The following is a 72,089-nucleotide window of genomic DNA, read 5'->3' as shown; positions in this document are numbered from 1 at the left end:
CACTAAACAACTGTTCAATTGAATATACATTATCTTCAAGATTGGAACCTACTGAAGAAGAAAGAATACGAAAAGATAGTAAACTGGTCAGTGGAAACAATGAGGGAGCTAATGAAGTCCCCCAAATCAAAGAGCTATACTATCAAGAGAAATTCCAACTACAAGGTAAATGAAATCTGGAAAAAGAAAGCAGAAGATTATGCATACAAAGGTCAAATCTACTTGGGTGAGTTTAAAACAAAAGTTGAGATTCTCAACTCTCATTTTGAATTTAAATTGCCCACTGAATGTTGAGTTATGGAGCCTACGCTTATAATAAATTCTACATTTTTAATTAGAGTTTATTGGGTTTTCTTTTTTTGGTTTTGGGCTTGGGCCTGACCAAAGTTATTTAGGTTTATTACCTGAATGTTTACCCTATAAATATGTGATTATTAAGGGTTTACATTAGAAAGACAGAATTCTAGAGAGATAAAGTGTGAGGCAAAAAACTCTGTATTCCTTCTTCTTCTTCATAGTGAAATCTGGTGGTGGCTGAAGTGGATGTAGCTCAATTTGAGTGAACCACTATAAATCTGAGTGTTCTTGTATTTTTCTTTCTTGTGTTTTTTACAGATTGTTTCAAGCTGGTCGGATTTGGGAGATACAAATCCTAACACTGAAGTGGAAGAGAAATACGTTAAAGAATGGGAAAATGTAGTTGTCGAGAACTACATAGGAAAGAACCGTGTTTCTTTTCCAAACACTAAGGAATCACTAATGACACAATGGGAGCAGAAAGGACTGGAGAAGGTTTCTGCAAACATCCATGATCTCTATTTTCTACAATTAAAAAAGGGAACGAACTTGGATAATATTCTGAAAATTGGGTATACTTATATTGGATCAAACTATATGAAATTTGAGAGATGGTCTAAAGAATTAAGTCTTCTAAACAAGCCAAAGGAAACAACCCAAATATGGTTCAAACTTAGGAACATCCCAACACACATGTATAATGCAGAAGCTCTAAGTCACTTTGCTAGTTTATTGGGGAAATCATTATATATGGACCCAATTATAGAGGGAGGAGAGCACCTTAATTTTTCAAGAATAAGCGTTGAAGTGCATCCTCAAAGTACACTGCCAAAAAACATGACAGTTATTGATAGGAAGGGAAAGCCCACGGTAATGGAAATCTCATATGAATGGAGGCCAAATAGGTGTGCTTTCTGCAATACTTTCCAAAATGTTAGTACTAAATGTACAAAAGCAATTGAGGAAGAACAGAAAATCATGAAAGCCTAGGAGGCAAAAAAATAGAAAAATAAAACGGAAGAATCAAGAATGGAAGAGCATATTGTGGAAGTCAAAGATAGTGATAAAAAAGATAATAATGAAGAAAATACAGAGGAGGAAAGTAAGAAAGATTCTGGGAAAAAGGAAAGCAGTGAAGGAAATAAAGTAAAGGGAATCAAGGTGAAGAGGAAAAGAAAATTTTCTATATTGCGAAGGATCAGAATAGAAATGGAAGATGAACCTTGAGTTGTTGTTGAGGAAACTCAAGAGGAAGATATCCAAAATTTCAAAGTTGAAACAGAGAATTCTAAATCCGATAAAGAAAATTCTAAAACCAATGTGGAGTCTGAAACTAAAGCCGAAGATAATGAAGACAAGAACACAAAAATTCAAGTTGAAGATAACAAAGATAAAAGCCCTGAAATTCTCAGAATTTTTTTTTCTATCAAATCAAAATGGGCTCGTACAAAGAGAGAATTCAAATTGAGAAACAACAATACTCATCATCATCTTCAATACAACCTCCTTTCATCATCCGAGGAACGGGAAAAGGAAGAGGAAGGGGAAGAAAGTCTCTCAATGAAAATAGATGGCATGAGAAAATTCTAGGATGAGATATTTTAGTTTGAATATAGTCTTTTCTGTTTGTAATCTCTATTTTTTTTTTAAGAATGTATGATTGTACCAATAAGTTTTTTTGGGTCTTTTGATTGTCATTTTTAATCATAACTAGGTTTGTCTAGCTTTGATTTCTAACCCTTCCACTTTTGAGATTTTAATGAAATGATTCTAACTGTTTTAAAAAAAAAAACAAAAAATAAATTAAACGAACTGAAAATGTTATATGTGTAACAAGTGTGTTAAACGGGCCAAAACGTGTTAAACATGTCAAAAATATGTTAAACGTTCCAAAATGTGTCAAACGTGTAAAACGTATTAAACGTAACAAAAATGTGTTAAACGTGCCAAAAACGTGTTAAATATGTTAAAAATGTATTAAACATGTCAAAACGTGTAAAACGTGTTAAACGTACTAAAAACATGTGAAATATATTAAAATGAGTTACATACTTGTTAAAACTAAAAACGTATTAAGCGAGTTAAAACAGGTTAAACGAATCAAACATTAGTTAAACAATTTAAAACGTGTTGAATAAGTCAAAAACGTATTAAATCAGGTAAGACAAATCAAATAATTATTAAACGGATCAAAATTTGTTAAGCAAGACAAAACATGTTAAATATTAAACTAGTAAAACACGTAATAAATTTGTTTGAAACTAAAATTTAGTTTAAATTAGATAATAGGTTAATCAAATTTAATTTGGGTTGAATATGAGTTAGACAAGGTGAGTTGGATTTAACCATTTTCTATCTCTTACCTTTGACCACAACCATCTCCATAGAAATGAGTTACCTCACCTATAATCTCTTTTATTGCCTTCATCAACTAGACCCATATATGCAGGCAAAGAATAAGTGACTTCTTTTTTATCTTTTAATTTCTTATTGCATTATTTTTAAATAAAGTTGAAGGTATATGATATTTTATTGCTAAAACTAAAATAAAATATTGGTAATATTTTTATGAAAAAAGTAGTTTCCCTTTGGAGTTACACGACCAACTATGGTTCAGAACATCAGCGTTAACAAAATTGACATCGACATAAACTAACAGTTTATCTTTCTGCAGAGTTAGCCCCGAGTTTTGGGATGCCCCAGCCCCGTTAGAAAAAAAACTCGATATTTTTTGTTACCCTAAGTCGAATTAAAAATTTTAATAAAAAAATGGTTTTTCGTGAGGATTGAACCCATAATCAAATAAGTTCTAAATTTTTATCTAAAACCACTAGAATACAATATCTTATGTTTAAACTTTACAATATATTTCATTAAAACCTTACTATTTTTAATAAATGGGCTGCCCTAGGGAGTGGGCTGCCCTAGCCCGAGGGCTTGTCGGGCTTACCCTAAGGTCGGCCCTGCCTTTCCGCATAGTAAAATCGAAACTAATTTTCAACCTATGTTCAATTAAGGAATGGATGTCCCAAACAAATTTACTAATATGCCACTGAAGTTAATTTTTTATTAACAAAAACTAATCATAAGACTTTAATTAGATTCAAAGACTACTTCATGTAAATCTAAATTTATAGTAAGAAAACATCAAATATTGTCATTACTTCACCCTTCTATATTCAAGCATTTATATATATATATATAGCATGACATCCCACCCGCCGTCATGACATCTACTTACACTCAAAACGCTTATAGATGAAATCGAACCCGTGACATTTTGATATATTAAGCCGACTCAAACATTCTTTTTATCTATTAGGAGGGATAGGTCGTCCTAAGAGCGGGTTGAGTCCCTCTTTACAATGGCCTCTTAATACTGAGATTTCTTTTTTTTTTAAAGAAAAAATTACCATTGAAAGCTTCCATGAAAGAAGCTTCCTTCATTTCCCATATAAGTTTGGAGATATTTTTTATATGATTTTATTTTTTAGGGTATATCTGTATATATCTCACAAATTTAAGAATAGATTTGACTTTAATACAAGTCATTGCATCCACAAAAGTTGACACCGGTTTTATCAATTAAATAAATATATATATATATATATATTTTTAAAAACGGACAAATTAAATATTAGTCTAAGGGTGGATATGTTGACATATTTAATGCCAATTTAGTGACCTCTTCTAGATGCTGACCCAACTTGTGACATTCTAACCGATTTTCAAAGCCAATTTCATAAGTGCATTTTAAGCTAAAAAATTAAAGTATCATCTTAGCCCAAAAAAGAAGTTAAAGTTCAATTGTATTTTTTATTTTATAAACAAATATTATTTTGCGATTTTAAAGACCTGGTCACGATGTAGAACCCTGAATATCGATACAAATTTAGTTTACAAGTAACTGTAAATTCTCAAAATGCAAAAAATGAAAGTGTTACCCAAAGAAGGGACATTAGATGTTTTACAAGGTCGATAACCAACCCACCCAATTCACTAGTTCAAAGTATATGTTTCACATTTCTATTGAGTTATCCAAACATTTTATTATGGTGAAAACATATTAACATCAATATTCTATAGACATCTATTTTAATGTGATTGTTCATCAGTAAAATTATAATTTTATTTGATAAGAAGAACACACTAAACTAGTAAAAATGTAAAAATTGTAGTAATATATATAATAAATAAATTTAAAAAAAATACTGATTTTAAAAGATAAAAAAAAACTCCATATATTCACATTAACACCTCTAAATTAAATTAAAAGTTATGATTAGAAGAAATGTTTTTAGAGAATAAATTAATATGATTTATAGAAAAATAATGAAACATTGAATAATAAAAAAATGTGTATATGCAATATGATACAATTTGTAAAATAAAACTAAAAATCAATAATAACAAAATTTACTAAAATCCACTAGAGTAGCTTAACTAATCAAAGTGATTTCAAAGTTCTCGATTAAATTAAGTGTGAGTTCTTAATAGGCCTGATTCGAGTTTGGGTTATTTAAATAATCAAAATAAAATAAATATTATTTCACTTTCAGTTTTATGTATCAAACATTCAATTTATTAAATAAAATATTAAAACATTATATATTTTAAATTATTAATTTTTTTATCATCATATATTAATAACTTTTAAATACTTGTACCAAAAATAAATCATATACTTAAAATTGTCACAAATTTTTCTTTTAAATAAATAAATAAATTTTTTCTTTAAAATCTCAATCCGAACCTGAACTAAAAGTTAACTTTGAAATACTACAAAAATAACGCATATTATATTTCATATATATTCTTTCATTATTTTGTATTAAGAATTATAATAAATATTTAATTTATTAAATCATTTTTGTTAATTTAGTTTAAATAGATTTTAGTGTATCTAATAATATTATTTGTAACAATTTAGTAATACAAATAATTGTGCAGCAAATGCATGCTTACAAAAATAATTTATGAAAATAAATTTTTCTAAGTAAAACATGATAAAATTAGTAAAATCACCTCCTTTCGATTAGCCGCCCATAATTATCCATTTTTATTTATTTTTTAATCTTAAGGCTGTTCACCATGCCATTTTTGGGTCTTAATATAATAAGATTAATATACTTCATTTTTGCGAATATTTATTTATGTCCGTTTTTTAGAGGATAATATTTTTAAAATCACGATGGTTAAATTTATTCCTAAATTGTGACACATGAATATTGTGCCTTTTCAGCAAGAGAATATATTCCTTCTTCACCAATGAATTATAAAATTGAATTAAAGAAAATTAATTATTTAAATAAAATAAACAAAATTTTAAATCATAATCAGGGTTAAAATTATTCTATTATCATTAGAGTCGGTCCAAAATTTTGGGCGTAATCAGAAAAAAAAAACTTTTTTTATTTTTTATTTAATTTGTATTTTATATTGAAATATATAATATTATTTAATAAATATGTATTTAGATTAATAAAATAATTTAGTCCAGTCAGTTCCTTAAATGGTAAAAAAAGGCACTATGGTTGTCTTATATGGCTGCCTAACTCGTCTCACCCTAAATCCTACATGATTGTCATGTTGGATTGAACGAATACAACGATATCGATGAGAGAAAATTAATGACGGTCAGAATTTTAATGAGATGTTTAAGGACACATTCAAATAAAATTCATTGAGACAAAAACATCGTTATCAATTATACCTTCAAATGTATTTAAATACTTTAAAATGTTTAAAAAAAAAAGTAAACATAAAATGTCATATGATGCAATATTGAATTTTAATTTTATAATTGTATATAATTTTATAGAAAAGTAAATAAATTTATATTTATAAATTTAAATATATTATTATTTATTTATTTAAATCAATATAATTAATTAATATTATAAATATAATATAGTATCAATTATTATTATTTAATTAATTTATATTTAATTATATATATTTTTTAAAATAATTAATATATAAAATACTCAATTATATATATATATATAATAATAATAATATATAATTAATATTTTTTAAGTAAATTCTGAATTTACTGCTATGTATTAGATCTGATTAGATACATAATAAAATAAGACTTACAAATGCTTATAATTGAAGACGGTACACTTGATGCAAATTTTACATATAAATTATATAAATGCTAGGTAAACATAAAACTGAAATTAGAATTAAGATCTTATTTCAATTATTAGATACATAGTATATTTAAGATTAAGAATTAAAATTAAAATTTTAATAAAATTTAAATTGATGTATTTTTTTCACTGTTTTATAATTTAATTATTTTTTTTTTATATTTTATAAATAAAAATATCTTATTATTTTATCATTAAAAATATGTGGGTTAAAGTTTTAAACTGATATTTTTTTTAGTTTAGAAAGTTAACTTTTTGAATTGATATATATTATTATTTTAAATTTATGAAGCTAATGTAAAATTAATATTTTATTATTTTAAATTTAAAAAGTTAACATAATATATTTTTATTTTTATTCTTTAGTAAGTTAATATTTTTAAATAAAAATTCATAAATGTTTAAACTTTCTTAATAGTTATATCAAACTAATATTTTTAATAATATAGATAATATATATTTAAATTATTTTTATTATATATATAATTTTTTTAACATCTAAATTAAAATTGAATCATAATCTCATACATTTTCTAAACATAAGAACACATATAATTGAATATTAATTACCAATTATCGTGGAATTTCCACTAGAATTTGAATTACACTTAGTACAAACACCTAACTCACAACTTCTTTATTAATTGATATGTTTTCTACATTAATTAGTACAACAAAGAAGATACTCTATCCGCATGCAGAACGAAGACGACCATCTCTACTCTGTCCAAGAACCAAAACATAAGTCGAGGCTTAAGTTGCGTAAATACAATCGGTTGATGGTACGATTTATTTTAAAGAAAATGACGCACCGAAAGAATTCGTTCAAACAATTTTATTTATAGGTTAATTGGTTATAATGTTATTAATATTGATTGGTCGTAAGTTCAATATTATATATATTATTTTTAAATTTAACCGTTTCAAGTAAACGAGTCAACCCGTAAATTAACGACCCGACTATTAACTCAATTATTTGTAGTTAAACATTTAGTTATTAATTTGTTAGATAAATATATTTTTTAAAAACTAGTTTTTTGGATTAAAATACCAAAATATTTTTATATTTTATTTTTTCTATTTTCTTTTTGGAGTTAATAAATGATGATTTTGGTATTTAATAGATAAAAAAAATGATTATATAGATGAAATGATGGTTAAGTTGTAAGTAAGAAACTAAAAAAAAAAGAAAAAAAAACATTTCTCAAACAAAGCCTTAGAGGTACACATTTGTTTTATGTATTTAATCATTCAAACCGAATAATTCATCAAACCGAAAATAGATCAAATTGAACCAATCTTTAACTGTAAAACTAATGTTGAAGGTTTTAGATGATCAATATTAACTTTAATTTTATAATGAAAAATTATTTATATTTTTTTTTTGTGCTTACTTATTCTTTAAACTAATTTGGTATTATTTTTATCTATTAAAATTTAAAACCCACAAAAAAAAATATGGTTGAACGCTTAAATATCAACTCACATTAAGAGATTTTCTGATAAACAATTGCAAGATTTGAGATATTATTTTTTTTTTTGTTAAAAGAAACATTTATTTAGCTTTCAAAAAACTCATTATAATAAATAATCAAATCATAACTTAAGTTTTCATGACTATTTTAAAAAATAATAATTTTTTATAAAACTAAAAAATGGCTCTAGCTAATCGAATAGCTTACACCAGATTGTGTTTAGATCCTAAATTTAATGTTTATATTACAAAGTCGAGATATACCACTTTTATACGCGTTAACAAATAATAAAATTCAAAAGGAAGTTATCTAAAAAAAATTCTAAAAGAAGTAATTTCAAAGTCACGTTTGGCTGTTTTGTTTCCTATTTTTTATTTGAATTTTATCTAAATAAAAATAGTTTTAACTCTAAAAAAATTATGATTTTAGTTAAAAACTAAACTCAACTAATATTTTTCTATACAAAATACATATTTTTTTTAAATAAAAAAGTTAACACGATTTCAAATTCATTTTAAAATAGTGTAAAACTTTGTTTCTTTATTCACAACTCTTAAGAAATCAACTAAAATTTCAAAATTGTTTTTGACTAATAGAGAACTTAATTTTTATTAGAAAAATTTACGCATACCGATAAAAATATATTGTTACAACGTCTCACGTTTATCAAATTTGATGTTGAATTTAAAATATAAAGTGTTATTAGCTTAGTTAGTTAAAGAGTTATACTTGTTTTTGTTAGGTTGCGAGTTCAAAAGATACTTATAAAATTTTTAATTTTATTTTTAATCGTTTTAAGTTTAAGGGTGGGTCAACCAGAATCCGACCCAAATATTCATTTACTCTTTTATATATATATATATATATATATATATATATATATATATATATATATATATATATCCAAATTAACCACAACTCTCGACCCCGCAATCCAGACACTTTCAAAATTAAGCATCATTAATTATATATATATATATATATATAACAAATTGATTCACCAATAACACTTTAAAATGAGTTTAACCTTCAATAAATTCAATAAATTGTTTTCCCTTACCATATAGTATTTTTTTTGGTTGAATTTGAGCGAGTTGGTGACAAATTTGAATTTTGACAATCAAACTGAAATAAGATAATTCGACAAATAGAATGGAAGAGAAATGAAATAATATGGAGATGACATTTATGGAAAAAAAAATATTTAAGAATAATTGAATTATTTTTTCTTAAGTTTTTCTTTTTAAGAATTTTGATACATTTAGTTGATATTTTTTACCAACAATAAACTACTATTGTTTTTTTTCACTCTTGAAAAAAAATATAAAAAAAATCACTCTTTTCACTCTATTTTTAATCTAATATAAATTTATTTGTCAAAACAAAAATTGAAATAATAATTTAGTCAAAATTGAAATTCTAAAACAAAAATTCAATCTCTCAACCACAATATATTACATCACAAAGTAAATTTATAAAATCTCAATGTAATCTATTACTTTTCTAAAACACAAATTAACAAAAATGCCATTTGTAAAAGATTAATATTATATTAAGAGCGTTACCTGCCTTTCTTGAATCGGTCTTTGGTCATTGTAATTAATTCCTATTCAGACATTTCCCACTTTCAATAAAATTAATTAAATAAAAGAGAAAGTGAAATAACTTTCTCTTTCAAATAAATAAGAACAAAATAAAATTAGTCTATTCTTCTCCAAATCCAATAGCAGAAAACTCAAGTTAAGTTCTAGAGAGAGAAAAACATGTTAGAAGATGAACAAATCGCGGCAGCGGCCGGCGTTTCCGCCTGTTTTCTTCTTCTAATAATTGTTTTTCTCCTACGTTGTTTTTGTCTACCAAGAGAGAGAATCTCATCATCGGAGATGAATCATAGGAAAACGGAAAGTCTTCAAACAGGAATCGAAGAACTTCATCGTCAAAGCATACACAATGAGAATTTCGAGTTTAATCGAAGCAGACATTCAAATTACAGTAACATATTCCACAAAGAACAATCATCAAATTCACTGTTTAATTGGAGCGATCATCCATCGCTTGTTTCAGACGCAGTCGAAAATGGGTGGTCACAATTTGCGTTTTTTGGGCAGAATTCATCATCTTTAACGTCAAATAGATCGACAAGAGCAGCAGCGATTCTGGGTTCATGTGCTGCAGTAGTTGGTGATCGAGGAAGAGTATTAGAAATGGAATCAACTTGGGAAATTAGCGATGGATCGACTGATTTTATGCAGAAAATTAGGTTAAATCCTGGATTGAAAAGGATAAATCCTAATAATCTATGTATATGTACTACTGGTTTACCATTACCAGGACCTTGTTTAGGAAACTCATCTGCTTTTCCTCAAGAAGCTTATTTTGAGATAACTGTATTGCCGTTTTCTGAAGAAGAAGAGATGGGTAAACGTGAATGTGAGAAGACGAAGCTGATGGATGAGAATTTTCATGGAAAGATGAATTCTGAATCGATTGTTCATGCGATGGCTGGTAGTGAAAACAAGAATTTGAGAGAATTGATGATGGGTGAAGGTTTTTTGTTGATTGGTCTTAGTAGAGGTGGTTTTCTTTCTTCGAAGAAGATGCCTGGAAGCTTCCCTGGTTCGGTTGGTTTCAATTCTAATGGCTCTGTTTATCTTGATGGTGAGTCATTCTTTATCTTCCTTCTTTATTGCATTTTGACTCAATTAATTCAACTTTTGCTTATACCCATTTTCAAATTAGGTTTCAATTTTGTTTTAGTATAGTTAATTTTTGTCATAATAGTTATAGACCAATCCTAAAAATATGGTTAAGTTGAAGTATGGTCATGAATTTATAAATGAAAAGAATTTTATAATAGGTCAATCTTAAGAATACCCTAAATGGAAATGGGGTCATGATTTTGCTAAAATGGAGTATTTTATAATAGACTAATCTTAAGAATACCCTAAATTGAAATGGGTATCATGATTTTACTAAAATCGAGTATTTTATAATAGACCAATCTCATTGGGTCATGATTTTGCTATAAACGAATTAAAATTAGTTTTTATGTTGAATAATATAGACCAAACTAAACAGAAAAATATTTGTTTTTATTTATAATGACAGAAAAAACTGAATTTGTCTCATGTTCTTATAAATTGTTGTCTCCAAATATTATAAAATTTGAATCCACACCCTCAACCTTAAGAAACCTATAAAATGAAGTGAGGATCTTATTGGACATTTTATTTTTCATGTGTAAATAATATGTTTTTATTGATCATAATTTATATTATTTTCTAAAATCTTTAATCTTTCAGCACCCACTCTATATGTGAATTTGGATATCCAATCACCATGATTGTCTTGTCAGCATTATGCTGAATAATGTAGACCCAACTAAAATAAAAATATTGTTTTTATTTATAATGACAAAAAAAATTGAATTTGTGTCATATTATAAAATTTGAATCCACCATCCCTCAACATTATGAAACCATACATAGATAAAATGAAGTGAGAATCTTATTGGGATTTTTTTTCATGAGTAAATAATATGTTTTTATTGATCATAATTCATATTATTTTCTAAAATCTTTCATCTTTTGTTATATTTGATATACATTATTGTCTAGATCATGATTTAATTTTTAATAATTCATTTTCTATTTTTGAATCATATGATTAAATCATCTTATGGATCATACTAGTGATTATTTTCTAAATAGGTAAATACATTTCCTTTCCTGCAATTTTTTCTAATCATAATCACATAAAATGGAAAATGTATATAACAAAATAGTTGGTTTAACTTATATTTTGTTTCAATCTCTAGCACAATGATAATCCTATTAGAAAGTTGTCAATTTTATTGATTGGACAAGATTGTTTGCATGAATTATCATACAGGAATCAAACATTCATCTGGTTCGAAAGACATAAAAAAGTTAGAAGAAGGTCGAGTGATAGGATGTGGTTACAATCCATCAGAGAAGGAAGTCATATTCACTATAGACTCAGAAGTGATCTACATCATCCAATGCAAGTCAGAAGAATATGGAACTCCACTTTATCCAATGCTGGCATCAGACATGGATTTGAGCCTTCATATAAACCTTGGCCAGAGCAGTTTCAGGTATGATCCGGCCAATGAACAAAGGAACCCTAATCCATGCTTTGTAGCTCCGTCTGCGAATAGAGGGTCGGGGTTTGATGAAGATAGTAAAGAGCTGTTCTCTATGGGAAGGATTGATTCACAATGGCTAAGGAGAGGTGCAAGTAGAGGAGGAGTAGATTATGATGTTGAATCTGAAGGTGATTTATTTGAAATTGTTATAGATAGTAGTAGTAGTAAGCATGGAAGATCTCCTAACTCAATCTTGTAGAAAGATTACATTTTTTTAATCTGTGAATAATAATACTAATAAACAAATTTAGATATCAGTTGTTCATTGAGAAATTATGTTCTTTTTAATAAAAAAAATCATTGTTTAATTGTTCTTTTCAGTTTCCTAAAATTTTGAGTATGTATTTGTAAAATTAGCTTACGGATTATCATTTCCAACATCAGTGTCAGTGTTAATGTGAAAAAGTATCGGACGAGATTATAATCGGGGCTTCTCCAATAAGTCCGCAATATTTGAATTGGCCCCAAGTTGTATGGGACTGTTGTGTCGAGAAGTAAAGGTCTTTGCCACCTTGGGAGGCACTTCCAGTTCTTTCACTACAACCTTGTAATTTCTCCTTATCATAGTTAAGGCCGACGAAATGTAGAACTCTGCTAGGTCAATCCTGAGTCAAACTTTTGTCGCGATAGATTCAAATGTGTAAAATTTCAATTTCTAAATGTAACATGTAAGCAAAGATTCAAATGTGTAAAATTCAAACTCCAATTTCTAAGATAAGATGTTAAAGGTAAATCTCCAATAATTCAAAATAATGTATTGTTTTCTAATGCATATTTTCATCTGAATATAAATACAAATATTTTTATTAATGAAAAAGTGTAGTTAAATTGGGATATAATTTCAATTTCTAAGTGTAATATGTAAGCAAAAATGAAAATGTGTAAGGTCCAAATTCCACTTTCTAAGATGAGATGTTAAAGCTAAATCTCTAATAATTCAAATCAAAACAATGGATTGTTTTCTAATGTATATTTCATCTGAATAATGATCCAAAAAAGATACAAAGTGTAAGCTCCAAACTCTATTTTCCAAGATTCCAATAAATCAAAATCAAAATCAAAATAATGAATTGTTTTCTAATGCACATTTTCATCTGAATAATGATACACAAAAATGATCAAAAATATCAATAATAGAATAAATTTAAATCACCGTGAAATAAAGCAAAAACAAAACACACAAAATTATATGAATCATGAGCAAAAACATAATCAAATACTAAAAATAAATAAAAATTACACTTATGTAAAAAACATATTCTAATGAGCAAAAAAATCTCCAAATTATTACCCAAAGGAATAATCAAATATTCACCACCCTATAATCTGAATTTAATCCAAAAATTGATCTTTAAACTAAATAAATTAAAATTTCCACCTCCCAAAAACATAATTTATATATTAAATAAAGCAAAAAATACAAAAAATACAAGATAATAGAAGAAAACAAAAAACACAATGACCCTAGTGATTGTGACAAAGGATACATTTCCAACTAAACTGAATTCAATGATCTGACTAACAAAATAGTATAAGAGAACAACATGTTTCAGAGAATCCATTGTAACTTGAAAGGTTCTCTCTAATACACAGTTTACAAAAGAACAAACCTATATAGAAAACCCTTCTAAAACGTGACTGACTCATCATCATGCAAAAATACAACTAAAGACGAAAATTCTTATTATTAAGAAAACAAACAGTTTTTCTTACACAGCTCTACAGCACCAGTATGCATCATGCTCATCTTTCCGAAGAATACTAACCAAACCGCCACATTTAAAGCAAACAAAGCTACTTCCATCCGCGAAAGCATCCATCACAATTTGTTTTTTTCCCATTTGGTCCAATATAGACGTTCCATGCTCATCTGGTTCTGTATAATGACCTACCACATTAGGAGACTCAATCATCGAAGGCATCATGTTTTCAGCAATCGCACATTCAGCAAATAACGAGGCCAATTCATCTGCAACAGCATTTGCCTGGATCTTGTCATGGTAAATTTCATGTGCACGTTTTAGCATTTGAGCAACAGCTCCTTCACCTCCGTGTTCTCTCATTGTCATCACCAACTGATCATCAATCACAAAAACACAAAACTATAGAAATGAAAGTAGGAATTCTTTTGAAGACAAATGCAATTTCTGTAAAAGTAATAAAGAATAAGAAATTTTTTCCAATAATCAGAATGTTGCTGGTTCGAACCTGAACATGAAATTAAGCAAGTATAGATTTTGCACCAGGAGTGCTTTGTCACTCTATTTGAATACACTGACCTCATTTGGCACTTAAAATCGATATTCAATAATTAGTTTGAATTTGTAAATTTAAAAGTATGCAGAAAGGGAGCTCTAGTGACAAGCATGAGTAGCATATTATCTAACCTATTAAATGAATGCTAGGAATAGAAGAGTTTAAAGCTCATTTAACAGGAAAACGGAGAATAAGAAATTCACATTTATGAGAGGGACTGAAAAGGGAATCGCTTCTCACCAATAATAAGTGTTCGAGTTGATTTTTCAGAAGAAGCAGCATTTATGGGAGCTTTTCTTTTTTCTCGGGTTATTTGAATAACCACCTGGATGTTTTCGATTAATACCAAAAATCATGTTATTTGGGTAAATTGTTAAGAACAATTTAAGTTTGGGCTCATATCTATTTAATGTTTGAGTAGGTTCCAATGAGCTTAGATTTAAAAATAGTTTAGTCATTACGACTTATGTACTCCTATAAAGAAAGACGTTGTAACTTAGGATTATTTAGACCATTATTTCATGAAATATCTATAGAATGGAGACTTCCCGAGATTAAAAGCATTGATGTCCAAACTACAAATTGTTCAACTTAAAATCCATTGGACTATGTTGAACCTTGCAATGAAGGTTTCTTGTTCAAAGTTATGGTTCACAATAGTGAGATCAGAAACGCTTTTGGGGTTGCAAACTTCCAATGAAGGTTTCTTTTAACCTAATGTTCTTAGTGATATTATAACCTCCATCCTTCAAGGTTATCTAGCCTGAGGGCTTCTCAATTTCCCCTATTTCTCCTTATCGACTTTTCAAAAGAAAACAATAAAACCCACCAAGAAAATGTTCTATTTCCAATGAAAAATAATCATTCTTGATGAGAATTCAAGGACACAGGAATCAGAAGATGAAACAAACATTGCTGTTGACACACAGGGCAATGAAGTCTGATAATGAGCATGTTTTTGACAAAATCAACAAAAAAAAGCTTGAGAGATCCTTTCTAATACTTTCTATCAACATATAAATAAAGTTTTCAACCAATTCAAATGGAATCATCTCAAACTGTCTAAACCCAACAGATGGAATTGAAAAAGTTACCCTGTTAATATTATTTTCAAAATCCATTTCTTGAACCATCACAAGAATCATGTAAAACTGTTTTGGGGTTAACCCTCAAACACTTGTTTTATCTTCTTCTTTCATTTTACCCATTAAATCGAGCAGTTCATATGCTTGTACCATGACAATTTCACAGAAAGTGTTAATCAATGCTGGTGATCATGTTCAAGATCGAAGAAATCACATCAAAGCCTCAAAGTAAATCCAGATTAACCCAGATGATTGGAAATTGAAACAAACAAGTAAAGTAAGATGAAATCGAAACATTTACCGCTTGGAGAGCATGCGAAGGCTTGCCCTGATCGATAAGTTTACGAACGCTGGTTAGCAAAGTTTTCCATTTATCGTTGGGTTGATTGGGAACAGGAACCAGCGCCTCAACTTGCGGCGGCGGCGGCGCCTGATCCGCCTCCATCATATCAGCAGTTTGGGTGCTGATATCCATGTCATCATCTGGCATTTCAGCAACTAGGTTTCCTCTTTCAGTTCCGTTTCACTACGCGTCCGTTAACGAGGATGGATAGTGGGAAAAGAAGGGTCTTGGCGAACGAAAGTATTATAGGAAAAGTGCTTTGTTTATTTTCAGAGTTCTTCTCTTTAACTGGATGGTTCTAGTAGTTGCTAGAGAAATATGTATCTTTCTGGAATAGCGAACTCAAGAAGGAAAGAATTATTAAAAACATATATTTTAGCCCCTTAACTTTTTTTTTTTTTTTTAGCATATCTTATCATTTGATGTCGTAAAAATCGCACAATGGAAATCATGGCATGATTTCTAATCGGGTTTGTAAAACCCGATTAGAATCCAATAGAAAAAAACTCAATCTCTTAAAGTAACTCGATCATTTGTGACTTTGTTTCTAAGTAGTTCGACACTAGTCTCGTATTGACATCACTTTCAAGTTTATCTATTTATTTTATTTTTCATTTTAATGCTTTTGATTTCGTCTTTACGGATCAGATGTTCAACATCTTCAACATCTGGAGATGTTCAACATCTTCAACATCTGGCCACAATAAAAAAAATTTCAATGTTTCCAAATTTATTCAAACAGACTCATCCTAGCATAGAAAATGAATGATTTTCTCTTTACTCGATATAACAACTATGGAATGCAAATCATATGAGTTATAGAATTCGCTCATCTAGTCCATATTAGGGTATCCAGAGCGGCTATTAGGGTGGGCCAGATGGGCTACCGTCTTTTTATGTAGTATTATAAAAAAAACAAATTAGGTTTTATGTTTCTTTCTACTCGGCCCTCTCTTTAAAATTCTTCTCTCAACAGTGACTCAAAAGTTTTTTGAATTCAAAATTTAGGCCACAAATCTTAGATCGCTCAGGGCCCCAAAAATGAACGAGACGGCCCTGAGGGTATCGACCATTGTCCCATAACATGTTCATTGGCGTAGGTCCAATAGGTGTTCATGTTGTTTCCCATTCCACATCATTTGGAGGTGGAATGTTGGTGCACACTTCTAGTAGATTATAGTGATTTTTTTGTTACAACCAACAAAAACAGTTGAGGGAATTTATCTTTATAGAATTGTAATTTTAATTCAATGATGGGTGATGGGCCTTTGAAAACTTTTCAATTCAAAGTTAAGTTTTGTTTGAATATGATATTGATATCTAAGAGATTATGTTATCTAACTTAACTTAATTATGTATATATTCATATATTTGTTAACCTTTTCTCACGTTGATTTTCAATTCAAACTTTATATGTTTTTTAAAAGGAACATTATATCTATCTTAAAAACATAGCTATAATTACTACTAGATTTATTGAATATTGCTTCCTTTCTTATATATATTTTTTTGAAATAACTTAACATGATTTATTAATAAAACAAAAAAAAGAAGAGTACAAGAGTTTTTGAATTACAACAAAAACAAACCTTCACCTTGACGGAATTGAAATATATATAAATGAAATTGTAAGAAGAAAAAAATAACAATCAAGCATAAATGAACTAACACGCCTTAAACTTCATGGTATTTACGACTTCTTCAAAGTAGATACTCTCATTATAAGGTCCAATTTTATTAGCAGGAATTCACATCCACGTGAATACGAGTGAGTTACATCAATTACCGAATCTTTCCAAACTTGGTCCGAAGTTCTTCGAGTTCTCGTTAAGACCCTCACATTTTGTTCCAACCAAATTTGATGTATGATTGTAGCAAAGAATCACTTAAAAACATTTGAATGGAATCTACCTCTAAAAAAATTGATGATCAATGAGCTCCTCTTTCTCCCCCCCACAAAAAAGGCGCTTCCTATCCGGAATATGTATATACATTCAAATACGGTCACGTGTTGTCAACCTTTTCCGAAAAGCCAATTAGATATCTTGAACAATTTTAAGGGACAACACTATTTTATGTCAGTCAACAAGTTGACCATAGTTCAAACCTATGACAAATCAATTCTGAAATCGTCTATAACGTACAACAGATTTACCAAAACTGAAATAGCACAAAGCAATAACAACGCAATATACGTGGTTCGGTCAAAATTGACCTATGTTCACAAAAGGGATAAGTTTCACTAAATCAAAGAAATGTCAATAGTAGAAAAACTTACATATCCTACTCTCAAATGAAAGAAGTGATTACACTAGAAATGATTAGAATACTCCACAATCAAAAACTCCTCCAACATCTCTCTTTGGATCAACCAAAGAACAAGAAGGAAGTAGAAAACCCCTAGATCTGTTCACTCTCTCTCAACCTTACTATGTTATGAGAAAAATACCCAAAAAAGTATTTATACTCTAACCCGTTTTTATAACAGAAAACCCTGACCCGTTTACCTAGATTTTAAAACTCGCCCGCAATGGCAAGGAACACCTCAACAATTCTCCCCCTTCCGAGCCATGGGAGAATGTTGCTATATACATTCATCATCGTGACGCTCCTGCCAGAACCATTCCAACTTTGACACAACATATCTCATGCTTGTCTCTGGGCAAGCCCTTTGTAATCATATTTAACCCGTTCTAATTTGTATGCACTTTCTCTAAGTATAACTCCTTTTTCTCAAGCACTTCACAGATCCAATGGTACCTTCTTTGGATGTGTTTTGAACATGAATGGAAACTTGTATTCTTGCTCACATGTATAGCACTTTGTGAGTCACTAAACACCACGAACCTGTCTTGTGTTATACCCGTTTCCTTCAATAATTCCTTCATCCATCTCATTTCCTTACAACATTCAGTAATGACAATATATTCAACTTCTGTAGTAGACAAAGCAACACATTTCTGTAGACGAGATTGCCATGATACAACTCCTCCCCCAAAAGTAAACAGATACCCTGAAGTTGATCTCATTGTGTCAATATCACCACTCATATCTGAGTTAGAAAACCATTCAACATGTGGTTTTCTAGTACATAACACAAATCGTATTTGGAGGTCCCTCGAAGATATCTCATTAGACACTTAACTGCTTCCCAATGTGTCTTACCGGGATTTGAAAGGAAACGACTAACTACTCCAACCGCATGAGCTATATCTGATATTGTACAGACCATTGCATACATCAGACTGCCTATTGCTAAAGCATATGGAACACTGCACATTTCTTATTTTTCCTCTTCATCCTTGGGAGACATTGTCTTATAGTCAAATGTGATTTTTCTCCATCCAAAATCATTATAGTGTCCACTAGTTTTAAAACCATGACTAGATAGATTTTCTCAATCATAAACTAAGTCAAGATTATTATATTGGTAAAAAATTATGTTACTCAAAAAAATGCCAAGGTGATTTTTCTTTGTAAAAAATATAGGCAAAATAATTTAATGCCAATGTGATTTTTTTCATTCTCTACTTAATTTTTCCATCAAAAATTTAGCCAAGTAGAATTTGCTATGATGGTTTTTTTTTCATGAAAATGTTCTTTTGTGAACTAGATAAGCTAAAATCCACGTGGAACATGCCATCTTAGTAAAAAAAAACATATTAAATTTTTGACTAAATTGGTTTGTTGGCAAGGAGGAAAGACACATGTAATTTTAGGTGTCAATGAGGTTGGTGAATGAAATCATATTAATTGTAATGAGATATTTCAACTTTATCAGAAGGCTTTCACACTACACCAAAAATAATGTTAGTATGCTTTGCCTTATTAGGGTCTTCATCACTAAAATATGTTGTCAAAACAAAACAAACACAATTTTTTTTAATCAAATATTATTTAGACTAATTTTAATTTATTTGAGATGGACTATAATATATTTTATAGTTAAAAAAATTTAACCAGCCTTCACAATGCCTTCTCCTTGCTCGTGTGGATGGTCGTCTATTAAAAAACACATTAGTGTCATTTAAATATACTAAGAAGATCCCCGTGCGATGGACACGGGTAAAAATATATTGTCATAACGTCCCGAGTTAATCAAATTTGGTGTTGAATTTAAAATATAAAGTGTTATTAGCCTAGTTGATCAAAGAGTTGTATTTGTTTTGTTAGGTTGCGAGTTCAAAACATACTTATAGCATTTTTAATTTTATTTTTAACCGTTTAAAATTTTTGGGCAGGTCAACCCAGAATCCGATCCAAATATTCATTTACTCTCACATATATCAAAATTAACTACAACTTTCGACCCAGCAATTCGGACGGTTTCAAAATTAAGAATCATTTATATATATATATATATAGATAACTGATATAGTAATTAATTATTATATTCATTATTTAGATATACCAAATCATAAGTAATAATTATAATTTGATATAATTACATAAAATTAATTATATTTTGATATAATGATAATAAATATATTATGATATAAATAAAAGAAACCTCAAAGAAAATATTAAAGTAATTAATTGTCTTCCGTTAATGTGGTGAGAATGGAGAGTTCTTCTTCATGTCTTAAGGTATTGTGACGCGAATCACGCCTGAGTTTAAAGAGAGAACATATTCGAATCATTAAAATATGATTTCAGAATTAATGGATAAACTTTAACCATTACTCTAGTATGTCAGTCCCGAGCAGCGACTATAATGAATGGAGACACGTTGGATATTTTTGAGATTGAGATCTCAATATGAATAAAGAAGTTGATGTCCAACAGAATGCATACATCAATAAGTTGATAGTACTAGTGATGTTTGCATTAAAGATGCAATTAGTATAGTGCGATACTTACCTTTTGAACTTATGATGATCATGTCAGCCTGAGTTGCGGGTCATTATAAATTTGAAAGGACATCATCTTACTAGAATAATATGTGAAATTGAATCCCGAGTTAAGATATTTTGAGGGCCTCGTAACTTGCAATAAAATAGTGGGAGCCATATGTAAAATGTTTAAGTCCTAATATCTACATTTTAATACTTTCTAACAATAAAAGAAAATTTTATGATTTTCAAATATGTCTACCGCCATTGAGATCCGTTCATTAATGAATGAACACAAGTTGGTTGGAACCAAATTTTTGGACTGGCTCATAAATATTAGGATTGTCCTAAAGACTGAGAAACTCGGGTATGTACAAGACATGCCATTGTCTGATGATCCTACTAATGATGCTACTCCTGAAGAATTGACTGAATTCAATAAGCATAAGGATGCTAATGAGGTAGTATGTGGATTGATGATTTTCTCGATGAATTCAGAGTTACAAAAACAACATGCATATGGATGCTTATAGTATGTTATACATCTTAATGAATTGTTTGATGAACAAGCGAGATGAAAGGTTCGAAGTCTCGCGGTTGTTATTCAATTCTAAACTGCAAGAGGGATCTTCTCCGGTCACTCATGTATTGAAGATGCTTGGATACATTGAGAGGCTGGAAACTCTTGGTTTGAATTACAAAAGAAATTATGTATTGACCTAATTCTGCATTCACTTCCAAGTAGTTATTCACAAGTTGTTTTTAACTACAAGCTGAACAAAATCGATAGCACAGTTCCAGAACTCATCAATTTTCTGTGACAAGTTGAACCTTCAACGAAGAAAAAGAAAGAAGTTCTTCTCATATCTTCCAACAAAGTTCGAAAAAAAGTTTTCAAAAGAGTTGAAAAATCAATGAATGCATCATCTTCTAGTAACAAGGGAAAGGATAAGATTTTTGAAAAGAAGAAAAATGACAAGGGGACTTGTTTTCATTATGGTAAAGATGGCTACTGGAAGAGAAACTGTAAGGTCTACTTGGTGTCACTAAAGAAGAACAAAGCATCAAATGCTGGTACTTTCTCAGGTATGTTTGTTATTGAACAAGTCTGATTTTAATAATGAATGGGTATTAGATACTAGATGTGACTCACATTTGTGTGTTAACATACATGGACTTAAAAACAGGAGGACAGTGAGGAAAGGAGAAATCGACCTACGAGTTGGCAGGAGCAAAAGTTGCTGCTTTGGCTGTGAGAACTTACTCTTTGTCTTTACCTAGTGGTCTTGTTTTGGATTTGGATAATTGTTATTTTGTTCCTACACTTATTAAGCATATTATATCTATTTCAACCTTAATTTTAAGTGGTTTTGAATAATTATTTCCGACAAAAGTTGTTGTATTTTGCGTGATAATATTTTTTTATGGTATTGGATGGATATATAATGGTGCATTCTTATTAGATTTTACTAAGGACATACTCTCAATTGAAATAAGTAACACAAAGTGTGTCAGAATAGATAATCAATTAACCTCATATATGTGGCATTATAGATTAGGCCACATAGGAGCAAAACGCATGGAAAAACTTCATAAGGATAGATGTTTCGGATAATTTGATTATGAATCAGGTGATACATGTATTTCATGCCTTAAAGGCAAAATGACAAAACTGCTTTTTAGTAGAAAAGGAGAGCGTTCTTTAGAGCTATTGGGTCTATAACATACTAATATATGTGACCCAATGTCAACTAAGCATGTGGAGGACCTGGAGGTTATAGTTATTTCATTACATTTATAAATGGCTACTCAAGGTTTTGATATGTGTATTTAATGAAATACAAATTTAAAGCTTTTGAAAACTTCAAAGAGTTTAAAAATGAAGTGTAAAAACAATTGAACAAAAGTATTAAAACAATTTGATCTGATCGAGAAGGTGAATACTTGAGTCAAGAGTTTTAGGATTATCTAAAATACAATAGTGTATTGTCTCAACGGACTCCACCGTATACACCACAACACAATGGTGTAGCAGAAAGATGAAATTGTACCTTGTTAGATATGGTTTGATCAATGATGAGTTTTGCAGTATTATCAAAGTTATTTTGGGGTTATGCACTTCAAATTATTATTTACTTATTAAATAGTGTACCCACGGAGGCAGTTGAAGTTACTCCAATTAAAAAATGGAGTAACAGATGACCCAGTATGTCTCATTTGAAAATTTGAGGTTGTCCCTCTTATGTGAAGATGATAGTATTAGATAAGCTAAAATCTAAATCTAATAAGTGTTTGTGTGTAGGATATCCTAGAGAAACCAAATGATGTAGTTTTAATGACCCACGAGAGCAAAGAGTGTTCATCTCTAGAAATATTTTCTTTTTAGAGAAAGAGTTTCTTGTAAGAGAAGATAGTGTGAGTAATATTGAACTTAATAAAATTCAAGACACTAAAATATACACAGTTCAACTTCAAATTGACAAAGTCAAGACTTCTCCAATAGAACCATGTAAATGTAGAAGTGATTCGACCTAAAACTACACAAGCTCCTCGTAGATCAAATAGAAGGCCTCATGCACCTATAAGATATGAATTTCTTATAGATGGAGGATTATCTTACATGGAAGATGACGAGCCTATGAACTACGATGACATTATGAAAAGTTCAGAACGTGAGGGATGGCTTGAGGCCATGCAATTAGAAATGGATTTCATAAAAATTAGCAAAGTATGGACTTTGGTTGATCCACCCGATGGGATAAAACCCATTGGATGTAAATGGGTTCTTAAGAAGAAACCTAACATGGAAGATAATAGTTTACTTATAAAGAAAGATTGGTAGAGAAAGGATATCACAAAAAAAAAGGTGTTGGTTATGACGAGACTTTTTCTCTAGTAGCTATGCTTAAATCAACATGGATACTCCTAGTTATTACTGTTCATTATGACTATGAGATTTGACAAATGAACGTCAAGACTGTGTTCTTGAATGGAAATTTTTCTAAGGAAGTATACATGATACAACCTGACGGATTCACTTCCAAAGATAGTGAGAAGGTGTGCAAATTATAAAGGTCCATTTATTGATTGAATCAGACATCAAGGAGTTGGAATATCAAATTCGATAAAACAATTAAGGAGTTTGGTTTCATAATGAATTTAGATGAACCTTGTGTATATAAGGAGGTGAATGGAAGTGCAATTACGTTTCTTATATTATATGTAGATGACATATCAATTATAGGAAATGTCAATGTTACAGTCCACCAAAATTTAGTTATCGTAGAATTTCTCCATGAAAGACCTAGGGGAAGCAAGTTATATATTGGGCATCAGGATCTATAGAGATAGATCAAGAAAATTGCTTGGTCTTTCACATGCAACATATATAGATAAAGTGCTAAGGAGATTTATCATGGAAGAATCTAAGAAATGATATGTTCCTATGATGCACAAAGAACATATTTCTAGATCCATGTGTCCAACAACGCATGAAGAAAGGATTCACATGAATGAGATTTCGTATGCTTCGGCGATTGGATCCATCATGTATGCTATGTTATGTACAAGACCTGATGTATTGTATGCATTAAGTGCAACGAGTAGATATCAGTCAAATCCAGATGAAAGTCATTGGATTACAGTCAAGAATATCCTAAAGTATTTACGAAGAACTAAAGATAAATTCTTGATATATGGAGGACATGAACTTGAAATAAGTGGGTATACAAATGATAGTTTTCACACAGATAAAGATGATTCAAAATCCCAATCGAATTTTGTGTTTATCATAAATGGGGGTGCAGTAAATTGGAAGAGTTCCAAACAAGCGACGACAGCGGATTCAAAAACTGAAGCGGAGTATATTGCGGCCTCTGAGGCGACAAAGGAAGCTATATGGATAAAGAAGTTTATTACTGAACTAGAAGTGGTTCCAAGTATTGAAAATCCAATAAAATTGTACTGTGATAATAATAGAGCTATTGCGCAAACAAAGGAACCATGATCTCATCAAAGATCCAAACACGTACTTCACAAATATCATATTATTAGAGAGATTATCTCTAATAGAGACATCTCTATAGAAAGAGTTGACACTGATCAGAATATATCTGATATGTTTACTAAAGCGCTTCCCCAAGCTAGTTTTGAAAAACATGTGAATTCTTGTGGTATTAGATACTAAAGTGAATGGCTTTAGAGCAAGTGAGAGTTTGTTAGATAAGAGTGATCAATGGTCATTACATTAGCACCTAATTATAATAATTAAATATTATTTCAATTAATAAAGGAATCTTCATTGTTTCATACTTGTTTCATACTATTATTTAATTGTGAAAAAATGTGTTTTCTTAATATGAATCTGTTGAAATCCATGATATGATACTATAAAAGCTTTTATGATAGTGATTATGAGATATGCCGCTTATTATATTACATAACGTTCATATCAAAAAGGATCTCTAGTCATAGGTTTATTGAGATAGGACATCATTAAACCTGTAAGACTAGTGTGTGTTGCATTACTTGTTCCTTATGACTCCAGACTATAATTGATCATCTGATTGAACATATAAGTGGTTGTTAAGGAGTTAACAATGCACTGGAGTGTCCCGCATGAGACCCCTCATGGTAATATATTTATTCTATGTCACTGGTGCGTCTCATAGCTATTATAGTGAATTATCCTTAAACTTGAGGTGCTCAAGTGAAATCATATGTGTGGATTATGTACTTTAATACTAGTTACGATCGATCTATAAAAGGGAGATCAAGAGATAGTGTTTAGGTATGTGAAAAATATATATTGATACTGTGAGTAGCCAATAAAGAAGTCACAACTCTTGTACTAGGAACAATAATGTATATACTCAAAGGCCTCTTGTCGAAACACTACTTTCTAGCCCATGGCCATGACATTCTATCTCGGAGTTATGGTCTTTCGAGGATAGACTTAAGATAGTAGTAAGTTTCGGTATGGCAAGAAAATTAGGCTTGGGCTGGATGCGATGTTTCGATCTAGTGGGAGTTGACAATCAATAACCATACTCAATTAACCGAGCCGAGTATAAGATGTGACAGGATGAACATTCACAAAATAAATAGTTACAGATAGGTTCGACGCTTCGTTAAAGTTAATACAGTTAACTTTCTATAGCATTAGAAGTCACACGCGTTTTGCTAGAAACATCCTCGTGATTGGATTATAATTAATTGGTTAATTGTAATCGGCTAAAAACTCTAGGGGCCTAATGGGTCACACGCAATAGAAGAGTTAAATTAAAATGTAAAATGAGAATAAATTATGAATTTATTCATGGATGATAAATATTAATGAATATTTAGAATAAGTTTTATTTTGGAGATAATATAATATTTATTAAAGATTTTATATTATTAATCAACTAATTAATTAGAGGAATTAGTAGTGATTGATTAAACGTTTCTATTTTAAATATGATATTTAATTATTAATAATTTGTGATAAACGGAAAGATATTTGAAAAAGGGTGATTGATGTTTCCTTTTATATATATAACCTTTCAAATATTATAATTAATAAAGAAATTAAATATAATGAAATAATCGTATAAGATTATATAAGATAATCAGTTTTTCCATAAAATAGTTCTGACTCTCTCCCTCACTAGAAAATTGTTTTCTCTTTCTAAAGTTTATTCAAAGAAAAGAAAGTTTTCACTTATCTTATTCTTTCATCCACTTCGATCAATAATATTGAACACTAGCATGTTCTATTGGTTGGTCATTCATTTCTATAAAAAGTTTCTAGTTATTTGAATCTTATCTTCGCGTGGATCAACGTTAAAGACGTTGAAAAAACTTTTGGTAAATAAGAAGACGAATGGTCGTTTCTGTCTTGATCGTGAAGTACTCGTGGGATCTTAAGACAGTCCAGACACTTTTTGAGAAGTTAGGAAAACCGTAAGGAGTACGGGTCACGTCCGTCATCATAAGCTTAAAAGGTCAACGACATGTTGTTTTTCTATAAACACCCTATGGATGTTTAAATTAGTTATAAACGGTGAATTTGTTATGATCAATATGGGAAGGGGTTATAAGTTAAAGATAAAAATAATTTGAAACGTCAAATTCTGCACCTTTTATCATATATATATGAGATATACGCCTCGAAAATTCCAAAAACTTTTAGATGGGTTGGGGTTTGTTGATGGGTTGGACCACATAATATATTTTAACACCCCTCCTCAAGTTCAAGGTGGTAGAGTAGAGATCAACTTGAGTTTGCTCAATAACATATAAAAACGAATTGGCAAAAGAGACTTCGTGAAGACATCTGCAGTCTAGTGTTTGATAGACACGTACCGTAATTGTATAGTACCAGCACTAACATGTTGCCATACAAAGTGGAAATCGATCTCGATGTGTTTAGTGTGTTCATGAAACACGTCATTTTAATAAATATGAATAGCACTCTGACTATCACAATGAAGATCGGTGGCTGGCGGTTAAGGAACGTCAAGATCAGAGAGAAGTTGTCGAATCCAAAGAAGCTCAAAAGTAGAATCAAGAAACGCACGATATTCTAACTCAGTGCTAGAATGAGAAACAACATTATGTTTCTTGCTTCGCCAAGAAACAAAAGAATCACCCAAGAAGAAATAATAAGTAGTGAGAGAGCGTCGATTAGTGGGATCGCCTGCCCAATCAACATCTGAGTAACTAGTGAGTATCAATGATGAATTATCAGAAAAGTGAAGACCATGTAAGAGAGTGTCATTAATATAGCGGAGAATACTTAACATAGCAGAGTGATGAGCTATATGAAGACTAGTCATGAATTGACTAACTATGTGAACTGCATTAGTTATGGTAGGGCGAGTAACAATTAGATATATCAGGGAGCCCACTAGTTGACGATAGAGTATGAGGTCTTTAAGAGAGATTCAATCGAGAGGAGTAAGATGACAATCTGTCTCAAGTGGAGTCGAGACAGATTTGCTATTAGTCAAGCCAGCACGGGAGATGAGGTTAGAAACATACTTCGCCCGAGACAAGTAGATAACATTTTTGTGTCAGAAATCTTAAGATCTAGAAAGTAATGCAGCTTACCAAGACTCTTCATATCATAATGTTAATGAAGATAGGTTTGTAAATCAGATATATCAGAGTGATGAATAATTGTTGAGTTGAACTTGACAAACCAAGCTCGCGGTGCTTGTTTCAGACCGTAAATAACACGGTGTAGCTTACATACAATCCCTGAAATGTCTGAACCCAGCGGTGGACTCATATAAACCTCCTCGGAAAAATCTCCATGAAGAAAACATTCTTTACATCCAACTGGTGAAGAGACCATCGACGAGCAACAACAATAGCCAAAAGACAACAAACAGAAGTCAAACGGGCGACGAGAGAAAAAGTCTCTTCATAATCAATGTCACGCTCCTGTAAGAAACCCCTGGCCACAAGACGAGCTTTGTAACGCTCAAAAAATCCATCAGAATTTGTTTTGATCTTGTAAATCCATTTTTAACTAACAGATTTTTTGCCAGGTGGATAAAATTGTATTAAATGAATTGATTATAAATGGTTATAATATGGCGCAATTTGATTAGCCAAAAAAATAACAAAATTTATCTCTCCTCTCTCTTCACCTTTTATCCTTTTTTCAACCAGTGATGTAGTGACACATCATTCCCTCCTCAAATTCCCTCTCCCTATCACTCCTCCCTCTCTCTCTCTCTATATATATATAACAAAATTTATCTTAGCGCTTAGAGCAACTTTTAGATGGGTTGGAGTCTACAATATTTATCTTAGCGCCCAAGTCAGGGCAACTTTTAGATGGGTTGGGGTCGGTAAATGGGCTGAACTACATAATATATTCTAACATGTTGAATCCACGATACAGTCCAACAATACAATCGAATTTGACAGTTTTATGGTAAACAATAACCAAACAGGACTTAAAATAAAATTATCCAATTGAACATTTGTTTCTACTACATGATACATATTGTTGAAGTATCAACCAAACATGACTTTAAATATAAAATTATATTTTTTAATATTTGCTTGAGCTCTTATATAAATTTAGATTAAGTTAATCAATTTTTAAAAATAATAACGCTTAAATTTAGATTAGTTGGTCATCACACAATAGCGCGCAACCACTTTGGAGACAAAACGGATAGAGTTAACCAATCGGTAAACCTATGAATCAAAAAAATGTGTTAAGAAAATTAAATTAAATGATAAGATGATTCTCCAACTAAAAAAAATTAAATTAAAGAAGATAAGCGGTCTGATTATCAAATTTATCTTATACCAATATAGTTTCGTGGTGATAAATAACTGATACAGAAAATTTGACACATGAAGAGGGCGTAGTGATATTCGCTCACTCTGTCACGAGAATGGGTGGGTTTGCTCCCTTCAACTGAAAGGATTCAACAATCCCGAAAGGCCTATCACTAAGTAAACTGGTGGACAAGCGGATCAAGAAATGATGTAACCGGGGGTTGTCTGTCCATGCAAGGTGATTCTTCTGGAGAGAATGTAGATCTCGAATATCCCGGCTTTTCTCAGAAAGTGGAAGAGACAGGCTGGGAGAGGGAAGAAGAGGGGCCCTCATTCCTTCAAAATCGTTGGATCATAGGGTTGAGGACCTATGAATACGAATCTTTCTATTTACTCTTAATGCCTCGCTCTCTCTTGAAGCCTTTGTAGCTGTTCTTGGACGCTAGGTTCACCAAGTGGATTTTGAAAGAAAAGTTGTTGGCATAGGTGTGGAAGGTATTCGGGTGCCACCAGCTCTTAAGCGCACCCATTGGCATTGACTGGATCCAAAAGACTTCCAATTTCGTGAACGTGTCCATGGGATTGAATGAATACACAGGAAGTCCAAAGACCTCATTTGGCATTGTGTGGCTTCCTTAATTTCCGCACTCGTCTTCTTCCGGGTGATTTTCATACAATATGCTCCTGACGCATTTGAAGATAATTCTTGCTAGTGAGTCTATTGAGTATGAGGTAGATGAGTAATGTGTCTATTTATCCACAAAGATAGTTATTATCTCTTTCCACACTATGGAAATTGAAAGAGAGAAAGTCTTTGAACACTATGAAATAGAAAAAACCAGGAATGTTCAGTAGGCATCTCACTTCTTTTTAATAGTTGTCGTACTAAAGGAGGAAACTTGGCATTTTAAACCAGCGAGTGAATGATCAAGCACCTGGTAAATGAAGATCTCTATTCTATTAGTAAGCTACCGGTAGGCTTCAATCTAATCTGAGTTGAGTTTTAGTAGCTAGATCCTTAAATTTGTGCTTGATTATGTATGAGATTATGTTTCTCCGAGTTGAGCTTCAAACATACGGTTTAATGATTTAGGTGTCCAAACAGGTCGTGGACTTTAGGACTGTACTCTGAAAAGTATCCAACCAAATATGTGCTCGAATTAGGTGTCCAAACAGGTCGTGAACTTTAGGACTGTACTCTGAAAAGTATCCAACCAAATATGTGCTCAAATCGTTCCCTAGATTCAGAGATATGCTCCGAAATGTTTTGGGTCAATATGTGCTCAAGATTATTATTGTACCATCAACCCAAGATCATATTTATATTATATGAAAACAAGTTTTCTCATTCCATTATTTTAAGCGCATCTTTATGCGCGCACAATTTCACTCTATACTCTTATAATCTTTTAAGATAAAATGTTACTTGTTTAATCATTAGACTCATTATGTTTGTGTGGTGTATATACTCAAAAATAAGACTACAATAAGAATCAAAGACAACAAAGATAAAAACGGTAGGTTGAAGACAACAAGGAGAAAGTAGTGAGGAAGAGACATTTGTGTGAGAATTTGATTAAATGATAAAAAAAATATTAGTATTTCAAAATTCATACATTACCATCACAAGGTACAACGCTTTATTATTTGAATCATTACATACCAATATGATAAAATTTAATGCTAGAAAACGCTTATACAATAAATCTCTTAACAACTCTTAGGAGAATCACACTTGAAAACTAGTTGATAAGGTTAGAAAGCCCAAGAGCTATTAAACCACACATAAAAACCCTATCATTCAAATGTGGGATTCAAGTATCATTCCTTAACATTGTTTCAATAGGAATCATCTACTATACATGAAAACAGAGAAAGCCTCACATCAGTCCCACAGACAGCATTCAAAGGCTATTCTTTATGATGTGTTCAATTCGATAATAAGACAAGCATGTGGGAACATCACCCTATTGTAGGGTGATGTTTCTTGACCTTGAAAAACAGCAAAGTCAACATTTCCAATGGTTGGAGGAGGATGATCAGAAACAATAGAACCAGGAGGTAAATATCTAATCATGTTTAAGAATCTAAAACTGTAAATTTCTTGACCTTGCAAGACCTAGGCATTTGTATTTTGCACAAGTTTAAGGCAGGACAGACATACCTTGAAATTTATATAATTGATAGATAACATGACTTCTGAAAAAGACATAGAAAGATAGCACTTAACATCTAATATATGTACTTCATCTTACTAGACCAACTTCACAGATGAGGACATCTCAGCAAGTCTGAAGAGTTGAAAGAATTGATGTATGAACAAATTAACACCTCCTTCTCTAGTTTTAATTATCAAGAAAAGGGGTTGCCTGAATTTCTGTTCAATTTCTTAAAATAATCTATCTTATGTGAAATTATTTAGAAAGAATCATCTTTATTGAAATGTCTAATCAAGATAAAAAATTTGACTCATGGATACATTATAAAGTATAATCAAGATCTTCTCTTACATACTCTTCAGTTCAGGTCTCCATGATTATCAGCATGGTTTGTCTCAGGAGAACGAAAGTTTTTAAATTAACATCATCAGAGATTAGAAGATCCTTAAAGTGAAAACTATGCAATAATGAAAATGAAAACAATTAATAGGTTGAAATCTAATAATGATTTTTTCTAGGTTAGAGTAATTGATAGAGATGGATCAGAAGATTCCTGGCTTGGATTACTCAAATAAATGAGAAAGCGCTCGATAATTTCAGTTTCGATCATCTGGGGAAAAAGTCATCACATCCATCTCAAATCAATAGCTATATCCAGAGACATTAAATGAGAAAAACTTCATGAAAAACAGTAGATGGATCAGAAGATTCCTGGCTTGGATTCCTCAAATAAATGAGAACAGCGCACGATAATTTCAGTTTCGATCATCTGGGGAAAACATCATCATATCCATCAAAGAAATCGGAAAAGATACATACCTTCCATTAAGCGGATCAAAATAAAAAACATATGAATCATCTATAAATAAGAATACATTGGAGAATCAATGAAAGATGCGAGGTATAATGAAGACTGAAGAGCGTCTTATATATTGTCCGCGCGAAGAAAATGACCTAATTTTGTTAATAAAGAAATTAGAAACTGAGAATTTATTTTAAAGTTAATGGGCCTTCGTTGATAATAAAATGGCATTTTGTTTTTCTCAGCCCTAAACATAAGCGGACCACAATGTGATGAATAAAGGTCCATAAAGAAAAAATCAAGAATTTACTTAAAATTGTTATTTAGTCTAGAGTTTAGATTAAATGGTTAAATGGTAAGAGTTTAATTTGAAAAAATAATAGTTATATATTATTATTATTTATATATATAATTAATTATTTTATACTTAATCCATTTTAAAAAATTATATATTTTAATATAAAATTAATTAAAAAATAATAAAAAATAAATAATAATATAAAATTTTATACTTACAAAATTAATTATATTAATTAATTTATTTAAATAAATGATAACTTTATTTTTTAATTTTTAAATATAAATTTGTTTTTATAGTAAAATCATGTAAAATCGTAAAATCGAAATTATTTATAAACTCGTGAAATCGTAAAATCGTAAGATTTTAAGAGTTAACTCGAGATTTTGACAGCCTTGATTAGAAGTACATTAGAGAAACAGAAAGATACTTAATAGAAAAATAGATACTTATTAAATTTGTAAACAAAATTTATGATACTCTAATTTGTTGGAATTGAATCACGTTGAAAATGAACTCCATCCTAAGATGTGGTCGGCGACGTCGTCTCAGTTAGTTATATTGTTCATTTCTAGGCCATTTATTCCATTTAATAATATTTGTACCACTTTATTTATTTTGTAAGAGTCGGATCTTAATTATTTTGAAAAACTGATAATAACGATTTCGGTTTTAACATAATTATTTATTTCAATCACATCTTATTTCAATCACATCCAATGAGCCCATGTAAAAATATTATTTTAAATTAATTTTGGCTAAAAATTTATTTAAAAGTTTAGAAATTAGAGAGTAAAAAGTGAGTGTCTAAAAAAAATTTTAAAAATAAGTTTGTTGACTCAAAATTATTTTAAAAATTATAATTTAAAAGATAAAAATGTGTGTTTATAACCGCAAAGAGAGGGAGCTAATTGAAATCTTGCCTAACAATGTCGGTAGCCAAGATGTTTAAAGGTAAAAAAACGACTAAAATGTAGTAGAAAGTTTAAATACCTACATTCTATGACACTTTTAGGAGCCCGTTCAAACTTGTCTAGCAATATGGTCGATAAACTAATAATCAATGGAGTCAACCATGTTTATCTTTGAAATACTCTCTAATTAGGTTCTAACTCATACAATCATAAATGTAATTTATGATAATCAACCATACAAGAATCATAATTATATTCTAAAACTTTTCAATGAAGATCATATTACTCAATTCAAGTCTCACATATTTGATCGGGCATTACCCACTCTATATTCAGGATATTCAACACAAAACTTCCAAACTTAGATAACATTGAAAATATGCAAATTGTGTGATAAGAAGTAAATTTTGTTTTCTCATGACAAATATGTATCTAGAAGTATATGAAATTCAAAACCAAACCGTTATAACTCTAACTTATGTTTTTTTTTTCTTGATTTACCACATAGTTGTGAATTTTGACCGCTAAAAAAATAATAAAAAATTATGTTTTGGGAGAAATTAGAACTCATGACCAGATCATAATCTTATGCATTCATCCTAAACCACAAGGCTAGACCTTTTTATGTTTAAAAAATACTAGAAATATCTTTTTTTATTTTTTTTAATGAGTTGCCCTATCCTGGACATTCCCCATGGCTGACCCTGTTACCACAAAGAGAATCAATTAAATACCTACATTCTAGGCCACTTTAATAGCACAAACTCGGCTAGCAAGACTAGCAAGATGCTCATCCAGCTAATAATCAATTGAAACATCATGATTATCTTTAAAAAATTATCTAATATTGTTCTGGCTCATACAATTATAAATATCATTTATGATAATCAACCATACATGAATCATAATTATATTTTAAATCTTTCAATCAAGATCATATTATTCAATTCTTACGTAACCTTATAATTGACCGGGCATTACTCATAACATTAAATCTTAGATACATTGAAAATAAACAAAATGTGTGACAAGACATATATTATGTTTTCTCATGACAAATATTAGATCTATAAATAAGATATAAATACATATAAGTATAATTGATATTTAAAAATCGAACTGACATTTTATTTTATAACCCTAATTTATGAGTTTTTCTTAATTTACCACAAAGAACAACAACCAGTTGAAATCTTGCTTAAAGGTGGGTAAAAAACCAACAGTGGGAGTTGAACCCAACCTTCTAATTCGAAGTCAGACACGCTAATCCACTGCACTATGCAGTCATATGTTTATATATTTGCAAGTCCGAAATAGAATTTTAAATTGGTAAAGACGTTTTGGAATGAAAACAATGTGTTGCTAATCAAATACTAGAAACAAGCCAAAGTGGTTTTTTATGGTTAACGATTTTGGTCAAAAACATAGCCAAAGTGAAATTTTTGTTAAAATCGATTTTTCTCTATTAAAAATCGATACAAAGTCAATTTTCTAGGTAAAAAACTATGAAATAGTTAATTTTCTTAGTCAAAGTAAATTTGTTGGATTAAAATAATGTCAATATATGAAAATCATTATAGTGTCCACTTTCACGTTTCAAAACCATGTAATGTGAATTTTCTTAATTGAAATCAATGTTTTTTTTTTATCGTAAACAAGGCCAATATTATTTTATTGGTCAAAAACTATGTCAATATGAATTAGTCAAAAATAATACCAAGGTGAATTTTTTTTTTCAAAATTAACTTAGTCAAAATAATTTATTAGTCGAAACCATGTCGATGAATTTTTCCATTCTCGGGTGAACTTTCTCTATATGAAGTATAAGAAAGTTTTTGCCAAGCTCCTAAAACTTCATTAAACTATATAAACCAAAAATCCAATTTTGGCTTTTAAATTGTTTTGAACGAATTGAACATCACCCAGGTCAAATGATACATTAGGATGATGTTCATAATGTTTTTTGGGAAAACGGTTAAAACCATTTCATTAAAATCCCAAAAGTGGGAGGATTAGAAATCAAAGCTAGACAAACCCTAGCTATAATTAAGGATGACAATCAAATGACCCTAAAAAAACTGATTAATAGCATTTATACATTCTAAAAAATAGATATTACAAACAGAAAAGACTACATTCAAACCTAACTATCCCAGCCTGGAATTTCGTATGCCATCTATCTTCATTGAGAGACCTTCTGTTAGGATTTGTATCTCCCAAATCCTACCAGCTTGAAAACAATCTGTAAAAACACAAGAAAGAAGAACACAAGAACACACAGATTTATAGTGGTTCACTCAAATTGAGCTACATCCACTTCAGCCACCACCAGATTTACTATGAAGAAGAAGAAATATAGAGTTTTTGCCTCACACTTTATCTCTCTAGAATTCTGTCTAACCATGTAAACCCTTAATAATCACATATTTATAGGGTAAACATTCAGGTAATAAACCTAAATAACTTTGGTCATGCCCAAGCCCAAAACCAAAAAAAGAAAACCCAATAAACTCTAATTAACAATGTAGAATTTATTATAAGTGTAGGCTCCATAACTCAACAATCTCCCACTTGGAGACTAACTTCATCATCTCTCGATCGGTAGTGGCTTTCCATTCAGTGTCTTAACAAAGAAGACCAACTGAAGTTGCACACAACTTCAGTTTCTCATTTGTCACAGCTTTCGTCAACATATCAGCTGGATTCTCACTCTCGAGAATCTTCTCAAGAGCTAATACTCCATCTTCTAAAGCTGACCGGATGAAATGATAACGAACCTGTAATTGCTTCGTCCTGCCATGATAAACATGATTCTTTGCCAAATGAATGACACTCTGACTGTCGAATCACAACACACTTCCCTCGTAGTCTTGACCCAATTCTCGCAAAAAGGGTTGTAACCACATCATCTCCTTAGCAGCTTCTGTCACAACAACATACTCTGCTTCACAACTAGAAATAACAACAATCTTCTGCAATTTTGATACCCAATTGATTCCAGTACCTCCCAGAGTATAAATGTACCATGTTGTGATCTTCCTACTATCAACATCACCACCATTGTTAGCATCAACATATCCTTCTAAACCCATATTAGACTTTCGAAAACACAAAGCGAGACCCGTACTTCCTCTTAAGTATCGTAGTATCCACTTTACTGCTTCACAATGTTGTCTACCCGGGTTGCTCATGAATCTGCTAACAACTCCCACTTCATGTGCTATGTCTGGTCTTGTGCAAACCATCACATACATAATACAACCAATGGCAGAGGCATAAGGAACAGTGGCCATGTAATTTTTCTCCTCCTCTGTTGAAGGCGACTGATCTTTATATAGTCTGAAGTGACTAGCTAAGGGGGTAGTAACTGGTTTTGCATCATACAAGGTGAACCTGTTAAGAACTTTCTTCACATATTCTTCTTGTGAAAGCTTGAGAACTTCTTCATCCCTGAAAATTCTCATCCTAAGGATTTGTTTAGCAGCACCCAAATCCTTCATTGCAAACTTTTCAGACAACTCTTTCTTGAGCTTGTTAATCTCATACAAGCTTGCTCCAACAATCAACATGTCATCAACGTAGAGAAGAAGAATAATGTACGATTTATCAAACCTCTTGATATAGCAGAAATGATCAGTTTCACACCTCAAAAAATTGTTACTTTTCATGAAGCTATCGAACTTCTTGTACCATTGCCTTGGAGCCTGTTTCAAACCATACAGACTCTTCTGAAGCTTACACACAAGCTCATCTTTTCCTTTGATTTCAAATCCTTCTGGTTGTCGCATACAAATCTCTTCATCTAAATCACCATGAAGAAAAGTAGTTTTGACATTCATTTGTTGAAGATGAAGGTCTTCTTTCACAACCAAACTCAAAATAGTTCTGATTGTCATCAATTTATCTACTGGAGAGAATATCTCATTGTAGTCAATACCTTCTTTCTGTTGAAATCCTTTCACAACCAACCTTGCCTTGTACCTCATAGTTTTATCATGTTCTTCTTTAATCCTGAAGATCCATTTGTTGTGAAGTGCTTCCTTTCCCTTTGGTAGCTCAGTGAGCTCCCAAGTCTGATTCAACATCAAAGAGTCCATCTCATCTTTCGTAGCAAACTCCTACTTAATCGATTCATCAGATTGTATTGCTTCCTCATAACATTCAGGTTCACCTCTATCTGTCAACAAGATATAGTTCAGAGATGGAGACCACCTCTCAACTGGTTTTCGATTCCTTGATGATCTTCTCAACTGTATAACTGATGTTTGCTGATTTACCTCTGGGGCCACGTTCTCAACGATTTCATCTTCAACAACACATTGTTCTTCTTCGACAACCGGTATATATTCAGCTGAAAATTGTCTCAAATCGACTATACCAGTCTCTTCCAACTTGGAATCACCATCTGATGTCTTCCCAACACAATCTTTGTAGAGAACCTATTCATTAAAGATAACATTTCTGCTACGAATGATCTTCCGATTTTGATTATCCCAGAAACGATAACCAAAGTCGATATCACCATAACCAATGAAAAAACATTTATTAGACTTTAGATAAAGCTTGCTCCTATCACATTCATTAATATGAACATATGATAAACAACCAAACACTTTCAAATAAGAAAGATTTACCTTTTTATTGCTCCAAGTTTCTTCAGGAATTCTGAATTCAAGAGGAACAAAGGGTCCCCTGTTTATCAAATAGGCAGCAGTATTAATAGCTTCTGCCCAGAAGGTTTTAGGCAGCCCTGCATGCAATATCATGCTTCTAGCATGCTCGTTCAATGTTCGATTCATTCGCTCAGCTACTCCATTCTCTTGAGGCGTTTGGGGAACAGTCTTCACCATACTAATCTCATTCACAGCACAATATTCTTTGAAATCTAGATTGATATATTCACCTCCATTGTCGGATCTCAAGCACTTAACTTTTTGATTTGTTTCATTTTCAACCAAAGCCTTCCACTTCTTGAAAATAGAAAATACTTCAGACTTGTGCTTCATAAAGTAAACTCATACTTTTCTTGTTGAATCATCTATAAAAGTCACATAGTAGTATGATCCGCCAATAGAAGAAACAGGTGCAGGTCCCCACACATCAGTGTGTACCAACTCTAGTCTTTCTTTCTTGAGCTCCTTCCCAATCTTTAAGAAACTCACCCGTTTCTGTTTTCCAAGAATGCAGTTTTCACATAACTGATGTTCAATAGACTTCAGTTCTGGAATCTGTCCATTATTCAAAAGAATTTTCATCCCTTTTTCACTCATATGGCCCAACCTGCAATGCCACAACTCACTGTTCTTCGAGTCATCAACTACAGCAGCAACTGTTTCTCTGCAAGTTGAAGTCGTGTATAACGTTCCAGTTTTATGACCTCGAGCAACAACAATTTCTCCTTTAGTCACCTTCCAAGCACCATTTTCACAACTGAAATTGTGACCTTCTTCATCAAGTTGTGTAACAGAAATCAGATTGCGCATTAAACTTGGAATGTGTCTCACCTTATTAATCTTCCAAACAGAACCATTTGCCATCTTCAATTTGATGTCACCAATGCCAACAATATACAGTGGCTCACCATCTGCGAGATAAACTTTCCCACAGTTTCCAGCCACATAATTCTCCATTAATTCTTTGTGAGCAGTGGTGTGGAAAGACGCTCCTAAGTCCAAAACACATGAATCTATCGGGCTATCAACTGACAGAAGTAACGCATCAGTGACAGATTCTGTAACAACGTTGGCTGCATCATTTTTATCATCACCGTTTTTCTTCGGTGCTCTGCAGTTCCTCTTTAGATGACCCTGTTTACCACAATTCCAGCACTCAAATGTCCTCCCAGACTTGGACTAACTCCTCCTGCTCCTTGACATAGATCTGCTCTTACCTCGGTTGAAATTTCTATCATTACCTCTTCCCCTGTTTTCCACATTCAGAGCAGAACCTTTGAATGTTTCACCAGAATTATTTTTACGAACCTCTTCAGCAAGAATACGATCTCTAACTTCAACAAATTTCAGTTTAGCATTTCCAACTGAATTACTAATTACTGCCCTCATAGGTTCCCAACTATTTGGTAAATATGCTAACAAAATCAGGGCACTAACTTCATCCCCAAAATCAATCTCAACTGATAGCAATTGATTCACAATTATATTGAATTCATTCAAATGAGTAGTGACAGAAGTACCATCAACCATTCTTAAGTAAAAGAGTTTTTTCATTAAGTGTACCTTGTTGTTAGCAGATGATTTCTCATACATATCAGAAAGAGCTTTCATCAGACCCATGGTGGTCTTCTCCTTTGCTACATTGTGAGCAACCGTCTTGGCTAGCGTCAATCGGACAACTCCTAAAACCTGTCTATCAAGGAGTTTCCATTCAGCTCCATCCATCTTCTCTGGTTTCTCACTCAAAGGAACATGAAGCTTCTTTCCATAGAGATAATCTTCAATCTTCATTCTTCAGAAGGCATAATCTGTCCCATCAAATCTTCCAATCCCATGTCCTATACTGTTCTCACTTGCCATTGTTTTCAATGCTCAGATCTAGCCTAGCTGCTCTGATACCAGTTATTAGGATTTGTATCTCCCAAATCCTACCAGCTTGAAAAAATCTGTAAAAACACAAGAAAGAAGAACACAAGAACACACAGATTTATAGTGGTTCACTCAAATTGAGCTACATCCACTTCAACCACCACCAGATTTACTATGAAGAAGAAGAAATACAGAGTTATTGCCTCACACTTTATCTCTCTAGAATTCTGTCTAACCATGTAAACCCTTAATAATCACATATTTATAGGTTAAACATTCAGGTAATAAACTTAAATAACTTTGGTCAGGCCCAAGCCCAAAACCAAAAAAAGAAAACTCAATAAACTCTAATTAACAATGTAGAATTTATTATAAGTGTAGGCTCCATAACTCAACACCTTCTTCCCTTTCCCCTTCTTCTTCCTCTTCCTCTTCCTTCCTCTAACGATGTAAGGAGATTGTATTGAAGAGGATGATGAGTATTTTTATTTTTCATTTTGAATTCTCTCTTTGTACGAACCCGTTCTGATTTGATAGAAAGAATTGTTTCTGAGAATTTCAGGGTTTTTACCTTTGTTATCTTCAACTTGGATTTCTGTGTTTTTGTCTTTCTTATCTCCGGCTTTAGCTTCAGACTCCACATCAGTTTTGGAATCTTCTTTATCGACTTTTGAATTCTCTATTTCAACATTGAAATTTTGAGTGTCTTCCTCTTGAGTTTCCTCAACAACAACTTGAGGTTCATCTTCCATTTCCATCTCGATCCTTCGCATTACAGAAAATTTTCTTTTCTTCTTCACCTTGATTCCTTTAATTTCTTTCCTTCATTGTTTTCCTTTTTCCCAGAATCATTCTTACTTTCTTCTACAACAGTTTGATCTTTGAGTTTGGCCTCCTCTGTTTCCTTCTTTTTCTTTTCTATTTCTTGACTTTTCTAGTTTTTCTGCTCTTCTTCTTTAGCTTATCACATTTATTGTACAGGAAAGTATTACAGACAGCACACCTCTTTGGCTTCCATTCATAAGAGATCTCCATGACATTGTGCTTTCCTTTTCTGTCAACAACTGCCATTTTCATTTGTAGGACACTCCTAGGATGCATTTTAATGCTAATTCTAGCAAATGAAAAAGTGCTCTCCTTCTTCAGTTATTGAGTCCATATATAATGGTTTCCCAATTGTACCTGCAAAATGACTAATTGTTTCAGCATTGTACATGTGGGCTGGAATGTTCCAAAGCTTGAACCAAATCTGGGTTGTTTCCTTTGGTTTGTTTTGTAGATTCATCTCTTCTGACCACTTTTCCAACTTCATGCAATTTGATCCTATGTAAGTATGCCCTTTCTCCAAGATTTCTTTCAGATTTGAGCCGTTTTTGAACTACAGGAAGTAGAGATCATGTATATTTGCAGAAACTTTTTCAAGCCCCTTTTCTCCCCACTATTTAATTAGAGCATCTTTGGTAGTTGGGAATGATACTCAATTTTTCCCAATGAAGTTTCCAACCATTACAAACTCTCAGTCTTCAATACATTTCTCCTATACTTTAGAAGGCAGTTTGAATTCAAAAGAACAGTTGAGTACCTCTACCTTTGTATGGATATCCCCCAAGTAGATTTTTCCTTTGTAGGCATGATCTTCAGATTTCTTTTCTACTTTATTCTTCCATACCTCGTTAACTTTCCATGTTGAATTACTCCTGATAGTGTAGGTCTTGGTTTTGGGAGCCTTCATTAGCTCCTTAATTACATCAACTGACTATTTAACTATTTCCTCATATTTTGTTTTTTTCAGTAAATTCCAGTCCTGAAGATAATGAATATTGAGTTGGACTGTTATTTGCTGAGCTTTCTCTTTACTAATTGTGATTTCACCATTCTTAGCCTGCATTAGGAGTTTGATAATCTGATTTTTAAGACCAAACAAGTTGGCTCTTTCATTATAACCAACATTCCAAATTCCTTCTTTCTTCCCTTGTTTTCCTGCAGCACTTTTCTTCAGAATTTTTAATAACAATTGGTTCATTACTTTTGCTGTATTCCTGTTTTTCTTGGATTATTTCTTCAGAAATCATATTAATTTTCTTTTCAGCTACCTCCCTTAAACCTTCCATCACAAATTTTTTAACTTCCTTATTCTTATTATTCTTCTTTCTTCCCATTTTGATGAATAGTAGAACACAACAACAAAACAGAGCAATAACAGAATAAGGTACACTAGAAACCCTAACTATTATAGAACAGGGTAAACTAGAAATCCTAAGCTTCCAAACAAGCTTTACAGATGAATAAACGACCTAGTTATTAGAGTCGATACCGTGTCGTTCGTGTTGATTGTGTCAATCGTGCCGATTGTGTCGATCTTGCCGATTGTGCGCACATTCTTGAATTGACAAGCGACTAGCAATCACGACCACAACAAGAGAAACCGTGACCTTGATACTGTACCGGTCGTGTTGTTTTTCCGTTCGTGCTGATCGTGTCAATCGCGTCGTTCGTGCCGATCGTGTCGTTCGTGCTGATCGTGTCGTTCGTGCCGATCGTGCCGTTCGTGCCAATCATGCCGTGAAATCTCCAAAGGTTTGATGTTCATAATGTTCATGAAAGCTTTGTGAAGCCACCCAATTCTTTGGATCAAACGATTTAGGCATTAATAAAAATTGCAAAACCTGCAATGTTGATGTTTTTGACGACTGAGAGGTCCGACCAGGACTGAGAGATCCGACCGAGGCTTTTCAGCTAGGACCGAGAGATCCGACCGAGCCTTTTCAGCCAAGACCAAAATATCCGACTGAGGCTTATCAGTCAAGACCAAGTGGTTCGACCGATATTTTTCAATCAGGACCGAGAGGACAAAGAATTTTTATATCCGACCGATAAATCGAACCTAGGACCGAGGAGTCTCGCACTCGACCGAGAACTTCCGAACCCACGAGTGAGTGACTTCCACACCCCAAACAAGAATTATGAACCAGGACCGAGGGCTTTTAGCCTCAACCAATAAAAACAAATCCAAGACCGAAGACACTGGTCTTAAGGCCTGTTTGGTTGCGGTTTTCAATTTCCAAAATTATTTTTGTTATTTTGAGACATCAAACCATTTTCTAAAAATCCCAAAAATTAGAAAATGATTTCTAAATAGTTTTATAATATTTTTCATAAAAAATATTTATAAAAAAGCCCATTTTGGATTTATTTTTAAACCCTAATGTCTTTTAAACTAATTTTTTTCTAGATATTCCTCCTTAATCATCATCATCAGCAACATGTACCATCATTTAAATATTATTGTTATAATTTTTAAATACGCAAAACCTATGCATGTGTAGGACTGGAAGATTAATTGGTTAAAATAAAACGTTATACAACCAAATTTCAAAAGCCAAGACTTTATAAGTAGAGACCATTTTAAAATTGGTACGGAGGATGAAGCACGAAAGCCTTTTCCCGAGTATCACCAAACTCTGAACTAAATAAAACTCTAGTGAATATGTTTGTAAAAGTACACCTTTATTGATTTTAAAAAAATTATTGTCGACTCTGTTTCAAATAAATAATATTTTTAATTAATTTAAATATTGATGTCTAAAAATCAAAGTTTAATTTGATTATTTCAAATCTGAAAAAAATTAATTAAACTTGAATCCAAATTAATTATTTTATAATTAAATTCAAATTTTCATGATTTTTTTAAAATCTTTTAAAATAATGTTTTATTTTAAAAAGATTCTTGACACGAAAATCGATATTGAAATTTCTCGAATCTCAAACTTTTCCTGAACAAAGGTTTTCGAGGGGTTACAACCACAAATATCTAATTTATTAAGAAGACCTCTTATATTTACCCTCATTACGGAAAACTAACCACAAAATCCCAATCGACATTTCAACTTGTGACCTCACAAACTTTCACACACCTCTTATACTCTCAGCAAATCACCCACCAATCTTAGTCGACCTCTTGTGACTCATACTTTTTCATATATCTCTTTATCCACTCGACAAACCATCCACGAATTCTTAGTCGACCTCTTGTGAATCACATTTTTTTCATATGCTTCTTTATGCTCTCGGTAAACCATCCACCAATCTTAGTCGATCTCTTCTACTCCACTTCAAAAAATCAATAACCAATTTCAATCGATCAAACGCCTCTTATCCCTCGTCAAACCAACCAATAATCTTCCAATTGACCCTCGTCTTGTGACTCACACTTTTTTATATGTATCTTTATCCCCTCGACTAACAAATCACCCACCAGTTGACCTCCATCTCGTGACCTCACACATTAAAATGATAGTCAAACCAACCAATAATTCAGACCTCACACTTTCACATTCATCTTATCCCTTGTTTGAAGTTGTGTCACCATATATTATACTCAAGAATGCCTTCTATAACATTGATCTCTCAAATAATTATAATACTCACTTTTAAATTTGCATTTTTTAGATTCGAACCCTAGTGTTAATAATGAAATGTGAACACTTTAACCGCTAAACTATTTGACATTGTTGAAATAATTTTATAATTTTGTGTATGTATATATATTTTGTATTTAATATTCATTACAAATTAGTTAATTAGTCGACATTTTATTACTCACTTTTTTATATGTCTCTTTATCATATTTCCACACGTCTCTTATCCCTCGGTAAACCAACAACCAAACTCAATCACATTTTCAAGCGCATGTTATTTCTCAGATAACCAACCACCAAAATCAATCATAGTTTCACACGTCTCTTATCCTTCATCAAACCAACCTCACAATCCTTTGTTACCCACCTCTTATCCATTGACAAACTAATATCAATCGACCTTTAATCTTGTGACCTCACAATCCTTTGTTACCCACCTCTTATCCATTGACAAACCACATCTTAATCATACTTTCACACGTCTCTTATCCCTGAGAAAATAAACCACCATTCTTAATCAACATTTAATCTCGTGATCTCACACTTTGGTCAATCAAATATTTGATTTATATTTTTTTATCACTCTCATTTGTTACTAGCCTATTATCCCTCAGGAAATCACACCCCAATCATACTTGGTTAAAGTGTTGTACTTATTTTGTTATGTTTCAAATTTGAAACATACATATAACATTTTTATTTTTAAACGTTTAAAATTTATGAAAGGGTCAACCCACGATCTGACCCAATTACTCATTTACTTTCACATATATATCCAAATTAACAACAGCTATCGACCCGACAAACCAAAAAAATTAAAATTAAGCATTATTATTATTATTATATATATATTAGTTAATTATAAATTTGAAGTTATATTGATAAAAAATTTGCATTTTCATCAAATTTGGCGTTGAATTTAAAATAAAGTCTTATTAGCTTATTTGGTTATATAGTTGTACTTATTTTGTTAGGTTGCAAGTTTGAAACACATATAATATTTTTTATATTATTTTTAACCATTTCAAGTTTATGGGTAGGTCAACCCAAGATTTGACACAAGTATCTATTTAGTCTCACATATAAATCTAAATTAATCACACCTCTCGACCCGACAAACTAAACTTCTTGTGACTCACACTTTTTCATATGTTTTTTTAACATATTTTCACAGAACTCTTATCCCTCGGTAAACCAACCACCAATCTCAATCACATTTTCAAACATCTGTTATTCCTTAGAAAAGTAACCACTAATCTCAATCATAGTTTCACAAGTCTCTTATCCTTCAACAAACCAGTCACCAATATCATTCGACCTTTAATCTTGTGACCTCACGATTCTTTGTTATCCACCTCTTATTCATTGACAAACCACATCTCCATCACACTTTCACACGTCTCTTATCCTTAAGAAAATAAACCACTAATCTCATTCGACATTTAACCTCGTGAAGCTCACATTTTGTTCAATCAAATATTTGATTCAAATTTTTTAACCACTATCATTTGTTATCGATCAATTATCCCTCAGAAAACCACACCCAATCATATTTGATTAAAGGATTGTACTTTTTGTTATGAGAAAAGTTTGAAACATACATTTATAATTTATAATTTTAATTTTAACCGTTTTAAGTTTATGGGAGGGTCAACCCACGATCCGACACAAATATTCATTTATTCTCACATATATATCAAAATTAACCACAACTCTCGACCCGACAAACCAAATAAATTCAAATTAAGTATTATTATATATATATATATATATATTAGTTAATTAAAAAGTTAAACTTATATTGTTAGGAATGTCGCACGATCATCAAATGGTGTTGAATTTAAAATAAAGTTTTATAATAGCTTATTTTGTTAAGAAGTTGTACTTGTTTTGTTAGGTTGTAAGTTCGAAATATACATATAAAATTTTTATTTTATTTATAACCATTTCAAGTTTATAGGCAAATCAACACATGATTCGACTCAAGTATCCAATTACTCTCACATATATATCAAAATTAACTACAACTCTCGACCCGACAAACCAAACATCTTGTGACTCACACTTTTTATATACCTCTTTATCATATTTTCACCCGACTCTTATTCCTCAATAAATCACCATCAATCTCAATCACATTTTCAATCGTATGTTATCCCTTAGGAACTAACCACCAATCTCAATCATAGTTTCACAGTCTCTTATCCTTCAGCAAATTAACTAGCAATCTCAATCGACCTCTAATCTTGTAACCTCACGATCATTTTTTTACCAACCTCTTATCCATTGGAAAATCACATCCCAATCACACTTTCACATGTCTCTTATCCCTAAGAAAATAAACCACCAATCTCAATCGACAGTTAACTTCGTGACCTCACACTTTGGTTAATTAAATATTTCATTCATAATTTTAAACAGTCTCATTAGTTATCGACATATTATTCCTTGAAAAACCACACCTCAATCATATTTGATTAAAATATTTTACTTGTTTTGTTATGTTTTAAGTTCAAAACATACCTATAGCATTTTTAATTTTATTTTTAATCGTTCTAGTTTATGGGCAGGTCAACTAACAATCCGACTCAAATATTCATTACTCTCACGTATATATATCCAAATTAACCACAGCTCTCGACCCGATAAATTAAGCAAATTCAAATTAATTATTATTATTATTATTATTATTATTATAAAAGGTTACAAGTAGTAATGGTTACATAGCTGTTGCAAATTAAGACATTTCTTTAGTAATAAAGAGGTCTACAACAGTTTATTCATGTCTAGAGATAAGACAGTTTATTTTGTTTAGAGTTGATTACCATTAGATCCTAAAGTGCAAGAGAGCAGAAGTATAATCAATATTTCCTTTCTCTTTGTAGACGGTAGAATAATCCTTGACGGTGATTGGCCTGTATTTTGCAGGTTCCTCTTCCGTTAGCAATTCCTTTATCGGCTCATAAACCTTCCCCGTCGGTATAAACCCCGTCGAAAAGAAACTCGCCACCGATACCCTCGGCCCCACCCTGTTCGCCAGCACCCTATGCTCCACACTTCTGAACTTGTCATTTGTTATCAGCTGCACCCACCAAACCAAACCAAACCAAAGGTACAATCATTTTTTTTTTTATTAATTTCAAACTCAAGCGCAAATACTACAAAGTAAGAAAATGAACCTGCAGAAGATCGCCAATGTTGATAACGAGAGCTTCAGGGTTGGGAGGAACGTTAACCCAATGACCCTCATGAAGGACCTGAAGGCCACCCACATGGTCTTGCATAAGGACGGTGAAGAAATCACTGTCTGTATGGTTTTCGGCGCCAATGGTGAGATCTGGTTCTGGGCAAGCCGGATAATAGTGTGCTACAATAGAGAGACCTTCTGCGCAATCCATGTCCTTCAGATGTCTTCGAGGCAGACCTAGAGCTTCTGACATTAACTCGATCAAATCCGATCCTAATTTCATCACATGATCCGTATACTCCACCATAATATCTCTACATCCATTACCAATCACAGACATAAATAATTATTAATCATATCCATTCTGTTTCTATATAAAATTTTATATATACCTGCAAACTTCAGGCAGATCCTCTAGTTTAGGAGGAATAGGGGCCATGTTGCAAAGGAAAGTATCCCTCCACCGAGCCGCCGAAGAATTGTAAAAATCGAAATTAGTGTTATATACAAGCACCTTCTTCATGTCTCTCGTGTACAATTTCTTCATATCTTCTTCATCTTGATTGTAGAATCTGTGGACGCCGTCCAGCATCTGGTTCAGGACGCTCGTGGGAACTCCGTGGTTAATCACCTGGAAGAATCCCCAAGACTCGGAAGCCTGACGGACTTGGTCCACGATTTCACGTCGCCGGGATGGATCTTGGTGATATCCGGTGAGGTCTATGGTGGGGAAGACGAAGCGGGTGTCGTCAACAGCAGTAGCAGTTGGGAATTGGAGAAAGGTTTCTGGTGGTTGGAGAAAGATTCTAGGGACTTTGGAAATTCCTGAATCGACCAAACCCTTCACTCCAAGCTTGGTCTCATCGAAAGCCTTCAATTCACTATTCCTGTCGTACTTTACTTCACCACCGGCAACATCAATTATGTTGGAATCCGCCATTCTTTCTCTCTCTCTCTCAACAAACAAAGGATGAAGAATGAATAACAGATTCATCTAATTATGAATAAATATGAGAGCAAGTATCTACTATTTGAAATATTTAATACTAAATATTAATATAAAGTCTTATTGTACACATGGTTATCAAGAGAAGGCAACTCACCAACATCACCAACATGTACCTAGGAAGGACAATAAATTATTTATTTTTATATTTATTTTAAAATTATATATATATATATATATATATTTATATTTGAGACTAAGTAAGATAAATAAGAGACGCGAGTAATAATAAAATAAACACGATAATAATACAAGATTTATGTGAAAATTCAAATGGTAAAAAAGCATTTGCAAAAGGAGGAAATTATTCATATATTGTCAAAAATAGATTAAAGACCATATATTTAGAGGTCATATAAATTTATGAATTCTTTTATTGCATCGGGAGTTTAGACCCAGACCTCGTTTAAAACTCATATAGATCACTATAATCTAACAATCTCCATCTTGACACGTATCAAGTATGTAAAAAAAAAAATCTTCAAAATATAAACAATAATGTAATAGTCTCAACCTCTTAAAAAAGTCTCTATGGGCTTCAACAATCAATATCAACTAAGTTCGAGCAATGCTCAAACTTAGAAAGAGAAGCGATTTTGTTATCATATAAAAATATTATCAACCGTACTAATCATGCTCATATCAATATTATGAGGATCAATAACATCACATGTTTATAACTATATTGCACATCACTATGCTTAGTTCTTTCATTGAACATATGATCTTTCGTTAGAAAAATATCATTTTGACTATCATAAAAGGCTTTCGTCATTTGTAAATTCTTCTTGAGTTTCACGAATAGGCCTTTTATCCAATAATTTATTTACAACCTTCTATAATGGCCATATATTATACATTGATAGTAGACAACGCAACATTCTTTTTTTGTTTTTGAAAAAGGTCAATGTATATTAAAAATAAAAATAAAAATCGTTTAAGTAGAACGACAAAACATGACATTAAAATAAAAAATAAAAAATAGTACATAAAAAGTTATCGAGCTCGTAAATTCTCGAGAAAAACGATTAACTCTCCGATAGACTCTACTAATTTTACTAAACGAATTTTAAAAGTATCATAATAATAGCATTATGAATGATACGCATCAGATGACTAGGATCATTAAAAGTTTGGCGATATCTCTCCAATCAGATAGTCCACCAACTAATAATTGGGATGATAACCCAAATATGTATGTTTGCAATATCATCCGCATCAATCCAAACTTTCCAGCGACTACCTAAAGACTCGGGCATCACCAATGAATCTCAGTAATACTCCACAAAATGTTCCAAATACAAGTCACCCCTTGATAATGCAAAAGTAAGTGATTTATAGATTCAACCTCTTGTTGACACATACAACTAGCCATAATATAACATTTATCATGCACATATCATCGATTATAATTCCACCATGAATAACGCTTCATCCAAATCCAAAGAACGAGATTTTGGATGGAATCTTTGATTCCCAAAGTTTTTCCCAATAAGAATTATATGAAATCACCTTATAGAACAACTTGTAGCAATGCCTCATGTTAAAACTATCAATATCATGTCAGCGTATAATGTCTTGTTCAGACGGTGACACTTGTATGTGTCCTACCAAAAGTAAACTCTATTATGGGACAAAGTCTCTATAATATTAAATTTTCTTTTATATCTAATTCGGCTAGCAAAACCATTAGACTAAGGATCAAACATGTTCTTAAATGTGGAATTTCTAAATATAGAAATAGAAGCAAACTCATGATACGTCGTAGCTAGATTTTTTACATTACACCAAATGTCGTCCCAAAATCTAATTGAATAACCATTCCCCAAATGAATCTAGACTACTCACGAAATTTTTCCACATAGGATAAATTCACCCCGCTAAATAATTAGACATTTTGGTGAAACAACCATACCAATCATTATCATACTTACATCTGATTATCAATGCCCAAAGACTATTCAACTCTATTGCAAATCTACTACACCATTTTGATAGAAGAACTTTATTTTTAAAAAAATCTCGAATATCTAGACCTTTTTTATCTTTAAAACATTTAACATTATCCCAATTAACTAAATGACAAAACAATAAGTTAGAAGATCCCCATAAAAATTTACACATTATTCTTTCCATTTTTCTATATAGTAGTGCTTTAACTAATCACACAACTGTCAATACATAAAACAAAACAAAACATATGAGCAATCTTCTTCTATAAAGATTGCTAGCATAATTATAGTCGACGTAACTAACAACTATATCTCTACTCCTCCCAACCGAACCACTCTTCAATCTTTAACTGAATTTATCATGTATCTTTACCTGAATTTGACAGTTATTTGCTAACTGCATTCATTGAATATATAAAACAAGTATATATATAATGTTTAAAATATTAAATATTAATATTTAATATAATGGTTATTAAGAGAAGGCAACTCACCAACATGTACTTGTGAAGGACAATAAATTATTCCTTTTTATATTTATTTTAAATAATATATATAATATATTATATATATAAATATATATTTAAGACTAATTAAGATAAATAAGAGAGATTAGTAATAATAAAATAAGCACAATAAAAATACAAGATTTACGTAAAATTCAAATAGTAAAAAATTATTTGCAAAAGGAAGCACAATAAAAATACAAGATTTACGTAAAATTCAAATAGTAAAAAATTATTTGCAAAAGGAAGAAATTATTCAAATAGTGTCAAAAATAGATTACAACCCATATATTTATAGGTCATATAAATGTATGATTTCTTTTATTGCACTAGAGTTTAGCCCTAGGCCTCATTTAAAACCATATATTTATAGGTCATATAAATTTATGATTTCTTTTATTGCACCAGAGTTTAGCTCTAGGCCTCGTTTAAAATTCATTTAGGTCACCATAATCTAATAATCTTAATCTTGACACGAATTGAATATGTCATAAAAAATAATTAATTTTCAAAATATAAACAACAACATACTAGTCTTCACCTCTTTAATAAAAATCCAATGAACTTCAACAACCAATACCAACTAAGTTCAAGACATGCTCAGACTTAAAAATGAGTTCAACAATCAATACCAACAATATAAATATATAAATATGAAAATAAGTATCTACGGTTTCAAATATTAAATATTAATAAAAAGTCTTATTTGCCACATGTTTATTATGAGAAAGGCAACTCACGAACATGTACCTAGGTACCTAGAAAGGACAATAAATTATTCATTTTCATATTTATTTTAAATAATGAATATAATATATATATATATATTTGAGACTAATTAAAATAAATTATAGATGCTAGTAATAATAAAATAATAAAATAAGTACGATAATAATACAAGATTTAAGTAATAATTCAAAAGAAAAAAAAAACTATATGTAAAAGAAAGGTGAAAATTATTCATATAGTCAAAAATATATTACATACCATATATTTATAAGTCATATAAATTTAAGAATTCTTTTATTACATTGGGAGCTTAGACCCATGCCTCGTTCAAAACTCATGTAGGTCATAGGGTCGACTCTAGGGTAAACCCGATAAGTCATCGGGCTAGGGCAGTCCACTCCTTCGGGTAGCTCATTTATTTCAAATAGTAAGAGGTTTAGTCAAATTTATTGTATTTTTAAACACAAAAATTGTAGGTTAATAGAATAAGGTTATGGGTTCAAATCAAACCAAAACCATTTTTTATCAACCTTTTAAACTAAACCTAGAGCAACAAAAAAAATATGGATATTTTTTTTTATCGGGGGATGGGAAGCCCAAAACTCGGGGCTGGCCATGTAGGTCACCATAATCTAACAATCTCCATCTTGACACATATCGAGTATGTCAAAAAAAATAATAATCTTCAAAATATAGACAACAATGTAATAGTCTCCACCTCTTAAAAAATCCCTATGGGCTTCAACAATCAATCAATAACAACTAAGTTTTGAGCAATGCTCAAACTTAGAAATGACAAGCACTTTCCTTATCATATAAAATGATTATCAATAATACTAATCATGCTCACGTCAATATTACGAGGATCAATAACATCGCGTGCATAACTATATCGCACATCACTATGCTTAGTTCTTTAATTGAACATATGATCATTCGTTAGAAAAAAAATCATTTTGACTATCATAAAAGATTTTCATCATATGTAAACTCTTCTTGAGTTTTACTATTAGGCCTTTCCGCCAATAATTTCTTTACAACCTTCTATAATGGCCATATATTATATCTTGATAGTAGACAATGTGACATTCTTTTTTTTATGAAAAGGTTAATGTATATTAAAAATATTAAAAAAAATTGTTTAAGTACAACGACAATGCATGACAGGAAAATAAAAAATAAAAAATAAGAAAAAATAACACTTAAAAAATTATCGAGCTCGTAAATTCTCGAGAAGAACGATTAACCCCCCCGATAAACTCTACTGTCTTCCTGAATGAATCTCACAAAACATCATAATAATAGCATTATGAATTATACACATCGGACGACTACGATCATTGAAAGTTCAAAGATTTCTCTCCAACCAGATAGTCTACCAAAGAATAATTGGAATAGTAACCCAAATATGTAGGTTTGACATATCAACCGCATCAATCTAAACTTCCCAGCGCAACTACCAAAAGACTCGAAAATCACCCAATGAATCCCAATAATACTCCACAAAAGGCTCTAAATACTGGTCACCCCTCGACAATACAAAAGTAAGTGAGTTTCCAATTCAACCTCTTTTTCACACATACGACTACCCATAATATAACTTTTTTTCATGCACATATCATCTATTATAATTCCACCATGAATAATGCTCCATCCGAAGAACGAAATCTTGGATGAAATCACCTTAGCGAACAACTTGTAGCAATGCCTCACATTAAAACTATCAATATCTTGCCAACGCATAATGTCTTTGTTAGATAAATTCATACCGGTTCAAATAAACCTAACTTAAACAAACTTCCCATGCAGGAACAAGAAACCGGACCGGATGAACAAAAGAAAACCAACTGAAGAAACCGAACCGGTCAAGTTACCATACCGATCAAAAGCATTCTGAACGTGACCGCACAAAGGATCGGCCAAAGCCTAAAAGCCAGATCCATCAAATAGCCGATTATCTACAAGACAAGAATAACCGGAAGAAGTCCGGTTACTTCACTACCAAAAGACATTCGGCCAAGTCAAGAGGCCGACTAGTACAAGAAGACACTTTGGGTATCTGTTGAGAATGATACCAAAGGAACAGACTGAATACTTCCATATCCATGCAAGTCTGAGGAAAGACTGTAGGCTGCAGAAAACAGTACTACCGGATCCTTCTACTTCGGGATAAGCCAGAAAGGAAATCTTCAAAGTACAGACAACTGTCCAAGCAGACAGTGCCTACATTGAGTAAAAGACAAACCCAGCAGGTTTGCCTTACAGACCGGCAGGTCTGAAACAGGATACCAGGTCTGAGACGACCGGCAGGTCTGAGACACTGAATCACTGCATCTCTGATCAGCCAATCAGATTCAAGGCTTCGAAATATGACCGTTGGCATATTTCACCTATAAAAGGAGGCAGTTGCAGAAGAGTAAATGCAGTTACTAAGTGGGACATACATTGGGATAACAAGAGCTAAAAGCATTTACTACAATAACAGTGTGATATTCTAGAAAGCCTAAGTGTTGAAAGTAAAAGTGTGTTTTGCAATTTCGGTGTAAATTGTAAGAGTGTTATCGAGCAGAGGATAAGTCTCGATCGACTTGTAATTGTATTCCTTAGTGAATATCCTTCTCGCGGTTTCGAGAGGAAGGGGTGACGTAGGAGTTTTATCTCCGAACATCCATAAAACTCTGTTGTGTTATTTACTTTCTGTTGGCTTCATTACATAACCGACTAACTTAACCATACCGCTCCAAACCGAATCTCTACTAACCATACCGAACATCCAGATTGCCAAAACCGACCCACCATCTCCAAATCTTCATCATCCGAAACCGACCGTGCCTATCATACAAGTATACCGCTTCAACCTGAAAGCAAATCTCTTCCGCGCTTGAACCTAGTTCAAGGGTTTGTGACAGGTTGTGTAGTATTGAAACCCCGGTGTTAATCTCTAACCGGATTAATCACCACCCTACGAGTGAGAACCGCTAACCGGTCCAACCCCCGGTCCACCAGCGGCGACCTAGATCCTAACAATTGGTATCAGAGCAGTTAGTTTCAATACTCAAGCAAACATGTATCAGGATAGGCCTCCAATGCTAGAAGGTGATGACTTTGCCAACTGGAAGGCACGCATGCACCTGCATCTAGTCACCTTGGATGATGAAATGGAATCCGTCCTAACCGAAGGACCGATAGTCATTGATAAAGATAGAAAAGAATGGACAGCTGAAGACAGGAGAAGGAACAATCTGGACAACCATGCAAGAAACCGGATCTCCAACAGTGTAGACAGAAACACATACTGCAAGATCAGAGACTGCAAAACTGCAAAGGAGACATGGAACATGGTCATCCAGATCTTTGAAGGAAATGAAAGAACAAGGGAGAACAAAATAATGATGGCTACACAGAAGTTCGAAAGCATCAAAATGAAACCAGGAGAAACTATGAAGGAATATAGTGACCGGTTCACCGGTGTGTTAGATGAATTAGCAACTCTGGGTAAAAAGTATGAGAACAAAGAGGTAGTTATGAAGGCTTTGAGATCTCTTCCAAGCGCCTGGGATATAAAGACAATGGTAATGAGGGAATCAAAGAGCCTACGTAAGATGAAACTATACGATGTATTCGAAGACCTCAAGGCATATGAGTTCGAAATGAAATCTAGAACCGAAGAGGAAGTCTCGGCCTCAACATCAACCAGAGCACTAATCACATCTACAGAACCGACTGTACCTGCTCCTGTACCCACACCTGCACCGATACCGGCTCCTGCACCTGCACCTATCAGAACAGCCAAACAGTTTACTGAGGACGCCATGGCCATGCTCGCACAGAAGTTTGGGAGGTTCATGAAAAGGAGCCAACCGACAAACAACTACTATGGTGACAAATCCAATATAAGATGCTATAACTGTAACTGTATGGGACACTTTAAGTGGGAATGCAGGAAACCAAGGAGGGATACCCAGAAACCGGAATATCAAAACGACAGAAACAATTATCAACAAGCCGGTGAGGGAAGTGAGGTACCGAAAGCACTGATAGCCGACGATGGAGGAAGTCTGTGGGCTCGCAGTGACAGTGACGATGAACTCACGTGCCTCATGGCCAATGAGGAACAGGTATTCGACTCCCCTTATGATGAATTTACTAAAGATGAGTTATATGAAGCATTGAATGACATGGTAGAAGAATATAAGAATCTATTGACCATGTTACCTAAACACCTTAATATCAAGACCGATCCTATAGTACCTATCCCAATAGAACCAGAGGTACCTATCATCACCGAACCGGAAGTCATACAACCTGATGATACCCACACCCTAGAAACCGAGTTAGATCCTAAGATAGAACAACCTAGTGAACCGACTAAAGAACTAACCGAGGAAGAAAATGCCCGATTTCAATATACGATGGCCGCCTATAAAAGATCTAGCGATATAGTAAAGAATATGAATAAACACTATAGGCATCCTCGTTGTAAGCGTGGTCTAGGATACACAGGGAACAGCTCCAAAGACCGAAAACCCATAGAAAAAGCAAGGCTTACAAAAGGAAACCTCCCCTTTATAAAATTCCTTAAGAGTACCTGGACAGCTGAAGAAGAGGAAACCGCATATTATAGGGAAGAAAAACTAAAATACGATTATGTTGGCCCAACCGATTCATGGCTTGATCTTGAGAAAAGAAGAGCCGAAATCCTCAAATATAAGAAAGATTTTCCCGAGCCACGTAGGTCAAATTATAGATTACCAAATCAAAGATCATTTCCATTTAGGTTATCTGAAGGAAAACCGAAATACACAAGACCGAGTGCCAAAAAGACAGTTAAAACCCTAGCAAAGAAAACTGTCCGGTTCATCAAGGTTTGGATACCTAAGGGACTAATCGCATGTGGACCCAAGTAAACGTGGGTACCAAACAGTTGTAAATATGTACATTTTGCAGGATCCAAAGAAACGACTAGGAAACTCAGAATGGTTCTTGGACAGCGGTTGCTCCAGGCACATGACCGGAAATAGCAATTTGCTAATTGACATCAGATCAGTAACCGGTGCTCCAATTACCTTCGGTGACAACTCAAAGGGTAAGACTGTGGGCAAGGGTAAGATTGTCCATGGTAATCTAACTATTGATAATGTACTCTTAGTTGAAAACCTACGTTTTAATCTACTTAGTATCAGTCAGATGTGTGATGCCGGATACACGGTAGAATTTCTTAAACATGCATGCTTAGTTAAGGATTCTCAAGGTATTGTATTACTAACCGGAAATAGGATAGGAAACATTTATAAGGTAGACTGGAAGACAAGAATAGAATATCCTATATGTATGATAGCTAAGACCGATCAAACCTGGCTATGGCATAAGAGACTAAACCATCTAAACATGAAAACCTTAAACTACATTCGCGGTAAAAAGCTAGTTGAAGGTATTCCTGATATAGTGTTCAACCAGGATAAGGTCTGTTCAGCATGCCAGATGGGTAAACAAACTAGGTCATCTTTTAAAAGTAAAGGAAACATTCAATCTAGCCGATGCCTAGATCTTCTTCACATGGATTTATTTGGACCGATTCAGGTCATTAGTCTAGGCGGTATGCTGTACACGGTTGCAAAATGAAAAATCAACCCGTATCAACAGCATTCGAAGTGATCGAGGTACCGAATTTACTAACAGTACATTAACTGCATATCTTGATGAATCCGGCATTAGACACGAGTTGTCTAGTGCTAGGACTCCTCAACAAAATGGCCTGGCCGAGAGAAGAAACCGGACTCTCAAGGAAGCCGCACGGTCTATGATAGCCGACTCCGGCATTGCTCAGAAATTCTGGGCTGAGGCTATCAACACTGCATGCCATACACAAAACCGGTCTTTAATAAACAGATTTCACAACAAAACACCGTATGAGGTTTATTTTAACAGAGTTCCTAAACTCAAGTACCTCAGGATTTTCGGCTGTAAATGTTATATTCATATAAATGGTAAAACCCAACTCACTGCTTTTGATGCAAAGACCGATACCGGCATCATGCTTGGATACTCGGCAGTAAGTAAAGCATACAGAGTATATAATAATAGAACTGCAACCATGGAGGAGACAATTCACGTTGTTTTCGATGAATCGGTTGAAAGCAACACTGCCTCATGCTTTGATCTACACAACAGATTTGAAAATAATGACATTCATTCTGACAGTGAAGATGAGACTCCGGTCTTCAGGCGGTTTGTCCATGACCAAATGGGTATCATTGATATCCAGCCGGATCAAGCTGTTCCACAACAGGAAGCTGACACTTCGGTCCAATCCGAGGGAGTCGGTCGGTCTGACAATCTCGGTCAACCTACCGACATGTCTAGCCTTGGTCAAGTTACCGGTAATTTGGTAGACACCCCTGAGCTGAATCTCAGAAGAAATAGTAAACATCCTCCTGAGCAAATTATAGGTGACCCTTCAGAACCTGTTCGAACTAGGAGTCAACTTCTGGAAGGATATTTTAACTCTGCTTTTATATCCCAGATTGAACCGAAAAGAATAGATGAAGCATTGTCAGATCCGGATTGGATCTTGGGAATGCAAGAAGAGCTAAACCAGTTCGAGAGTAGTAAAGTCTGGTACTTAGTTCCCAGACCGAAAGATAAATCGGTCATAGGAACAAGATGGGTATTCAGAAACAAACTCAATGAAGACGGTTTGGTCACGAGGAACAAAGCCAGATTAGTGGCTCAAGGCTACAAACAGGAAGAAGGCATTGATTTTGAAGAGTCATTTGCTCCTGTAGCCAGGATTGAAGCCATTAGGATTTTTCTTGCATTTGCTGCTTTCAAAAATTTCAAAGTCTTTCAAATGGATGTTAAAAGTGCATTTCTGAACGGTGATATACGTGAAGAAGTGTACGTTGAACAGCCACCCGGTTTCAAAAATGCTGCATTTCCAAACCATGTATACCGGCTGAACAAAGCTTTATACGGTTTAAAGCAAGCACCTAGAGCCTGGTATGATACGCTAACCGCATTTTTACTAGAACATGATTTCACCATCGGTTCGGTGGATAAGACCTTGTTTAAATTTGAAAAGAAGGAACATATCCTACTTGTTCAAATCTATGTAGATGATATTATCTTCGGTTCCACCGATCCAAAGCTCTGTGACAAGTTCTCAAAAATGATGACTGATAAATTTGAAATGAGTATGATGGGAGAATTAAGTTTCTTCCTAGGTCTTCAGGTTAAACAACTCAAGGAAGGAACATTCATCAGTCAACCTAAATATACCAAGGAGCTTCTGAAGAAATTCGGTATGGACACATGCTCCTCGGCGGCCACTCCAATGAGTTCTTCCATTAAACTGGACAGAGACGATGAAGGCCAATCAGTAGATCAGATTGCATACCGGGGCATGATCGGCTCCCTATTGTATCTGACAGCAAGTAGACCGGACATCTTGTTTGCAGTTGGTGTGTGTGGGAGATTCCAAGCAAATTCAAAGCAATCCCACTACACAGCCGCAAAGAGAATACTGAAGTATCTAAAGGGCACACCTGATGTCGGTCTGTGGTACCCAAAAGACTCATCATTTAATCTGACAAGCTATTCAGACGCAGATTATGCAGGGTGCAAGATCGACAGAAAAAGCACCAGTGGAACATGTCAGTTCCTAGGTGACCGACTGGTGTCATGGCACAGCAAGAAACAGACATCGGTGGCTACATCAACCGCAGAGGATGAATACTTGGCGGCCGGAAGCTGCTGCTCTCAACTTCTCTGGATCCAACAGCAGCTAAAGGACTTCGGTATTATAGCCGAAGAGTCACCGATCTTCTGTGACAACACAAGTGCCATTGCAATCACCTACAACCCGGTTCTCCACTCCAGAACCAAGCACATCGACATCAGACATCACTTCATCCGAGAGCATGTCACTCTGAAGCATATCCGGCTGGAGTACGTACCGACCGATCAGCAAGTAGCCGATATCTTCACGAAGCCGCTGCAGGAAGCTAAGTTTTCTCAATTTAGACTTACTCTCGGCTTAACCGATATTAGCCAAATCCTTCCAAAGGATACTTAAAGGGAAATCGGTTCAAACAGACAAACCGGTGATTCTTCCTAAGAAGTTGAACTTTGAATCTTCGGGGTGTTTGCGGAAGAACCGCCCAGTCTATCAGAGAAAGTAAGTCGACCGGCTACTTGGTGCTTGCATCAAATAACCGCATCGGGATGAACAACTGATAGCTGACCGGTTCGGAAGAAGGCTACCCCAGATTATTTGAAATTCAAACAGAAGAGGAATAGTTATCAGAGGTTAAAGGTCTCTACTCTGCATCATTACCTTTTAGAATAAACCTGGTCGTGCCTAAAAAGACGTGAAGATCTTTTGATATCTTTCACAGTCCAGGCCTATGACCGACACCTAGACCTGCAAAAAAATGCCTGTTTTATGCAAAGATTCTTATCCTACGGTTAATATACCTCATCTCATTTAATGTCCGGATAATAGGTTAGCCCCAAAACCTGTATTTAAAGGAAGCACTATCTCACTCAAACATTCACAAAGCAATACACTTTTTCCTTCACTAAGGCAAAGAATCTCACAAGAACATCCTCTCTCTAAGGCAACCTAACAATGTCTATCTTCACAAACATTCAACAAGTTAACTTTGAATCTTGCTCAGATACCGATCACTATGATCTGTATCGAATGATCAAACAGCTGGAGGATACCGGCCTCCAGTACTTTCTAGATGATAATCAAATCATCTATCCTCAGTCTGTCGTGGAATTTTTCAACAATGCAAGGGTGTACCGGGGGACACCCTACTTCAATACCCATATCCAATCGAAGGTTGGGGGTATACTCTTTGACTTCACCGAGCAAGACTTTGCTCGATGCTTCGGTCTGCCCAAACAAGGGCTCACGGATCTCCACCCTCCAGCCGACACTAAGGCTGAGGTCTCTCTTTCCCTCTCTCGGTCAGATGATCCTGTCGATGACCATGGCTCTAAATATCCCTTGAGGGCTGAATACCAGCTCCTCAACGACATCATAGGGAGGAGCATCCTTGGGAAAGATGTAACCAACACATATTGCACGGCAGCGTTCAATATGATGGCGGCCATCATCACAAGGACGCCGGTCAATTGGTCTAGGGTGCTGTTCGATGCCCTTATTTGGATAATCGGCACCAGATCAGTGGCGTTCGTTCCTCAGATAAGCCGACTGTTTGAGGAGCTTGGGGTCCCGACCTGTCACGGCGAAAGTTTGGACCGCAGCCAGGTGCTCACCAAGGAACTCATCGACTCGTTCTACGATCGGGTTGAGAGAGAGTGGAGGAGGAACCACTAAGTCACTCCTTCTTGCATCCGGTCATTTTGCTTCATGCACCGGATGTATTATTGTTCAAATCTGACCATATCGGCTTCATCCATGTCCACTTCGGTTCTATCTGTGTTTTTCATTTCTGTATAACATGTTTCGGCTTTATCGCTACCATTTTCGGTCTCTATCTAATCAATGCTGTTTATGTGTTAAATGCACTTAATGAGATAATCTTATTTAATGAGATAACTCCCAACCACCTACATATTTAATTTCCAACTAATCTGGTCGCTTCCCAACTAATATTTACCTCGAGCCTTGCAATCTGCCCCTTCCCCATGCATCATTAAAAGGGAAAGATTCCCTTCCTTAATAAAACAAAACTGACCATCAATGCACAGATTTTCCCTCCAAAACCGATCCTATTTAAGGAGCCATCTTCCTCTCATTTTATCAAATCCAAAATCACTTGTATTCCTCTTGAATCTCTCTCTCTCTATACTGTAATCATGCCAAGCCGAACTCTGGGAAATTTCCTAAGTGTCGACTTCAGCTCATGTATGGCAGAATGGGATTATGACCATCCAAAGAAACATATGTTTGAAAGTCTCATTGTTACCGGTCTTCAATCTTTCCTTTACGAATCCGGTCCCATACTGACTGAGGATGTCAAGGAATTCTTCAGAAATGCCATCAACTGGGGTGATTGCATTGTCACTACTGTAAGAAATCATACCTTCCGGCTTGATGAAGCCGAATTTGCCTCCCTCTTCAATCTGCCCAAAGAAGGGTTCTCTGACTTTCCGTCCATGGAGGGAACCGATGAATACTACTATGGGTTCCGCTGCTCTGCAACCTTCGATACGGTGGAACCTCATGGGTTAAAAACCCGTCTCGGTCGTAGCACTCAGCTACTCCTTGAGATTGTCACTCGGTCCATTCTGTGCCAATCTCAAAATCAGCGGTATTCAAAGAATACCTACAACATCATGACCCACATCTACAACCACACGCCCATCAATTGGGCAGCGGTCCTCTTTCAAATCTTGAGGAAAATGGTGCGAACCAAGAAAGGTCTCGGCTTTGCACCTCACATCAGCAAGTTGATTCTCAAGTACCGGCCAGATTTTGGACCGGGTACACCGGCATCTCCCTCAAACATTCTTGATGCAGATGCGGTGGTGGAAAAATATTCCAGAATGGTGTTTACTGCTTAAATGTCTATCTTTCGTATCATTTTATCGGTTTTCTCTATGTACTCTTTCGTATCGGTCTAAAATATCGTTTTAGTTTCAATGACCGTGTCTCTCTACTCTTTGCGAATTTATCTAAGTAACAATTAACTCGTCCTTATCCGGTTTCATAAAATCTGATCAAAACTGTTAATTGAAATGTCTGAAACCGATTATTCGTTCGGTATCAAAGAAATGAAAGCGTCATCCATGACATAGGCTAAGTGTTTTGGAGGGAAAATTCCCGCTCAAAATAGCCGCCCACAGATTTCGGTTTCCCGCCCATAGTTTGGCGCACTTTTCCTTGGAGGGAAAATTCCCGCCCATTCATGATGGGACGGTTGGGTTTCCAAACCGTGACTATAAAAGGAGGCCTTCGGTCATTTATTTCATTATCACGCGAATTCACTTTATCTCTCTAACTTTCCTAAAATTTCTGAAGCCGATTTCCCTCATTCTCAAACTCTTCAACATGGGTCGTGATTCGGCGTTGTTCAAACTCTATTCTCAAGTAGACTTCGAGGAGATTCGGCAGAATGGGACAACCAAAGCAAAGGAAGTAATTGACCGGCTGATTAAAACCGGTCTGGGATATTTTCTAGATGGTCCTCACGTAATTTACAAGGACGCGGTCGAAGAATTCTTCAAAACCGCAACCATCTCCTACGACAGGATTCTCGCCACGGTTTGCGGCTCCCAAATAGAGATCACCGAAGCAGTGGTGGCCGAGAGTTTGCGTCTCCCAACTACCGGCGAGGATGCAATGGCAGAGATAGACGATTATACTTTTAAGACGGCTTGCCGCCTCTTATCGGCAACCAATAAGCCGATCACTACATCCGGAAAGAAACAGATGCTGAAACCGGAGCTTATCCCGGCGTGTGACGTTTTTGCCAGGGCGATACTGGCAAGGGGAGGAAATTTCAGCAATCTAACCAGAGACAAAATCAAAATGATTTTCGGTCTGCTGGAAGGAAGAGAGGTTAACTGGGCAAGAGCAGTCTTCGGCAACCTCATGGATATGGTACGACCGGACTCAGCCCGGTCATGGGGATATGCCGTGCAACTCGGCAAGATCTTCTTACACTTTAACATCAACGTCGGTCCCGGTGTTGGGATACTAAAACGTTGCATCATTCGATCGAGGCAATTTCTCCCTAGAAAGCAGTCGGCCTCCAGTTCCTCAGGTAGCCGAAAGAAGAAAGCCGCAAAGAAAGATGCCCCGGCAAAAGAAAACACTGGAGGGAAGAGAAAAGAAAAGATAATTTTCGAAGACCCACCGCAACAAGCGGAAGATGAGGAGTGGGCCGATGAGGAAGCCGACACAGAGGGAACCGAGGATAGAACGGACCATGACGACGATCTTTCGGCTCGGAGTCCGATCGATGCCGAACAAAGCATCAATCCTGAGACCAACGAGGGTGAAGACGGGGTTGATGAAGGAGACAATGATGAAGGAAACAATGATGAAAACTTCAACAGGGAGGAGGCCGACGAAGCCGAGGCCGAAAAACTTGCCCAGAATATCTTTCAAGGCATAAACAGGCGGGACGAGGACGTCATAGACTTATATCTGGAGTGGCATGAGTACCGGTTCAATACAAAGTATAGAGATATCCGACCGGACCTCCCGCAACAGGGTTGCATCGCACGATTGGAGGAAGTAGAGGACATGATCTTCAGCCTCACAAAATCCAACACCATTCAGGAGGTACAATGCCGAACTTGCCTCCTGATACCGAGAAGCCATCTTCGGAAGCTAAGAAGGTGCATCAGAAAGATTAAGGAAGAATATGCCGAAGGGGGATCGGTGTCTACCGTAGCACCGCGAGTATTGGAAAAGCTTGAAAAGGGCAAACTGGAAATTCGGCAGGAAATAGAGCGGCTGGAAGCCATATGCAACCAAAAGCAAGTACCGGTATATACCGCTCCAGTCATCGAAGAATTTCCAATTGACTGGACAACAACTTCAAGAGAGGACACTGAGACACCAAGGGATATTGAGACACCGATGCAAGAAAATGTTGAGATACCGACTTCGAAAACTGTTGAAGTCCAAACTTTAGAGGATGTCGAGGTACCGATCCTGGAAAATGCGGCATTGAACTTGGAGGATGCGGTCACATTGGAACCTCCTAATGAGAATGCTGCACTGATAGATTCCAGTGCAAGAGCCGATTCTGACCCCACCGAACAATCAATCCCCTCTCCGCCACCGGTAGCCACCGCCTCGGTCCCTCCTACAGAACAACTTGAAGACCGGCTCCGAGAGTTTGAAGCCTCTGTTTCGGGGAAGATTGATGACCAACTTAAGAAGTTTGAAATGTCCATATCAGGGCAGCTTGAAGACCGGCTTCAAAAGTTTAAGGCATCAATATCAGGGCAGATTGAAGACCGACTTCAGCAGCTTGACGCATCCACTTCAGAGCGGATTGATGACCGCGTTCAAGCACACGAAGTATCCAAGTTTCAACCATTCAGAGAGTGTTGCGATAAAATATTTGATTCGGCCATGCAGTTCGCCGATGTGACAAAGAAGGTTGTGGATCAAAATCAAGCACGCCTAGCGGAACTCAGCACCGGACTGTGGGAAGAAGCCGGTGAGCGAGAAAAATGTGCTCAGCATATTGCAGCTCTAGAGGGTATAACTTCGGACTTAAAGAAGGATTTCGACCGGGTCGACACAACAATTGACCGGGTCTCGGTGCTGGAAAAGACAAATGATACTCTCGTGGCCGAGGTAAAGGCACTCACCGAACAGATGGCCGAAATCCAGAAAGCTAAGGAAAACGCGGATGCCGCGGCTCTAGAGGCTGATGCCCTAATAGCTAAAAGGGTCCAGGATGAACTAAACGCCGAAGCCAGCAAGGACAAAGAGGCGCCGCGATCGTCTCAGCTGACCGAAGCCGAAGTAGAGGCCGAAAGAATAAGAAGGGCCGAGATCTTATATCCAGGATATGCTGAGAAAGTGGCCAGACAGGCCGCAGCGGATGCCGAACGATTAGAAACGGAGCAACGAAGGCTGGCGGGATTTGCGAAGGAACACGAGAAAAAGAAGAAGGCGGCCGCCTCCGATTCAGAACCGAAGAAGAGAAAAAGGCCGGCTCCTAAGAAAGTTCGGATTGTCGAGATGCTAAATGAAATATCTGAGCCACTCTCTACGGGTACTTCGCAGCAAGACGACCAAGTCGAGGATGAATTCGAAGAACAGCTGCGGTCCCGATCTAAACGACCACGACCCGCCCAACAGACCAGGCAACCGCAACCGCCACCGCAACCGAAGAAAAAGAAGAGCGCCTATGAGTTCACAGACTCGGAATAGGGACTATCTTTCCTCTTCTTACTTGTCTTAGTATTTATGCTTTGTCTTTCGGTTATCTATAAATATATATAAAAGTTATTTTTGAATATCGGCCTTATTTTGCATTTCTACTTGGTTTTGATAATTTTAAATAAAATAATCAAAAAGGGAGAAATTGTTAGATAAAAGATAGAGATTCTTCCAAACCCCTCCCTCAAAATTTTTTCGAAAAATTCTCTAAGTCGTTTTCAAAAATCGGCCAAACAAAACAACCGGCCTACGGTTGCAAACTTACATGATTTTGATAATTTTAAATAAAATAATCAAAAAGGGAGAAATTGTTAGATAAATTCATACCGGTTCAAATAAACCTAACTTAAACAAACTTCCCATGCAGGAACAAGAAACCGGACCGGATGAACAAAAGAAAACCAACTGAAGAAACCGAACCGGTCAAGTTACCATACCGATCAAAAGCATTCTGAACGTGACCGCACAAAGGATCGGCCAAAGCCTAAAAGCCAGATCCATCAAATAGCCGATTATCTACAAGACAAGAATAACCGGAAGAAGTCCGGTTACTTCACTACCAAAAGACATTCGGCCAAGTCAAGAGGCCGACTAGTACAAGAAGACACTTTGGGTATCTGTTGAGAATGATACCAAAGGAACAGACTGAATACTTCCATATCCATGCAAGTCTGAGGAAAGACTGTAGGCTGCAGAAAACAGTACTACCGGATCCTTCTACTTCGGGATAAGCCAGAAAGGAAATCTTCAAAGTACAGACAACTGTCCAAGCAGACAGTGCCTACATTGAGTAAAAGACAAACCCAGCAGGTTTGCCTTACAGACCGGCAGGTCTGAAACAGGATACCAGGTCTGAGACGACCGGCAGGTCTGAGACACTGAATCACTGCATCTCTGATCAGCCAATCAGATTCAAGGCTTCGAAATATGACCGTTGGCATATTTCACCTATAAAAGGAGGCAGTTGCAGAAGAGTAAATGCAGTTACTAAGTGGGACATACATTGGGATAACAAGAGCTAAAAGCATTTACTACAATAACAGTGTGATATTCTAGAAAGCCTAAGTGTTGAAAGTAAAAGTGTGTTTTGCAATTTCGGTGTAAATTGTAAGAGTGTTATCGAGCAGAGGATAAGTCTCGATCGGCTTGTAATTGTATTCCTTAGTGAATATCCTTCTCGCGGTTTCGAGAGGAATGGGTGACGTAGGAGTTTTATCTCCGAACATCCATAAAACTCTATTGTGTTATTTACTTTCTGTTGGCTTCATTACATAACCGACTAACTTAACCATACCGCTCCAAACCGAATCTCTACTAACCATACCGAACATCCAGATTGCCAAAACCGACCCACCATCTCCAAATCTTCATCATCCGAAACCGACCGTGCCTATCATACAAGTATACCGCTTCAACCTGAAAGCAAATCTCTTCCGCGCTTGAACCTAGTTCAAGGGTTTATGACAGGTTGTGTAGTATTGAAACCCCGGTGTTAATCTCTAACCGGATTAATCACCACCCTACGAGTGAGAACCGCTAACCGGTCCAACCCCCGGTCCACCAGCAGCGACCTAGATCCTAACAGTCTTGTTTAGACGATGACACTTGTTTGCGTCCTACCAAAAGTAAACTCTATTGGGACTAAGTCTCCATAATGTTTAATCTCCTTTTATATCTAATTCGGCTAGCAAAAATACTATAATAATGAGGATCAAACATATCCTTAATTGTGACATTTCTACATTTAGCAATAGAAGCAAGCTCATGATACGTCGTAGCTAGACTTTTGGCACTACACTAAATGTCGTCTCAAAATCTAATCGAATAACCATCCCCACAATGAATCTAGACTAATCACAAAAACTTTTCCACATAGGATAAATTCCCCTCCAAAATGCTACATCCCGTTGAATAATTATACATTTTAGTGAACCAACCAGACCAATCATTATTATACTTACATCTAATTATCGATGTCCAAAGACTATTCGGCTCCATTGTAAATCTACTATACCATTTTAATAGAAGAGTTTTATTAAAAGAAATAAGATCTCGAATATTTAGACCTCCTTGATCTTTAAAATATTTAACTTTATTAAAGCTAATTAGATGACAAAACGATTAGTTAGAAAATACCTATAGAAATTTACACATTATTTTTTTCATTTTTCTATATAGTTGTTTTTTTTAACTAATCGCACAAACGCCAATACATAAAACAAAACATATGAGCGATCTTTTTCCATTCGATTGCTAGCATAATTAGAGTCGACGTAGCCAACAACTACATCTCTACTCTTCCCAAACTGTAGGTGAGCATCTATTGATCCTCTTAAATAATGTATATCCACCAAACCACTCTTCAATCTTTACCTGAATTTTTCAGTTATTTGCCAAATGCATTTAATCGACTACAACCCATTGAATACATAAGTCAAATTTCTATACAAATTATTTGTTACGGTTTAATAATTCTATTTTATATTGTATTAGTATACGTGTTTCAATTCTTGGTTGAAGTTTTACTAATTACATCAAATATTTATCATAGTTTAATAGATTCCTTCTGTATAAATTTTGACATATATCAATGATTAAATTATATATTTAATAGTTATTGAAATTTTGTTTGATCAGAAATTATATTTACGTTGTCTGTAAATTAATGTAATATATACACATTTATTACACTTAAACAATTTTTTGAGAATTTATATATATATATATATATATATATATATATATATATATATATATATATATTATAGGTAATTCTAATGACTTATTATTACATATATATTTAATTTTTTTTTTGAAAAAACAACTTAGTGCCATTTTATTAAAAAAACTCAAAAGAGGGAAAAAAAATACAAAAGTTTAAGATCAAATCTAGACAATCTAGATTTGATAATGAAACAATAATTGAATTGCAGACAATAACAACAATCAATTAACGCCTATAGCGTTTTTACTTTTATTCTACTTGTGACCTTCTCAAACGAAATATCTCATATCTGGCAGAGTTTTCTATTCTCTTCAATCCTTTCGATTCCTCTCCAGGATTGAATGAGTGCATTTCCATCTGAAGTTATATCTCTCCAAATATCTTCAGCGGTTCTAATTCTTCCACTGTGAGTTCTTGAATTTCTTTCTTTCCAGATATTGTAGAACTGCTCCAAAGTAGTATTTCAACATATTTACATAGAAGGATCTTCCTTTTGCTTTATTCCTCATCCACTCTTGGATTTCTTCCCATATTCCTGGAAATTTGATGATGTTCATGTTTGCAGCATACATCCTCCAGATTTGTATTACAAAAGAGAATTCCCCAAATAAATGGTTTATGCTTTCCTCAACTCCCAAACATAGGACACAGTTGATATCAGTCATGTTTATGTATTTTTGAATTCTGTCTTTTGTTGTCAACATTTTCCTATATACCAGCCAGAGAATAAATTGGTAACGAGGAATAGTCTTTGGAGACCATACCACATTATGTCAATCTACCTCCTGTCCTCTTGTTCTAACCATTTCTCATGCCTTTCCTGTAATAAACTTCTCATTGCTTTCTGTTTTCCAACATATTTCATCATTACTTTCATTGAGTTGTTTTTGCCTCATTAGGTTTAGGATTCTATCACCATCTGGAATATGCCTCAAAAGTGAATCACATTTACCTTCATAGACGTCTCTAAATGAGTACTTGATGTATTCTCTTCTAACTCTGTTTCCTTTCATTTCTTCTTTGAATATAATGAGAATATTATCCAGCCAAGAATCATTCCAGAATAGTATCCCTCTTCCATTTCCATTTGTGGTTTTCACCATTTGAAAGGCATCTTTTCTTATTTTTAGGATTTTTTTCAATGACCATGTCATTCTTTCATTGATACTTCGTGTCTAGATACTCTACTCTTCTTTCATAAATCTTGTATGCACCCATTTGACCCATAGGGAGTCCACTTTTTGCTCCAACTCCCATAAGCTCTTGATGGTGAGGGCTTTGTTTCATTCAACACAACTTTTTATTCCTAGTCTGCCTTCTTCTATGGGAGTGCAAACATCCTCCCATTTGACTTTTTTTCCTCCTCTACCTTGTGTTCCCCATATGTAGTCTCTCATGATTCTATCGAGTTCAGCCATTACTTTCTTTGGGATGACTATCTGTTGTGCCCAGTAGCCAATAATTCCAAAGATGACTCTTTTAACAAGCTCGATTCTACCTGCATAAGATAGTTTTTTCGTAGCCCAACCCAAGACAGAATTTCTAACTGTTTCTACCAGTTGTCTGAAGTGATTGTATCGTAGGTTTTTTTGATGATAGGGGTACTCCAAGGTATTTCACTGGTAGTTCACCTTCCTTGATTGCCATAGTATTGAATATGTTTTCTTTCCTTTCTTCATTAACTCCTACATAGAAAACACAACTTTTGTCCTCATTGATGTATAGACCTGTAATACTTGAAAAGATTGTTAGAGCTTCTTTGATTATACTAACAGAATCAACATCCGCATAAGCCACAAAAAAATAGATCATTTGCAAAACATATATGGGTTATTGCTTCTTCTTTGTAGTACAGGTGAAATTTGAAATGATGACTTCTCAGAAGCATTTTTAAAATGCAGTCAAGAATTTCCATTATTAAGACGAATAGGTAAGGAGATATAGGGTCTCCTTGCCTTACTCCCCTTTCATCCTTAAAAAAGCCTCCATGAATACCATTCACACTCACAACAAAGTGAGGAGTGGAAACACATTGCATAATTCAATCAATGAAAATAATTGGAAAACCTGCAGAAAGGAGGAATTCGTGGATTGATCCCCATTTAATCAAGTCAAAAGCTTTTTTAATGTCAATTTTGAAAGGCACGCGTGGTGATATGTTTTTTTGCCATATCCATTCAATAAGCTCTGCATGAGTAGGATGTTATGGGAAATAGAGCGTTTAGGAATAAATGTTGATTGCCCTAATTCTACAAGCTTATCAATAACTGTTTTCAAACATTGCGAAATAATTTTTGAAATAATTTTGTAAATAACATTGCAGCATGAAATAGGACGAAAGTCCTGAATTTTTTCCGGAATTGAATTTTTAGGAATCAAATTCAACACTGTGACGTTCCATTGCTTCAACATTTTCCTGTTTTGGAAGAAATCCAAAACCCCTTTGCTTACATATTTACCCACTATTTTCCAATTTTCTTTGAAGAAGTTCGCGTTAAACCATCTGGCCCTGGGCTTTTATCCTCTTTCATCGAAAACACGGCTTTTCTGACTTTCTTCTGTACTGACTATTGTAATCAATTGGTTACCACTTTCTTCACTGATTTTCCTTTGCACAATCTATTGAAGAAATCTTCAGTTGTCCTCTATTATTGTGCTCGTTTCTGTTGCAATTAGCTCTTTATAGAAACTTATTGCTTCCTCATGAACTACCTTTTGTCCCTGTAAAACATCTCTATTTGAGTTTGTGAGCCTTAAGACCTGATTTCTGAAATTCTTTGATGAACATTTTTTATAGAAGAAAGAAGTATTCTTTTCTCCTAATAAAAGCCAATTTTCTCTAGATTTTTGCTTAGCAAAACTTTCCTCTTTAGAATAGAGGTCTCTGAATTGCGTAAGAGCCTCTTTTTCTTCTTCCCTGTTATAAGGTAGATTTGGGGCTCTTAGTTCCTTGCTTTGTATTTCTTCCAGTTTTGTTCTGCCTTCTTCTACTCTTTTAGAAATCCCACTATATTTTTTCCGGTCTAGCTTATTCAACTTCCCTTTCAGTAATCTTAGTTTCTCACAAACTCTAAACATCTTTGTTCCATTAATTATGATGTTCCAAGTTTCATTAAGGATTTCATTAAATTATTCATCTTTTATCTAAAAGTTGAAGAACTTAAAGGGTCTTTTCTGTTTTTTCTCCTTCTCCCAAAAGAATTTCAAAGGGCAGTTGTCAGAGATACCTGGTTGCAAAACCTGGATTTAGCTTCTTGGGTAAAACTCCACCCATTTTTCATTCACTAGGCCTCTATCAATTTTACTCTTTTTCATGTTGTCCGCCCCTCTTGTAGTTGACCATGAAAATAGATTACATGAGGAAGACGGTTCAATGCAACTTATGTCTCGAATGCATTCATTGAAATCTTGCATGTCTTGTGTTATGTCTGTCTCAAGCTCTCTTTCATTTCTGAATCTTGTAACGTTAAAATCTCTCATAATAACCCACAGTTCGTCGTCCATAATGCTTCTTCTCAAATCATTCCAAAGTGTCTTCCTCTCTGTCCTAGAGTTGCTTGCATAGACTATCGCAAAGAATATTTTTACCCTTGTCACCAGATTGATAACCTCTAACAAAATAACTTGCTTGCTTTCAAAAAAATTCTTGATTTCAACCCTTCTTTTATCTCATCCTACCCAGATTCTACTTTTAACCCCATCAGAGTTATGAATAAATTCTCATTATTCTTTAAAGAAACCCTGGGCAACATTCTTTATTTGACTTTGTCTGACTTTTGATTCAATAATTCCAAATACTGTGATTTCATTCCTTTCTGATATTCTTCTAACCTCTCTTCTTTTTATAGTGTCATTTAACCCTCTAATATTCCATGTCATTAAGTTCATTAATGAAAAGAAGATGTTCCATCTTTACTTCCCAATCCTTTACTTTTTCTTTCTTTCTGTTTTCCCATATAACAGGGCTATAAGGAATTGTATTTTCCTTAATTTTTGTTTACCTTGCTATTTTGGGATTTTTGTGTTTCTCTAGTCAACTTTCTTTTGAATTGGAGATTGTACAGTTTCA

The 72,089-nt window shown here is 33.9% G+C and overlaps 4 protein-coding genes and 4 non-coding genes across 8 annotated transcripts; 2 read left to right on the top strand and 6 right to left on the bottom strand.

Moving 5' to 3' along the window:
• The first annotated feature begins 9,663 nt into the window (after positions 1 to 9,663).
• LOC124927324 lies at positions 9,664 to 12,358 on the top strand. The gene is made up of 2 exons (XM_047467721.1): positions 9,664 to 10,588; positions 11,822 to 12,358. Exons 1-2 carry the CDS (start codon positions 9,694 to 9,696, stop codon positions 12,295 to 12,297), a joined length of 1,371 nt encoding a protein of 456 aa, XP_047323677.1. The 5' UTR covers positions 9,664 to 9,693; the 3' UTR covers positions 12,298 to 12,358.
• A 1,274-nt stretch (positions 12,359 to 13,632) lies between these two features.
• LOC124926564 lies at positions 13,633 to 16,097 on the bottom strand. Its single transcript, XM_047466814.1, has 2 exons — positions 15,741 to 16,097; positions 13,633 to 14,173 (listed from the first exon to the last, which is right to left on the bottom strand). The coding sequence occupies exons 1-2, from the start codon at positions 15,927 to 15,929 to the stop codon at positions 13,808 to 13,810; spliced, it is 555 nt and encodes a 184-aa protein (XP_047322770.1). The 5' UTR covers positions 15,930 to 16,097; the 3' UTR covers positions 13,633 to 13,807.
• A 7,992-nt stretch (positions 16,098 to 24,089) lies between these two features.
• On the top strand, positions 24,090 to 24,620 carry LOC124924413 (secreted RxLR effector protein 161-like). The gene has a single exon (XM_047464456.1). The coding sequence runs from the start codon at positions 24,090 to 24,092 to the stop codon at positions 24,618 to 24,620; it is 531 nt and encodes a 176-aa protein (XP_047320412.1).
• A 6,515-nt stretch (positions 24,621 to 31,135) lies between these two features.
• Positions 31,136 to 31,268, bottom strand: LOC124928301. Its single transcript, XR_007098508.1, has one exon. It is a non-coding gene; the product is annotated as a small nucleolar RNA snoR77 (small nucleolar RNA).
• A 140-nt stretch (positions 31,269 to 31,408) lies between these two features.
• Positions 31,409 to 31,491, bottom strand: LOC124928348. The gene has a single exon (XR_007098548.1). It is a non-coding gene; the product is annotated as a small nucleolar RNA Z159/U59 (small nucleolar RNA).
• Positions 31,492 to 31,593: 102 nt separating this feature from the next.
• On the bottom strand, positions 31,594 to 31,691 carry LOC124928347. Its single transcript, XR_007098547.1, has one exon. It is a non-coding gene; the product is annotated as a small nucleolar RNA Z103 (small nucleolar RNA).
• A 60-nt stretch (positions 31,692 to 31,751) lies between these two features.
• On the bottom strand, positions 31,752 to 31,850 carry LOC124928345. The gene has a single exon (XR_007098545.1). It is a non-coding gene; the product is annotated as a small nucleolar RNA Z103 (small nucleolar RNA).
• A 15,007-nt stretch (positions 31,851 to 46,857) lies between these two features.
• Positions 46,858 to 48,179, bottom strand: LOC124926668 (1-aminocyclopropane-1-carboxylate oxidase homolog 1-like). Its single transcript, XM_047466945.1, has 3 exons — positions 47,610 to 48,179; positions 47,210 to 47,531; positions 46,858 to 47,112 (listed from the first exon to the last, which is right to left on the bottom strand). The coding sequence occupies exons 1-3, from the start codon at positions 48,155 to 48,157 to the stop codon at positions 46,858 to 46,860; spliced, it is 1,125 nt and encodes a 374-aa protein (XP_047322901.1). The 5' UTR covers positions 48,158 to 48,179.
• Positions 48,180 to 72,089: the final 23,910 nt, after the last annotated feature.

The sequence above is a fragment of the Impatiens glandulifera genome, chromosome 2, assembly GCF_907164915.1.
Source record: "Impatiens glandulifera chromosome 2, dImpGla2.1, whole genome shotgun sequence".
Taxonomy (NCBI): Eukaryota; Viridiplantae; Streptophyta; class Magnoliopsida; order Ericales; family Balsaminaceae; genus Impatiens; species Impatiens glandulifera.
The sequence above is the reverse complement of the archived record's forward strand: the minus strand, read 5'-3'. Positions and strand labels throughout refer to the sequence as shown.

Coding starts and splice junctions, on each gene's coding strand:
- LOC124927324 (XM_047467721.1), top strand. CDS start 9,694: ATGTTAGAAGATGAACAAATCGCGGCAGCGGCCGGCGTTTCCGCCTGT. Junction 10,589..11,821: donor TGGCTCTGTTTATCTTGATG/GTGAGTCATTCT, acceptor ATTATCATACAG/GAATCAAACATTCATCTGGT.
- LOC124926564 (XM_047466814.1), bottom strand. CDS start 15,929: ATGCCAGATGATGACATGGATATCAGCACCCAAACTGCTGATATGATG. Junction 14,174..15,740: donor CTTCGCATGCTCTCCAAGCG/GTAAATGTTTCG, acceptor ATTGATGATCAG/TTGGTGATGACAATGAGAGA.
- LOC124924413 (XM_047464456.1), top strand. CDS start 24,090: ATGTGTCCAACAACGCATGAAGAAAGGATTCACATGAATGAGATTTCG.
- LOC124926668 (XM_047466945.1), bottom strand. CDS start 48,157: ATGGCGGATTCCAACATAATTGATGTTGCCGGTGGTGAAGTAAAGTAC. Junction 47,532..47,609: donor GATCTGCCTGAAGTTTGCAG/GTATATATAAAA, acceptor TAATGGATGTAG/AGATATTATGGTGGAGTATA. Junction 47,113..47,209: donor ACATTGGCGATCTTCTGCAG/GTTCATTTTCTT, acceptor TGGTGGGTGCAG/CTGATAACAAATGACAAGTT.